Source organism: Schistocerca nitens, chromosome 9 (genome assembly GCF_023898315.1).
Source record: "Schistocerca nitens isolate TAMUIC-IGC-003100 chromosome 9, iqSchNite1.1, whole genome shotgun sequence".
NCBI lineage: Eukaryota > Metazoa > Arthropoda > Insecta > Orthoptera > Acrididae > Schistocerca > Schistocerca nitens.
The window spans coordinates 501,114,779-501,186,867 of NC_064622.1; positions in this window are offsets into that span (position 1 = coordinate 501,114,779).

Genomic DNA, 72,089 nt, shown 5'->3' on the forward strand with positions numbered 1-72,089 from the left:
ATTCACCATGTGTGCAAGTTAGGTGGGTCGAGAACATATTCCTGTGATGTGATGTACATGCCGTCACCAGTGTCGTAAAGAATATATCAGACGTGTTTTCCTGTGGAGGAATCGGTTGACCTATGACCTTGCGATCAAATGTTTTCGGTTCCTATTGGAGAGGCACGTCCTTTCGTCTACTAATCGCACGGTTTTGCGGTGCGGTCGTAAAACACAGACACTAAACTTATTACAGTGAACAGAGACGTCAATGAACGAACGGACAGATCATAACTTTGCGAAAATAAATAAAGTAAAATTTTCACTCGAGGCAGGACTCGAACCAAAAACCTTTTACTCCGCATTTGCTCACCCTAACCACGAGACCACGGCGCCCGTCGGCTAACATTGTCCTTTATGTTGCCTATCTTCCATATGGACTACTCAGTTTGTATATTTTGCTTATTTTTTCATAGTTCCAGACAACTTCTTCCTGTTTTCTCGATTGATCTGTGTTCAGTTTTTCAAGGCCTATCCACTGTGACAATTTATAACTAAATCTGAGGGGGGTGCGATGGGGAGGTTCCCTTGTAAGATCTTGCCGTCGGTGTGCGGGTTGACTCGCAGACAGGAAGTTCCGCTGACTCACCGAGGCAGAGGGCGGCGTGGTTGCGCAGCAGGCGGCGCCTGGGGTAGCCGGGGCCGAGCGCGGGCGGCGCCGAGCGGACGCTGGCGATGAGGCGGCGCACCGAGGAGGCGCCCGAACTGCTGAGCGAGGCGCGGTGCAGGCGGCAGGCGCGCGGCGACGGGCACCCCGACAGCTGCGCAGCCGCAGGAAACACAGGAAACACTGGCCGTGAGGCGGCGGTTACACTGGCCAGTCGCTTGCAGCTGTGTTTACACAGCAGCGCAAGAACTGAGCCAGATTCTTCCGCAAGTTCTTTGGCAAGAAACTTGCGTCAACAACTTGCCGATACTGTTTACATATGCTTTCAGTGCCACAACGAGTGTCAGCCGAAGTGTAAAATGAAAAGTAGGCGGGTGAGACATGCTGCATCTCTTGTAATTGTGATGCAAAACATGAAAAAGAAAAAGAGAAGTATTTGGGTTGGAGAGTAGATAATGAGAAGATCGCAAAATGGTGCCTGTAATAACCTTTTGCAAGAACTTAGTATCGAGAGCATGGATACTTTTGAAAACTTTCGCAGAATGTCCTCAAATGATCTGGAGCAGGGGTCTCCAAACTTTTTAGTCCGCGGGCCGCATTGACTCCTCCACGAAGTCATAAGGGCCAAGATCTACCTAGTAGGATTAAAGCACCCTAGCACTCCACGATCATCGTAATCTAAGGCTAAAGGAAAGACGAAATCACAAAAATCTAAGGTTGTGGGAATAGCTAGCACTGAAACGAACTACGATTTTTATTTAATCACATAATTTTGATTGGTGGGCGCACCTGACCGAAATTCTGATGTGTTTTATTCTGGCGAATTTCATCGACAAGAAAGTATGTCACTGCACATTCTTCACGAAAGCGTCCTGCAAAGTTAGCGAAATCTCAACATCATTGTTAGCAACACTATTACTGTAAGACGTAACAGAGATAGAGTATGTCAACGCATTGTTATTTCAAGCGGCGCAACAATAAGTTTAGTTATGTAGTCTTGTAGCGAGTAGCAGAGCCAATGTCGCGGTGTATTGGTCGCGATAGGCCTCGAAACTCAACTGTTGGCAGTATAGGTAGCACCTCAAGTATTTGGCGGGCCGGATATCGGGGATGTCCGGCCAGCTAACGCGGGCCGGTTTGCCCGCCCTCGCGGGCCGTAGTTTGGAGACCCCTGATCTGGAGTATTTGTTGATGTTAATAGCGCCCGTCATATCAAAACGAGACACAAACTTCCGTACTGCTATTTCAGCAGAGGAACGTTTGCTAGTCACTCTATGATTTATAGCTACCGGTGAGCTACGAATAAAATAGGCATTTCATTTATTTATGCGAAACATACAACCAAAAAGTTTGAATTTTGAAATCTTTTCTTTTTAAGAGACACATACAAGTCCCTAATGTACTTGTTTCATATTCCCGTCAGCACGATTTCTCTAACCGTACCCAATGTATGTAGAGCCATTTTTAACGTCTTGAAAAGGGAAAATTATTTGAAGGTATGTGAAAACACAACAATGAAGATAAATTTTTATTGAAATAAACAGCATTTTACAGAATGATATGCTTATAAAAATGTTATTTTTTCTAATGCTCATAAAATGGAAAGTGACAAGCTAATTAAATAGAACATGTAATAATTACAATAAGGGAGTGGATGCAGGTGGCAAAGGGGTTGGGTCTTCAAGTTATGCTACTTTCTATCTACTACTTTCACAGATGTGTCGAATATCGACGAGATTTCATTTAATGCGCTCGTCTTCTTCTCTCTATCCTTAAAGTCTAGGTTATGCACGTTCCATATTTCGGGGTAGCTCTCCACGGCTTCAATACAATGTTCTGTATCCTTCTTCATCCATTCCCGTTTCTCCTCCATTTCTGAAACTTGATTGCATATAATACCTAGGATGGTTGCATAAAATTAAGTCACCACATTAAGTAAAATGTTAAATATGAGTGTTATGCAGACGCCATACTTACTATAAATTGCGCTTCCTACTTGCGGGAAACAGAAATAAATCCTGAAAGCTGCAAGTTACTTGCAGATACTTCTTGCGTGGTGTTCACACTGGAAGCGGAAAACGTGCAGCAAGTCACTTCCGCAATACGTTGCTACGGTCGCAAGTCCACTTGGCGATATGTTTACACTCGCAATTCGCGCAGCGAGTTCCCCCGCGCAAGTAAATTGCTGCAATAACTTGCTAGTGTAGACCGAGCATAAGGCGTCGCTGTAGGACAGCCAAGCTGCTGAGGAGGCGGCGTGCGCGCGGTGGCGGGCACGTCGCTCTCATGTCAGCTGTAGGGCACACGAGCTACTGCGTGGTATAAGCAGTTCTCTGTGACGGTCACCCCTGGCAGATTTCCAAGTAGTGCATATGTGGTACTCTCCACACGTGTGTATACAGGGAGCTCCACTGATAGTGACCGGGCCATATATCTCACGAAATAAGCATCAAACGAAAAAACTATAAAGAACGAAACTCGTCTTGCTTGAAGGGGAAAACCAGATGGCGCTATGGTTGTCCCACTAGATGGCGCTGCCATAGGTCAAACGGATATAAACTGCTTTTTTTTAAATAGGAACTCCCATTTTTATTGCATATTCGTGTAGTATGTAAAGAAATATGAATGTTTTAGTTGGTCCACTTTTTCCGCTTTATGATAGATGGCGCTGTAATAGCCACAAACGTATAAGTACGTGGTATCATGTAACATTCTGCCAGTGCTGACGGTATTTGCTTCGTGATACATTACCCGTGTAAAAATGGACCGTTTATCAATTGCGGAAAAGGTCGATATCGTGTTGATGTATGGCTATTGTGATCAAAATACCCAACGGGCGTGTGCTATGTATGCTGATCGGTATCCTGGACGACATCATCCAAGTGTCCGGACTGTTCGCCGGATAGTTACGTTATTTAAAGAAAAAGGAAATGTTCAGCCACATGTGAAACGTCAACCACGACCTGCAACAAATGATGATGCCCAAGTAGGTGTTTTACCTGCTGTAGCGGCTAATCCGCAAATCAGTAGCAGACAAACTGCGCGAGAATCGGGAATCTTAAAAACGTCGGTGTTGAGAATGCTACATCAACATCGATTGCACCCATACCATATTTCTATGCACGAGGAATTCCATGTGCGACGACTTTGAGCATCGTGTATAGTTCTGCCACTGGGCACAAGAGAAATTACGGGGCGATGAGAGATTTTTTGCGCGCGTTCTATTTAGCGACGAAGCGTCATTGACCAACAGCGGTAACGTAAACCGGCATAATACGCACTATTGGGCAACGGAAAATCCACGATGGCTGCTACAAGAGGAACGCCAGCGACCTCGGCGGGCTAATGTATGGTGCCGCATTATGGAAGGAAGGATAATTGGCCCCCATTATATCGATGACAATCTAAATGGTGCAAATGTATGCTGATTTCCTACGTAATGTTCTACCGATGTTACAAGATGTTTCACTCCATGACAGAATGGCGATTTACTTGCAACATGATGGATGTCCGGCACATTGCTCGTATGCGGTTGAAGCGGTATTGAGTAACATATTTCATGACAGGTGGATTGGTCGTCGAAGCACCATACCATGGCCCGCACGTTCACCGGATCTGACGTCCCCGGATTTATTTCTGTGGGGAAAGTTGAATGATATTTGCTATCGTGATCCACCGACAACGCCTGACAACATGGGTCAGCGCTTCGTCAATGCATGTGCGAACATTACGGAAGGCGAACTACTCGCTGTTGAGAGGAATGTCGTTACACGTATTGCGAAATGCACTGAGGTTGATGAAAATTATTTTGAGCATTTATTGCATTAATGTGGTATTTACAGGCAATCACGCTGTAACAGCATGCGTTCTCAGAAATGAAAAGTTCACAAAGGTACATGTATGACATTGGTACAACCGAAATAAATGTTCAAACGTACCTACGTTCTGTATTTAAATTTAAAAACCTACCTGTTACCAACTGTTCGTCTAAAATTGTGAGATACACTCCTGGAAATTGAAATAAGAACACCGTGAATTCATTGTCCCAGGAAGGGGAAACTTTATTGACACATTCCTGGGGTCAGATACATCACATGATCACACTGACAGAACCACAGGCACATAGACACAGGCAACAGAGCATGCACAATGTCGGCGCTAGTACAGTGTATATCCACCTTTCGCAGCAATGCAGGCTGCTATTCTCCCATGGAGACGATCGTAGAGATGCTGGATGTAGTCCTGTGGAACGGCTTGCCATGCCATTTCCACCTGGCGCCTCAGTTGGACCAGCGTTCGTGCTGGACGTGCAGACCGCGTGAGACGACGCTTCATCCAGTCCCAAACATGCTCAATGGGGACAGATCCGGAGATCTTGCTGGTCAGGGTAGTTGACTTACACCTTCTAGAGCACGTTGGGTGGCACAGGATACATGCGGACGTGCATTGTCCTGTTGGAACAGCAAGTTCCCTTGCCGGTCTAGGAATGGTAGAACGATGGGTTCGATGACGGTTTGGATGTACCGTGCACTATTCAGTGTCCCCTCGACGATCACCAGTGGTGTACGGCCAGTGTAGGAGATCGCTCCCCACACCATGATGCCGGGTGTTGGCCCTGTGTGCCTCGGTCGTATGCAGTCCTGATTGTGGCGCTCACCTGCACGGCGCCAAACACGCATACGACCATCATTGGCACCAAGGCAGAAGCGACTCTCATCGCTGAAGACGACACGTCTCCATTCGTCCCTCCATTCACGCCTGTCGCGACACCACTGGAGGCGGGCTGCACGATGTTGGGGCGTGAGCGGAAGACGGCCTAACGGTGTGCGGGACCGTAGCCCAGCTTCATGGAGACGGTTGCGAATGGTCCTCGCCGATACCCCAGGAGCAACAGTGTCCCTAATTTGCTGGGAAGTGGTGGTGCGGTCCCCTACGGCACTGCGTAGGATCCTACGGTCTTGGCGTGCATCCGTGCGTCGCTGCGGTCCGGTCCCAGGTCGACGGGCACGTGCACCTTCCGCCGACCACTGGCGACAACATCGATGTACTGTGGAGACCTCACGCCCCACGTGTCGAGCAATTCGGCGGTACGTCCACCCGGCCTCCCGCATGCCCACTATACGCCCTCGCTCAAAGTCCGTCAACTGCACATACGGTTCACGTCCACGCTGTCGCGGCATGCTACCAGTGTTAAAGACTGCGATGGAGCTCCGTATGCCACGGCAAACTGGCTGACACTGACGGCGGCGGTGCACAAATGCTGCGCAGCTAGCGCCATTCGACGGCCAACACCGCGGTTCCTGGTGTGTCCGCTGTGCCGTGCGTGTGATCATTGCTTGTACAGCCCTCACGCAGTGTCCGGAGCAAGTATGGTGGGTCTGACACACCGGTGTCAATGTGTTCTTTTTTCCATTTCCAGGAGTGTATATGTTTGTGAGAATTACAGCGCCATCTACCATAAAGCGAAAAAGGTGGTCCAACTAAAACATTCATATTTGTTTACGTACTACACGACTATGTAATAAAAATGGTTCCTATTTAAAAAAACGCAGTTGATATCCTTTTGATCTATGGCAGCGTCATCTAGCGGGCCAACCACAGCGCCATCTGGTTTCCCCCTTCAAGCTAGACAAGTTTCGTTCTTTGTAGTTTTTTCGTTTGACTCTTATTTCGTGAGATATTTGGCCCGGCCACGATCAGTGGACCACCCTGTATACTCAGGTAACAAAAGTCATGGGATAACGATAAGCACACACATAGGTGGCATAGTATAGTGTAGATGTCATTTAAAACGGGAGTGAATTGCCGTAGGTGTTTAGTCAGGTGATTCATGTGAAGAAGTTCTCCATGTGAGTATAGCTACACGATGGAAATTTACAGACTTTGAACGCGGAATGGTAGTTGGAGCTAGACGCTCAGGACATTCCACTTCGGAAATCGCTAGGGGATTCAGCATTTCGAGTTTCACAGAGTCAAGAGCGAGCCGAAAATACCAAATTTCAGGCATTATCTCTCACTGTGGACAATTCTGTGGCTGAAGGTCTTCACACAATAACCTAGAGCACTGGTGTTTACGTAGAGTCGTTAGTATTAACAGGCAGGCAGCAGTGCGTGAAACAATCGTAGAAATTAATGTGGGACATCAGCGAACGTATCCGTTAGGAAAACGCGGCATAATTCGGCATTGATGGGCTGTGGCAGCAGACGACGTCACGAGTTCCTCTGCTAACAGCACTACGTCGTCTGCAGCGCCTCTCCAGGGCTCGTCACCATATCGTTTTGGGCCTTAGGTGACTGGAAAACCGTCCCTGGTCGGTTGTTCTTGTTGTCTTCAGTCCAAAGACTGGTTTGATGCAGTTCTCCATGCTACTCTATCCTGAGCAAGCCTCTCCATCTACAAGCAACTACTGCAACCTACATCCTTCTGTATCTGTTTAGTGTATTGATCTCTTAGTCTCCCTCTACAATTTTTACCGTTCGTGCTTCCCTCCAGTACTAAATTGGTGGTCCCTTGATGCCCGCCTGCCGGAGTGGCCGAGCGGTTCTAGGCGCTACAGTCTGGAACAGCGCGAACGCTACGGTCGCAGGTTCGAATCCTGCCTCGGGCATGGATGTGTGTGATGTCCTTAGTTTGGTTTAAGTAGTTCTAAGTTCTAGGGGACTGATGACCACAGCAGTTAAGTCCCATACTGCTCAGAGCCATTTGAACCATTTGAACCCTTTGAACCTAACAACCAATCCCTTTTTCTAGTCAAGTTGTGCCACAAATTCATATTCTCCCCAGTTCTATTCAGTACCTCCTCAGTAGTTACGTGATATACCCATCTAATCTTCAGCATTCTTCTGAGACACCATATTAAAAAAAATGGCTCTGAGCACTACGGGATTTAACTTCTGAGGTCATCAGTCCCCTAGAACTTAGAACTACTTAAACCTAACTAACCAAAGGACATCACACACATCCATGCCCAAGGCAGGATTCGAACCTGCGACTGTAGCGGTCGCGCGGTTCCAGACTGTAGCACCTAGAACCGCTCGGCCACCCCGGCCGGCCATATTTCAAAAGCTTCTATTCTCTTCCTGTCTAAACTGTTTATCGTCCATGTCTCACATCGAAACATGGCACACTCCACACAAATACATCCAGAAAAGCCCTCCACAGACGAGACCTCATTTCAGTAGGTAAGAGCTGATGATAGGACTCGAGTGTGGCGCAGACCGCGTTCTCTGGAAATGGTTATGTTTGGCCTTTTTGGATACCATCTGCAGTCATTTATGGACTTCATGTTCACAACGAACGCTGGACTTTTTATGGACAGGGGGGAAATCGTAAAGTGAAGAAGAACAGTGCAGCGAAATAAGCAACTTCTCCCTGTAGCTACCCATTAAACCGTGTGAAGATACTGATTGCAGACCCGTGGACCGCAATAAGAGCTATAACAATGAACATAACGTTCTCTCTGCTCTACGTGCTTCATTTTTCGTTTCAAATCTCGCCTGCAGAAAAACAGTTTTAACTAAACACTACCCTTCACCCGACTTTCCTCGCCCTCCTGGACAAACTGATCGTTATGCAGATCAAGCAGATCAGCATGGGAGGAATATTTCGACATGTGCGGCTATACTTCAGGAAGTACCATCATCCTGTTATTCTACTGGGAACCTACGCACTGGTCACCATCTTTGACCTGCTCGTGGCAGACACAACTTACATCTGCCACGGGCGGAAAGCCATCCAAATCCCACCCTTACCTTCCTCCACCTTCACAACTGACATGGAAGAATTAGAAACAGTGGCTGGACTGCAGGTAAATGTAAATATTTCGTGTAAAGAGTCTGTCAGGAACCAACCGAGAAGCATACACTACTGGCCATTAAAATTGCTACACCACGAAGATGACGTGCTACAGACGCGAAATTTAGCCGACAGGAAGAAAATGCTGTGATATGCAAATGATTAGCTTTTCAGAGCATTCACACAAGGTTGGCGCCGGTGGTGACACCTACAACGTGCTGACATGAGGAAAGTTTCCAACCGATTTCTCATACACGAACAGCAGTTGACCGGCGTTGTCCGGTGAAACGTTGTTGTGATGCCTCGTCTAAGGAGGAGCAATGCGTACCATCACGTTTGCAACTTTGATAAAGGTGGAATTGTAGCCTATCACGATTGCGGTTTATCGTATCGCGACATTGCTGCTCACGTTGGTCGAGATCCAATGACTGTAAGCAGAATATCGAATCGGTGGGTTTAGGAGGGTAATGCGGAAGGCCGTACTGGATCCCAACGGCCTCGTATCACTAGGAGTCGAGATGACAGGCATCTTATCCGCATGGCTGTAACGGATCGTGCAGCCACGTCGCGATTCCTTAGTCAACAGATGGGGACGTTTGCAAGACAACAATCATCTGCACGAACAGTTCGACGACGTTTGCAGCAGCATGGACTATCAGCTCGGAGACCATGGTCTCGGTTACCCTTCACGCTGCATCACAGACAGGAGCGCCTGCGATGGTGTACTCAACGACGAAACTGGGTGCACGAATGGCAACGCGTAATTTTTTCAGATGAATCCAGGTTCTGTTTACAGCATCATGATGGTCGCATCCGTGTTTGGCGACATCTCGGTGAACGCACATTGGAAGCGTGTATTCGTCATCGCCATACTGGCATATCACCCCGTGATGGTATGGGGTGCAATTGGTTACACGTCTCGGCCACCTCTTGTTTGCATTGACGGCACTTTAAACAGTGGACGTTACATTTCAGATGTGTTACGACCCGTGGCTCTACTCTTCATTCGATTCCTGCGAAACCCTACATTTTAGCAGGATAATGCACGACCGCATGTTGCAGGTCCTGTACGGGCCTTTTTGCATACAGAAAATGTTCGACTGCTGCCCTGGCCAGCACATTCTCCAGATCTCTCACCAACTGAAAACGTCTGGTCAATGGTGGTCGAGCAACTGGGTCGTCACAATACGCCATTCACTACTCTTGATGAACTGTGGTATCGTGTTGAAGCTGCACACGCCATCCAAGCTCGGTTTGACTCAATGCCCAGGCGTATCAAGGCCGTTATTGCGGCCAGAGGTGGTTGTTCTGAGCACTGATTTCTCAGGATCTATGCACCCAAATTGCTTGAAAATGTAATCACATGTCAGTTCTGGTATAATATATTTGTCCAATGAATACCCGTTTATCATCTGCATTTCTTCTTGGTGTAGCAATTTTGATGGCGAGTAGTGTGGTTTGGCGATCGAATTTTCCCAAGAGGGGAGGAACGTGGGAAAGTGCGCCGCACTTCCCACGCCTATTACTGGAGTACCTTCTAGCTGATGACATCGACGGCACACTGGTCCCTACCAGTACGACCACGACGTTACAGCAAACTGCCAAAGAGGATGCCGATTCGGCTTTGTGGCAACTGCTGTTAAATGACGCCGCAGCCAACAGCCGCAAAACAGACATTCATGGATATGACATCGCACAGTGGAAGCATTCCGGGTCGCCAAGTCTAAAAAAAAATCTCGACGAGTGCGGTGAAATGTGAAGACGATGCTCACTGCCTTTTCGATTTCAATGGCATAGTGTAGCATGGGTTCTTGCCTCAAGGTCACACCATCAATAAGAACTACTATTTACAAGTTTAAGGCCGTTTGCATGAAGCAATGCGGAAAAAAACTTCGGATGTGCTGCGAAACAAATAATGGGTCTTGCGCCACTGTAATCGACTTAATCGCACTTCGTTGCTTGTTCGTCAATTTTCGGTGCATAACACACTGAAATGATGACCCAGAGGCAGTATTTGCCAACATGGCCTCGTGTGAACTCTTTCCATTCAAATAAATAAATAAAATAAAATACAGAAAACAATGAAGCTATCAAAAAAATGGCTCAAATGGCTCTGAGCACTATGGGACTCAACTGCTGTGGTCATAAGTCCCCTAGAACTTAGAACTACTTAAACCTAACTAACCTAAAGACAACACACAACACCCAGCCATCACGAGGCAGAGAAAATCCCTGACCCCGCCGGGAATCGAACCCGGGAACCCGGGCGTGGGAAGTGAGAACGCTACCGCACGACCACGAGATGCGGGCAATGAAGCGATCATTTTAGCAGCATATATGGGATTAAGCTGCACAGTTGAGTCAGCTAAAAGCCATCACAAAGACCGAGTTCCAGAAGTTTTTTTCGGAATTTGAAAAAGCTCTGACTCACGTACAACACACACGATAGGGATTACTTTGAAAAGACTAATACTGATATAAGGGAATAAGTAAACTTCTTTCGAAAAACAAAAATTTCCTTTCTGGATTAAAGTAAGTGACTTAAAATCTTTGTAAAGATTATTCTTATTCCTGGTACAGATTCCACGAACTGAGCTGTTGATTTGAAAAAGATATATATTTTTTATCACAAATTTCATGAAGGTATAAAAGTATTGGGAAACAGTAGTTAGTTTTCCCAGTCCCTTAAACTGGCCCCTGCAAGAGTTCACATCACAGATAATTCGTACTATCCATCTCAGGACACGGAAAACATAACCTTGACTTGACGAATTACTGATAAAAAAAATGATCCCGCGTGACATTATGGAAGGAAAGTAAGCAAAGCATGCTGGCTTTTTTTTAAATTTTTGTCATCTCTGTCTGTCAAGCCGGCCGGTGTGGCCCAGCGGTTCTAGGCCCTTCAGTCTGGAACCACGTGACCGCTACGGTCGCAGGTTCGAATCCTGCCTCGGGCATGGATGTGTGTGATGTCCTTAGGTTAGTTATGTTAAGTAATTCTAAGTTCTAGGGGAGTGATGACCCCAGATGTTAAGTCCCATAGTGCTCGGAGCCATTCTGTCTGACAATATCCGCAATGCAAACAGAGATTTGCTCAGGCACTTCAGCAGTTCTGTGGCACGCTCTCGCCAGCTGAATTTAAACTGACGGGAAAAAAATCGCGACACCAATCATTCGCGCGGCTCAAACGAAAGTTGATAGGTGTGGTTCTACATCTGAAAGATGATCTCTATTAAAATTTCGCGCCAGTCGTGCTTTAAATACGCGCTGTAACGGTCATAGCATTAGTTACCTTTGAGACGGGACATAGTGAGTTGATGTTAGTCAAGAATGCCTTTAGGGCGACAAAGACGCCGTTATCAACACCACACTGAGTTTGAATGTGGTCGTGTAACAGATCTACGAGAACCTGGAGTTTCCTTCTGCGATACTGCAGAAAGATTTGCCAGGAATGTAGCCACTCCACACGGGTGTTGGCAGCGGTGGTCGCAAGAAGTCAAGGCGTCGGAATGCCACTTGGCCCTGCCCAGAGGGAAGGCTATCGAGTTCGGCGTATGATTCAGGCGCGCAGTAGTGGATATGCAGCTGCAATTTGAGCAGCAGTTAGCACTTCAGGGAGAAAATGAATTGTTACATATCGGTTACTTCAAGGAGAGCACAGACCGAAACGCTCACTGACCCCAAACCACTGCCAATTGCGACTAATGTCAAGCGAAAGTTCATTGGAAGGCAGAGTGGAGATCTGCTGTGTTTTCTGACGACAGCTGGTCCTGCCTCGGTGCCATTCGTGGTCACATGTTTGTTAGAAGAAGGCCGGTGTTGGACCTGCAACTATCTGCGTGCTACACACACTGGACCTGCACCTGAGTGCGATTTCGTGATTATCTCACGCATCCTGACTGCAAAATTGTACGTCTGGTGATTCGACTTGTTATGCTCCCATTCATGAAGAGCATTCCAGGTGGTGTTTTCCAACAGGATAACGCTAGCCTACATACTGCTGTTGTAACCCAGTATGCTCTACAGAGAGTCGACATGTTGCCTTGGCGTGATGCATCACCAGATCTGTCTCCAATCGAGCACATACGAGACATCATTGGACGAGAGCTCTAGCGTCAACCACAAATAGCTTTAACCATCCCTGTTTTGACCAGTCACGTGCGACAGGTATGGAACTCTATCCCACAAACTGACACCCGGCACCTGTAAAACACACTGCATGCACGTTGCCTGCTTGCATTCGACATTCTGACGCTCACACCGGTTATTAATGTATCAGCATTTGACAATGGAAATGGCTTATCTCTCGCTTACGTTAGCCTGTGACCTTGCAATGTTAATCAGTTAGGTATGTCACCTAGACAAATGTATTCCCGGAATTTCATCACTCTACAGTAATTATTTTTTGCTGTTCCGATTTTTTACCGTCAGTACGAGGCTGAGTCAAATGAAAACCTTAAATATTTTTTAAAATATTATTTATTGTGCAGAAGTGGTACAAAGCTGTTTCACTTTTCACAATAATCTCCCCCACGCTCAATGCAAGTCCTCCAGCTCTTAAAAAGTGCATAAAATAACTTTAGAAAAAAATTCTTTTGGTAGTCCGCGCAACCAGTCATGCACCACGTGGCGTACCTCAGAACGAAACTTCTTTCCTCCCATTGCGTCTTTGAGTGGTCCAAACATATGGAAATCACTTGTGGCAAGGTCTGCTGAGTATGGTGGATGAGGAAGACACTCAAAATGCTGGTCTGTGATTGTTGCAACTGTTGTACGGGCAGTGTGGGGCCTTGCATTGTCATACTGCAAAAGGACACATGCTGACAGCAATCCACGTCGTTTGATTTGATTACAGGCCACAGATGATTTTTTAGGAGATCTGTGTATGATGCACTGGTGACAGTGGTCCCTCTAGGCATGTAATGCTCCAAAATGACGCCTTTTTCGTCCCAAAAGAGAGCTAGCATAACCTTCCCTGCTGATGGTTCTGTTCGAAACTTCTTTGGTTTTGGTGATGAGGAATGGCGCCATTCCTTGCTCGCTCTCTTCGTTTGCGTTTGGTGGAAGTGAACCCAGGTTTCGTCCCCCGTAACGATTCTTGCAAGGAAGCCATCACCTTCTCGTTCAAAGCGCCGAAGAAGTTCTTGACAAGCACCAACACGTCGTTCTCTCATTTTAAGAGTCAGCACCCATCTTGCAGGCCCTTTGTGAAACTGGAGCACATTATGCACAATGTGGTGTGCTGACGTATGACTGATCTGTAAACATGCTGCAATGTCATTCAGTGTCACTCGGCGGTTTTCCTTCACTATGGCTTCAACTGCTTCAATGTTCTGTGGAGTCACAACTCGTTGTGCCTGACCTAGACGAGGAGCATCTTCCACTGAAAGTCACACCATTTGCGAACTTCCTACTCCATTCGTAGACTTGCTGCTGTGACAAACACGCATCGCCGTACTGAACCTTCATTCGTCGATGAATTTCAATAGGTTTCACACCTTCACTACGCAAAAACCGAATAATAGAACGCTGTTCTTCCCTGGTGCAAGTCGCAAGTGGGGCAGCCATCTTTATACTGATACTGCGACGGTATGTGTGCATCAGCACTATGCTGCCACCTACAGGCCATTCTGCACGCTGTTTGTAGCACGCTTACCAACTTACAGGATAACGGCTCGAAATTTAAAATTTGTTATTACAAATTTAAGGTTTTCATTTGACTCAACCTCGTATATTATCAAGTTGTAATCCCAAGAATTTAACATTGTCAACTTCTTCTTTCTGTTTGTCGAGGTATATGTCTGAGAGAGAACATGTCTGAAAAGGATGGCGATGATGACGATGATAGCTGCGGCTCTATTGCACTAATCTGCTGGTCATAGCGCCGATACATCAAATAGAACAAGAGTACTTGAAAGCAATTGGATCAACAGTTATTGCTCTAACCAACGCATGGATGAAATTAATAGGATTCAAATGACAACACTGACCTAAAGAAGGTCTTAAAAATAATGAAAGACAGATAAGAACAATGCGGAAATCCATTATTAAATAGTAGGGTGAAAACATTTTAAATAAGGACCAAAATACTATGGCTGGGTGACCATTTAATAATAACGGGTGGCCCAGCAGTCGGCAACACACTAAAATTTCTCTCCCATTATTTAATTAGAGAGGATAGATTGCAACACAAAATATTAAAACTCATGCCATACTCATTTCCGTGCCATTTAAATGGTGGTCCTCTCCAGTGGAAGACATCGACGAGTTCTTAGGTCAGAAAATGAAATATACTTAATTAAAATTTCATATACTGACACCCATGTTTGGCAGGTTTTGCACTCTGATGATTCCTCAGTCATAGAGAAATTCTTGTGTCGGGAATAGTGTTCCGCTCTTTACCGTGTTAAGGGCTGCGTCTTCTCTTCGTCGTGGCTGGTAGGAGGAAAGCCAAGGACACTGTACATCTCCCCGATTGCAGCCTACTGTCCCTCACTTGCAGCCTCGAGCCTCCCATCTTCATACGACCCTCTTTGTCACGTATGTGGTGCGTGTTCATAGGAAGACGGCAGCAGAAACAGAAGTGCAGCCCAAACTCCCAGCCCATTTCTCCGCAGAAAGTGACGTTCTTCTCCTGCCTTTGCAAGGAAAGGAGAGCGCTGGGTAACAGCGAGGGAGGCACTCTGGGAATATCAGCAAGTGAGGAATCTCTTGGCAATGGCGTCGTCTTATCTCGTCCAGTGCCCTCAGGATACCAATCTGTTCAAATGGCTCTGAGCACTATGGGACTCAACTGCTGTGGTCATCAGTCCCCTAGAACTTAGAACTACTTAAACCTAACTAACCTAAGGACATCACACACATCCATGCCCGAGGCAGGATTCGAACCTGCGACCGTAGCAGTCGCACGGTTCCGGACTGCGCGCCTAGAACCGCGAGACCACCGCGGCCGGCTTACCAATCTGTCCAGCACAGTAAATATAAAAGTGCTCAGGGAGCCATGTGACGACGAAATATGTGCGAACACAATAGAGAAGCCGATAAATTCACTGTGCTACGATCTATTAGTGTAAACATTAACAAAATCCCAGCGTTCATTTTAAACCTCACAATTTTAAAAAGAGTGTAATTTGGGATACAGGCTTTCCTGCTCCTTAGCAATTCCAAATTTCTTCTTTAGTAGCCAGGGGCGCCCCTACTCCACCTATAGCTTTGGACCTCAAGGTTCTCCGTAGCACAATTCCTAAATGGACTCGTTGTTCTTAGACAACTGTTGAACAAACTTTCCATTTTAGATAAGGCAACATAAATGGATGCTAGGTATTTTGGGACAAAGAAGGCGCGACACATTTAACGAACCACGAGGAGAGCCCGTCGAGCAGACAGTAAAGTCTCACCAGCCTCTACGCAAGAATTGAAAACTGAACTTGTGCTATAAGCCCTACTGATACCCCATTTTCCCCATCGTTTGGTGTACAAAGTTCTTGTCGAATCGTAAATTTGAAATCCATATTCAGTGTGGCGTTCCGACAGAGGGCTTATACAACTGGAAAAGACGAGCTCTGTCTATTCCCTAAAATCTGTTGCTTCTGCATAATATGTAAGTGTTGAATCGTCTTAATCACAGACCTTATGAACCCACATTGAATGCAGTTTGGTACTGACTGGTCTCGAGAAACAACGCTCGGTTCTGGTTGACTATGTGATCAACGGTTTTCCTTCGTAGTCAGTCAGATCGATGCTACGATAACAACTAGGGCAAGTAAGGTCCTATCCCAGTTTTAAAATTCGGATTAAAATGGTTTGCCACCACCAGTAGGGAAACGTGCCTGTCATGCAAATTTCATGAAAAGGCGAAGGACGATATCTTTATTCCAATTGAGCATGTTTTTGGGTTGTGTCTGGGCATAATGTCACAAGCCATGGCTAACGCAGAAACCAAGTCACACAGGGAAAAATGGTGAGTATTTTCCTCAAAGTTAGGAGATCATAAATCAGAAACAGCCTTTTCCTGATTAAAAAACAAAATGTATCACTTCTTTGAAATCCTGTATCTGTCTCCCAGTCGGACGCATGACTTTAAATTAGTCTCATAGGTGCCTACATCCTTGCTCTGTAACGGTGTAGAAACGTGCAGCCCTGCAATATCACCCTCAGGCTTAGCGATGATTCAAATACACTCCTGGAAATGGAAAAAAGAACACATTGACACCGGTGTGTGAGACCCACCATACTTGCTCCGGACACTGCGAGAGGGCTGTACAAGCAATGATCACACGCACGGCACAGCGGACACACCAGGAACCGCGGTGTTGGCCGTCGAATGGCGCTAGCTGCGCAGCATTTGTGCATCGCCGCCGTCAGTGTCAGCCAGTTTGCCGTGGCATACGGAGCTCCATCGCAGTCTTTAACACTGGTAGCATGCCGCGACAGCGTGGACGTGAACCGTATGTGCAGTTGACGGACTTTGAGCGAGGGCGTATAGTGGGCATGCGGGAGGCCGGGTGGACGTACCGCCGAATTGCTCAACACGTGGGGCGTGAGGTCTCCACAGTACATCGATGTTGTCGCCAGTGGTCGGCGGAAGGTGCACGTGCCCGTCGACCTGGGACCGGACCGCAGCGACGCACGGATGCACGCCAAGACCGTAGGATCCTACGCAGTGCCGTAGGGCACCGCACCGCCACTTCCCAGCAAATTAGGGACACTGTTGCTCCTGGGGTATCGGCGAGGACCATTCGCAACCGTCTCCATGAAGCTGGGCTACGGTCCCGCACACCGTTAGGCCGTCTTCCGCTCACGCCCCAACATCGTGCAGCCCGCCTCCAGTGGTGTCGCGACAGGCGTGAATGGAGGGACGAATGGAGACGTGTCGTCTTCAGCGATGAGAGTCGCTTCTGCCTTGGTGCCAATGATGGTCGTATGCGTGTTTGGCGCCGTGCAGGTGAGCGCCACAATCAGGACTGCATACGACCGAGGCACACAGGGCCAACACCCGGCATCATGGTGTGGGGAGCGATCTCCTACACTGGCCGTACACCACTGGTGATCGTCGAGGGGACACTGAATAGTGCACGGTACATCCAAACCGTCATCGAACCCATCGTTCTACCATTCCTAGACCGGCAAGGGAACTTGCTGTTCCAACAGGACAATGCACGTCCGCATGTATCCCGTGCCACCCAACGTGCTCTAGAAGGTGTAAGTCAACTACCCTGGCCAGCAAGATCTCCGGATCTGTCCCCCATTGAGCATTTTTGGGACTGGATGAAGCGTCGTCTCACGCGGTCTGCACGTCCAGCACGAACGCTGGTCCAACTGAGGCGCCAGGTGGAAATGGCATGGCAAGCCGTTCCACAGGACTACATCCAGCATCTCTACGATCGTCTCCATGGGAGAATAGCAGCCTGCATTGCTGCGAAAGGTGGATATACACTGTACTAGTGCCGACATTGTGCATGCTCTGTTGCCTGTGTCTATGTGCCCGTGGTTCTGTCAGTGTGATCATGTGATGTATCTGACCCCAGGAATGTGTCAATAAAGTTTCCCCTTCCTGGGACAATGAATTCACGGTGTTCTTATTTCAATTTCCAGGAGTGTAGCAAGGTGTCTGCACACGCGTATAAATGGCCACAGCTCAGACGTTCTGTGAATCATAACGTGGGTTGATGACGTCACACTGGAGTCAAATTCCACCACACTTCTGCGCAACGCCATCTTGGACGTGTCACGCGATGGGAAAGTTGTTACGCTGCCTATGATTTATTTTATTTATTTATTTATTTAACCTGATCAGATTAGGGCCATCAGGCCCTCTCTTACATCGGAGCAGTGTTCCGCTAATGCAGCATTTCACACATCAGAGTCACATCATGACAATAGTTTAAATAAGAAAATTGGATTGCTATAGTGACAATATGAATAAAGAGTAATGACTAAGACCTAATAAAGTAAATGCTGGCAGTATTTTTACAACAGGTGCTATACATACAAATTATGATAAAAGTAATAATAATAACAGTAAAAAATAATCAAATAATAATGATAAACATGAGAAAAATTGATAATAGTAATGAAGATTTGTGCAGATGTACATTAATATCTTGGCGTATAAAGTAGATGTTTACTAGTATAGCGAGTTTGGGGAAGGGAGATTTAAGATTAGCTGTGTAATAACTTTCTGTTGGCAGAAAGTGAAGAAGAATTGAGAACACTCTTACTGAAGGTGAAAGACGAAAGTGAAAAGGCCGGTCTTATGCTGAATGTGAAGAAAACGAAAATTATGGCAACTACACCTACCAATTCGTGGGATATAGCAGGATAAACCATGGAGGTAGTGACCACATTCAGCTATCTCGGTTCCCAGATCTCTGCTGACGGCGACTGCAGCCATGAAATCCGGAGACGCCTGTTGCTCGGTGGACAGGCGATGTCAAACCTTGACGAGGTTATAAGGTCCAGAGATATAACACTAGCAACAAAGATCCGTATTGTGAGGGCTATGGTCTTTCCAGTTGTGATGTATGGATGTGAGACCTGGACCATTAGAAAGGCTGAACGGCGAAGAATTGACTCCTTCGAATTGTGGTGTTAGAACAAACTTCTTAGAGTTCCATGGACTGCAAAGAGAACCAACAGATCAATATTGGAGCAAATTAAACCAGATTTCTCCCTGGAAGGTCTAATGTTAAAACAAAAGCTGACCTACTTTGGACACACAATGCGAAGGCATGCCTCGCTGGAAAAAAAACATTCATGCTGGGGAAGATTGAAGGAACTAGAAGAAGAGGACGTCAGAGGATGAGATGGATCGATGGCATCACAGAAGCAATGTGTTCCAACCTGGAAGGTCTACGGAGAAAGTGCAAGACAGAAAAAAGTGGCGTGATTTGGTTCATGGGGTCACGAAGAGTCGGAACCGACTAAACGAATAGAGAGAGAGAGAGAGAGGACATGAAGGGATGCTGATGCTTTTTTGCACACTCCAGTTACGTGCTCTGTCCAATTTAGATTTTCATCTGTTATTACACCCAAACTCTTTGCTTAGGGAGAGAATATTAGTTCCATTTAGAATAAGAGATGGTACGGATTCACGATGTTTTGGGCTAATGAGCTTAGAGTGACCAACAAGTACCGCTTGGGTTTTAGGTGGGTTTAGTTTTAGTCCTATGTCCTGTGCCCATTTTGATAGTGCATCGAGGTCAGTATTGAAATTTTCAATAGCTTTCTTAAGATTGCTTGGTTTCGCACTTAGATACAACTGGTCATCAGCATACATATGATATTTGCAATAGGTCAGAACCGATGACACATCATTGACATACGGAGAGAAGAGTATAGGACCTAATACTGAGCCTTGGGGAACGCCTGACACTACCTGCCGCCATTGTGATTTTATATTCCCGGACAGGACCCGATGCTGACGAGATGACATGTATGAGCGAAACCATTGCACTGCACTTGGTGAGAAATTTAGACCGCTAAGTTTGGCTAGTAAGATGTCGAAGTCGACAGTATCAAATGCTTTGCTGAAATCTAAGAAGCAAAAGATAGTCGCTTCTTGTCTGTCCATGGCAAGTTTCAGGTCGTCTGTCACCTTTATCAGTGCGGATGTTGTGCTTCGATGTTTACGGAAATCTGATTGGTATTCGTCTAGTACAGGGATCCCCAGACTATTTTGGACAAGTGACCCCTTTCAAAATGAACTGTTACCTCAGACCCCCATGGCCAAATTACCTACTTTTAAGATCAACCTCCCTTATTCATAATGGTCCGCTAATTTACAAATACTTTTATACCTATGTATTTAAAATATGTTGTATGTTGTGTTTACCACTTTTTCAGTCACTTTACTTCACTTAATTTAGCTGTGTAATAACTTTGTAATCTCTTGAAATAAATGAGTACTTATATGAGTTATTATCGTTCAAGCTCCAACGAATTTCAAAACGCAAATGAACTTTCAACCTAAGTGCAAGCTCGTTAAATAGTAAAATATCAGGAACATGTTTGGACTTTATCATGAATTCGTTCGTGTTAAATCGCGTAAGCGTCAAATAGAGAGCAAGTAAAAACGCACCTCAAAGACGTACGCTCGAACTCATTATCTTGCACAAACTTGTCCACACAGACTTGCCGAGTTTTTCATCTTGTACGAACTTGAGACTTTACATTACTACGACAATGCTACTTCCTACAAAAAGATTAATTATTCTTAGTACACGTAACACAACATAAACAATACAGTACCCACCTATCTTGAAAGTTTTAAATAAGAACTTGTGTTAATTTAATAGGGGTCGATTTTTAGACCTCGTCGACCCCCAAAATCATTTTTCGTTTATGTCGACACCTAGAAAACCGATATCGACCCCAAGGGGTCGATATCGACCACTTTGGGAATCCCTGGTCTGATAGGTTGTTAGTAGTTAGGTAGTTGGTGAGCTGGTCATGGACTATATATTGTAAGGCCTTTGATAGTGCAGGAAGAAGGCAGATAGGGCGGTAGTCAGAGGGTGCTGTGGCGATGTCCTTTTTAGGCAGTGGCTTAATTTGCCCCAGTTTCCAGGCCTCAGGGAGAACACTTGTGATTAATGAATTGTTGAAAATTACTCACATTTCACCGCTTCTTTTGGCGCCTCTGTGATGGAGGACAAAACCGCGACACCCAGTGTTGAAATCCCACGGTTTTCTTATCGCTGGCAGAGGAAAACAATTCAGACATGCCGCCAATCAGAACCAACACGAAAAGCTCTCAGGTGGTGGCATAAAGTGCGTCAATGCGCTTTGGGCGTTGTTTCCCGCTCATTTCGCACTCGAAAACGACAGTTCGCAGTGCAGTGAGCAACAGGAAGAAGTTCTTGACTAAGTTAGACACTGCTGACATGTCCGGACGATTCAGTCCCTCTTGAAGGACATCGTGGCGCTGCTTCCCCATCGAACATGATCTGACCCCTTTGGAGTGTAGTGCGGCCGCAATTTTTGCTCTGGTATACCGGGTGGAACCACTGAATGCTGTAGAACTAGATTTTTACTCTGCAGCGGAGTGTGCGCTGATATGAAACTTCCTGGCAGGTTAAAACTGTGTGCCGAACCGAGACTCTAACTCGGCACCTTTGACTTCCGCGGGCAAGTGCTCTATCAACTGAGCTACTCAAGCACGACTCACGCCTCATCCTCACAGCTTTACTTCTGCCAGTATCTCGTCTCCTGCCTTCCAAACTTTACAGAAGCTCTCCTGCGGACCTTGCAGAACTAGCACTCCTGAAAGAAAGGATATTGCGGAGACATGGCTTAGCCACAGCCTAGGGGATGTTTCCAGAATCAGATTTTCACTCTGCAGCGGAGTGTGCGCTGATATGAAACTTCCTGGCAGATTAAAACTGTGTGCCGGACCGAGAATCGAACTCGGGACCTTTGTCTTAAGGCAAAAGTCCTGAGTTCGTGTCTCGGTCCGGCACACAGTTTTAATCTGCCAGGAAGTTTCATACTGAATGCTGTAATTTATAACTGCAATTATCTGTCACCTTATTTATGTCATTTCATTGTAAGCTACCCATTTTTGTTACTGTTTTTGTGGAATTAAAAAAAACTAGAGACCGGACGAAACTCCTTCGATACCACTTAGGTGGGGCTGCACGCCCTCAGGCGATGGAGGGGGTGGACTTTATTCAGAATTATATATTAATACCTTCAGCTGCTGACGGGCGTTGATATATATCAACATGGACAGGTGAAAATGTGTGTCCCGACCGGGACTCGAACACGGGATTTCCTGCTTATACGGCACACGCTCTATCAATCTGAGCCACCGAGGGCACCGAGGATAGTGCGATTGCAGGAACTATTTCCCGCACGCCTCCCGCGAGACCCACATTCTCAACTTAAATGTCCACACACTGCAGTCGTAGTTCAAAAAGGCTCTGAGCACTATGAGACTTAACTTCTGAGGCCATCAGTCCGCTAGAAGTTAGAACTACTTAAATCTAACTAACCTAAGGACATCACACACATCAATGCCCAGGGCAGAATCCGAACCTACGACCGTAGCGGCCTCGCGGTTCCAGACTGAAGCGCCTAGAACCGCTCGGCCGCACCGGCCGGCTGCAGTCGTAGTGTCCCTACGCAGCACACTCATTACTCGTGGAAGTAACGTATGAGTTCGGGTAATATGTGTGCATCCACACAGAAGAAGGAGGTCATGGCCGCTATTGCCAGCACTATACAGGGTGGTCCATTGATAGTGACCGGGCCAAATATCTCATGAAATAAGCATCAAACGAAATAACTACACAGAACGAAACTAGTCTAGCTTGAAGGGGGAAACCAGATGGCGCTATGGTTGGCCCGTTAGATGGCGCTACCATAGGTCAAACGGATATCAACTGCGATTAAAAAAAAAAATAGGAACCCCCATTTATTAATACATATTCGTGTAGTACGTAAAGAAATATGAATGTTTTAGTTGGACCACTTTTTTCGCTTTGTGATAGATGGCGCTGTAATAGCCACAAACGTATAAGTACGTGGTATCACGTAACATTACGCCAGTGCGGACGGTATTTGGTTCGTGATACATTACCCGTGTTTAAAATGGACCGTTTACCAATTGCGGAAAAGGTCGATATCGTGTTGATGTATGGCTATTGTGATCAAAATGCCCAACGGGCGTGTGCTATGTATGCTGCTCGGTATCCTGGACGACATCATCCAAGTGTCCGGACCGTTCGCCGGATAGTTACGTTATTTAAGGAAACAGGAAGTGTTCAGCCACATGTGAAACGTCAACCACGACCTGCAACAAATGATGATGCCCAAGTAAGTCTTTTAGCCGCACATCAGTAGCAGACAAATTGCGCGAGAATCGGGATTCTCAAAAACGTCGGTGCTGACAATGCTACATCAACATCCATTGCAGCCGTACCATATTTCTATGCGCCAGAAATTGCATGGCGACGACTTTGAACGTCGGGTACAGTTCTGCCACTGGGCACAAGAGAAATTACCGGACGATGACAGATTTTTTGCAAGCGTTCTATTTAGAGACGAAGCGTCATTCACCAACAGCAGTAACGTAAACCGGCATAATATGCACTATTGGGCAACGGAAAATCCACGATGGCTGCGACAAGTGGAACATCAGCGACCTTGGCGGGTTAATGTATGGTGCCGCATTATGGAAGGAAGGATAATTGGCCCCCATTATATCGATGGCAATCTAAATGGTGCAATGTATACTGATTTCCTACGTAATGTTCTATCGATGTTACTACAAGATGTTTCACTTCATGACAGAATGGCGATGTACTTCCAACATGATGGATGTCCGGCACATAGCTCGCGTGCGGTTGAAGCGGTATTGAATAGCGTATTTCATGACAGGTGGATTGGTTGTCGAAGCACCATACCATGGCCCCCACGTTCACCGGATCTGACGACCCCGAATTTCTTTCTGTGGGGAAAGCTGAAGGATATTTGCTATCGTGATCCACCGACAACGCCTGACAACATGCGTCAGCGCATTGTCAATGCATGTGCGAACATAACGGAAGGCGAACTACTCGTTTTTGAGAGGAATGTCGTTACACGTATTGCCAAATGCATTGAGGTTGACGGCCATCATTTTGAGCATTTATTGCATTAATGTGGTATTTACAGGTAATCACGCTGTAATAGCATGCGTTCTCAGAAATGATAATTTCACAAAGGTACATGTATCACACTGGAACAACCGAAATAAAATGTTCAAACGTACCTACGTTCACTATTTTAATTTAAAAAACCTACCTGTTACCAACTGTTCGTTTAAAATTGTGAGCCATATGTTTGTGACTATTACAGCGCCATTTATCACAAAGCGAAAAAAGTATTCCAACTAAAACATTCATATTTATTTACATACTACACGACTATGTAATAAAAATGGTGGTTCCTATTTAAAAAAACGCAGTTGATATCCTTTTGATCTATGGCAGCGCCATCTAGCGGGCCAAACACAGCGCCATCTGGTTTCCCCCTTCAAGCTAGTCAAGTTTCGTTCTTTGTAGTTTTTTCGTTTGACGCTTATTTCGTGAGATATTTGGCCCGGTCACGATCAATGGACCACCCTGTATACTTGTATGGATATGGTGTCTGTTCCTTCGGACATGTAGAACGTTAATAACGTTTGTTTTATTAAGAAAAAGAGTTTTCATACTGAAAATTCGGTGGCCTTACTTTTACAAAAGTGAGCAGTGCGAACAATATGCACATCTAGAGGGTTGGATCCCCTCCTTCGAAAGCGTCAGATTGCAAAGCCTGGGCTACTCTCAGGGTGGAATCTCCGAAGATTGTGTCTGTCTGTCTGTCTGCCCGCCGCTTGCTGCTGTAGCTGTTCGTCCGTCTGTCCGCCTGCCTGCTCGCTGTCCGTCTGTCCGTCGCCGTTCGTTTGCAATGAGTACTCCCACCTCCACTGTCATCTGCTCTCCCTCCCCCTCTCCCTCAGTCACTTCCTGGAGTGCCGCCCCTGGCCTCCCTCCTTACACCTCCTCTCCTCTTCCCCCACTCACCCATCCCCCTATCTCCTCCCCTGCTGTATACCCACATCTCTACACCCTTCCTCCAGCCTCCACACCCTCAACAGCTCCCCCTACTACCCCCGCCCTCACGTACGCTTCTGTTGCCGCCTCTGTTGCCGCCCCCCCCCCCCCCCCAGGTGGACGGCTTCCCCTCTCTCACCCACCCCGTCACTTTGTCATCTGCATCTCCCGCACGCATCACGTCGCGCCGAGCCACCATCGCCACCACTGAACCGGCTGCTTCTCCCAGTGCCTCCACTACGCCACAGGGATCTGCCACCCGCCACCTCCCTCTCCTCCCTCTCCTCTCCTCCCAGCCTCCAGTCTCCAAAAAACCCCAAAAGCGCGTCCTTACCGACTCTGCTCCCGCCACTTCCCACAAAAAGTCAACACCAGCTCCCCCTCCCCCTGCCGTCCCCACGGACACCACCCCTCCTCCTGCCACCCATACCCCGGCCCCCACCCTCCACACCTTTGCCCTGTCAACTCCCGATCCTAAGTTCCTCGACGCTCGTACCCTCACCGTGGAGATACAAAAGTACTTACCTGGTGCTCCCATCTCCCAACTCATTCCCCACAGGGACTCAGTCCTTATCGAGTCCCCGTCCCCATCCTTTCACACAGACCTCCTGCGAAAACTCCCACGAGTTATGTTTGACCCCCACGCCTCTCTGACACCTTTCCTTTCCGCTTCCACTCCTCGTCAGCCCCAGCCTCCCCGTCGCCCCCCCCCCCCCCACCTACACCGCTGTGATCACAGAGGATGAAGTGTTGGCAGAACTGAACTCCCACCCGGACTTGGAAATCCGCTCTGCCCGCCGTATCCACAATGCCTCTGGTCCCACCTACCTCATGCGGGTATTCTCTGAGTCTGCCCCATCTGTTGACCATCTCCTCACCCAGGGTGCCCTGATATACCACCGTCGCCACCCTGTTGAATCCTCCAAATCCCCTCCCCAGTCCTACCGTTGCCAGCGGTGCCTGATGTACAATGACCACGTGACTCCCAACTGCAAACCCCCCCCACCTGTCCCAATTGCAAGGCCTCCCACTTTCTTAAGAACTGCCCCAACCTCGCTGCTCCTCCTTCCTGTAATACCTGCAATGGCCCCCATCCCACCTACTCCCACAAGTGTAAAGCTAAACCCCCTCCAGCCACCCCTGAGCTTACAGTCCCAGTTCGTCCCGTCGATCCCCCTGTCCATCCCAACAATTCCCTCCGTCCACCCCCCACGGCCGAGGACATCATCCGGTTACTTACCGTTGTACTCCAAAACATTCACCCTTTTAGCACCCCCACACCTTCCAACAAATCTCCCTTGCCGCTTGCTCCGTTTTCCATCTGAACACCTTCGCCACTTACTCCCACAACCAAGCCCACTTCAGCTTCACCCACCTCCACACCCTAGTTTAAGTCTCTTCCCTTCCCTCTCTTTCCCCCCTCCTTCCCGCCATGGCATGGCATGAGTATCGCATCCTCTTCCAGAACAGTCGCTCCTTCTGCTCCAACAAATACCTCCTCATGCATACCCTCTCCCACCACCAGGTCGACACCTTCCTCTTGAACGAAACCTTTCTCCAGCCCCACCATTCTATCTGCACCTCTCCCTATATCCTCCACCACACTGCCGCTCCTGGCCCTCGTGCGCAGAGTGGGGTCGCGATTGGCCACCTTAAGCATATCCCCATCCGGCCACAACCTCTCCTCAATGACCCCACTGAACACCTTATCCTTAGCGTCTTCTTCCCCTCCCTCACCATTACCTGTGCCACCATCTATGTTCGCTCCACTGCTCCTCTTCCCTATGACTTCATCTCGCACATTGACCACACCTTCTCCACCTATGTGATTGCCGCCGACCTCAACATCCATAGCTGCACTCCTGCTGCTCTTCGGTGGTGGCATCAGTTCCTCTCCACAATCCAAGCTGACCTTGTTCCCCTTCTCCAGCACACCCGACCCGAAAGTTACACCACCCCCGATGTTGTCATTGCCTCCGTCAACCTCCTTGGGCATATCGCTGTCGCCGTCCTTGACCCCACAGGTAGCGATCACCTCCCTGTCCTTCTCACCATAACGTCTGCTCACCGCCCTCCTCTGGCTCCGCACCCTGCACCCCCTCCCAAGGTCGTCCATGACTATCACCGTGCCAACTGGGATGCCTACTGGGACTCCATCTCCACCCAGGTCGAAAGCCACCATCTTACCTATCGCCATCATGACGACATCATCCACGCCTCGTCCTTCCTTCAGAAGGTAATTACTGACGCCGTGGAGGCCCATGTTCCCACTAAAACCATCCACCCCCACCATCCCACTCTCACTCCACGGGCTGTCCTCCTCCTCCGTGAATCCCGCCGCCTCTATCGCTCCTTCCTGCGCACTCGTGACAGGGATACACTCCAACGCCACTGGCAAATACACCGACACGTACGGAACCTTATTACAGCAACGAAACGCCGAGACTGGCACCAGACCTGCACACGAATCAACGCCACTCACCCTATCAACTGCTCCAAGTACTGGTCCGCCTTCCATCACCTTACTGGTTCCCTTCCCGCTCCCCACTACCCCCTTCTCCATAACGATCGCCCCCTTTCTGACAACCTCAGTAAGGCCAACCACTTCCCACCTTTCCGAGGTCTTCTCTATCCCCAATGATCCCCACTTTGATTATTCTCTTTTCCCCACCATCATTGAACGTGCCAATACCTCGGTCGCTCCACTTGCTCCTAGTCTCCAGTACTTGGGGCAGTCGCCCCCCTCCGACATAAACACTCCCATCACAGCACAAGACATTAAACTTATCCTCCGGTCCAAATGCAACATGGCCCCTGGTCACGACTGTGTCACCTGCCGTCACCTTCAAGAAAGCCCCTATTCCTTCCTGACTGTCCTCGTCCATCTCTATAATGTCATCCTCTCAACTGGCTTCTACCCTGACCTGTGGAAGACCTCCCGTGTCCTCTTATTCCTCAAACCCAACAAACCCCCTTCTGCCGCCTCTTCCATCTGCCTCACCTCCGTCTTCAGTAAGGTCTTTGAATCCATCCTCTCCCACCGTATCCATCAGCACCTTGCTCAACACCACCTCCTCCCCCTTACCCAGTGTGGCTTCCGACCCTCCTTCTCTGCTGAAGACCAACTCCTCAACCTCGTTCACCTTCTGTCCCTCCAGCTCAACTCCCGTCGCTCCGCCATTTTTGTTTCCCTTGACCTCCAAAATGCCCATGACCGTGTATAGCATCCTCTTTAAACTCCAAACCTACGCCCTGCCTATCAATTTTGTCCATCTGGTCGCTTCCTTCCTCTCGTCCTTCCTATGTCACCCTCCACAACACCAACTCTCATATCTTTTACCCCACGGCTGGCGTCCCCCAGGGTTCTGTCCTCTCCCGTCTCCTTTATCTCTTGTATACAACTGATATGCGCAAGCCACCCCCACCAGTCCACCTTCTCCAGTATGCTGATGACACCGCCTTCCTGGCTCTCTATCCTACCCTTCAACGGTCTCAACGTACCCTCCAAACCCACCTTCACCAGTTCACCACTTGGTGTAACCAATGGTTCCTCCATCTCAACCCCTCCAAATCCCAGGCAATCATCATAGGCCACACCACTCGCTCCTTTCGCCTCCATGATTTTTACACCCTTTATGGTCGTCCCATCCAGCTCACCCCCCACCCTGAAATACCTTGGCCTCACCCTCGACCGACACCTCACCTGGACCCCTCATCTCCAGACCATCCAGCAGAAAGCCCATTCCCGCCTCCGCCTTCTGAAACTCCTGTCTGGCCGGACGTGGGGATTGCGTCCTTCTACCATCCCCCCCACCTACAAATCCCTCATCCGTCCTATCCTCTGTTATGCCAGCGTTGCCTGAATCTCCACCCCCACCCGCTTTTACAAGGCCCTCCAAATCCTTGAATGCCATGCGCTCCGCCTTGCCTTCCGTATCCGCCTTCCTTCCCCCACACGGCTCCTGTATGAACTGATCCCCTTCCCCCACCTCCTCCTGTTCTTCCAACATCTCCACATCCTTTACATTGTCCGCAGGCTTGATCCCCCCCACCCTCTGGTTTCCTCCTTCCTCTCCACCCCCCGCCCGTTGCCGCGCCTCTATCGCTGTATCCCTCCCTCTCTCCACCTCCATACCCTCCATCTCCTTCATCAGGGCAATTTCCAACGCCTCCCCCTCCCGGATGACGAACTTCGCCGTGACATCTACCCTTCCTTCCAACTATAACCTGGCCTTGTTCCCCCCCCCCTCCCCAGGGCCCCCTTTTTCCTCTTCCCTCCTTCTCCCAGAGCGGATTTTCCTCCTTTCCCCCCACCTTCCCTGAGACCCTGCACCCCGTACTTGCTTCTTTCCTTCCCACGTCCCTCCCTACCTGGCCCTCCTCAGCGCGCCCCCCGCTCACCTCCCCCATCTCTTCCGCTCCCTCCCTTCTTCCGGTCTCCCTCATCTCCTTGCGCCTGGCAGATCCTCTGTATTGATCATCATCAGTGTGCCACATCAGTGTTGTGTTTAGTGCCGTTTCTCCTGTGCATCAAGAGGTGTGATTTTAATTGTGTACTGCCTTGAGGTTCGCCGTCAGTGTTTGTTATGTGCTACGCCATCCGTCGATACCTTTTATGCTCCAGTCATACTGTGCCTTGTGTTCTTTTAATTGTCGCAGTGTGTGGCTTTTTGTGTGTGCTACTTTTAAACAGTTTATCTCAATTTTACAGTCACCCCGTTTTTTGTCAATTGCCTTCCATGATGTTCCCCCTTTTTTTATATCTATGTTCACCATACTCTCCTTTGTTATTTTTAAATGTCTTCTATTGTTTGTTCTATGTCTTTCGGCTGAAGAGCAGCGCATATGCTGCTGCCAGCCCGCCCCGATGGGGAATTGAAATACAATAAAGAAAAAAAAAAAAACAATATGCAGCGGTTCCTCACAGTCGACTTCTGTACGTTTGAAGAGGTTAAAAAATCAGCCAACCAGTAGCAAGTAAAGTTTTATTAACACTTGACCATGGTTTCGATATTTATAAAAATATCTTCTTCAGAAGTAGGGCAAATAAACCTTCATTGCAACCGGCTGGCCGATTTTTCAACATCGTCAGATTTAGACAGTTGCTGTTTCGCAGCCATGTTTAAGACTCTGTGCGTTTCCTTATGGAATGATGAAATCGAAAACCCTTCTTCGCAATAAACACATTCGTTTATGAAAGTCGAAGTACATAATTCAACACAATTTGAGAAATGTGATGTCCAAAGCTATTACACTAGAGGGGAAAAGTCATTGCTCATTGATAGGGCTGTCAGTGGCGCAACAAAGAGTTCAGTATACAGCTTCAAAAATTTATGTTCATTACTCAGTAATACAAAGTACCTGGTATGTAGCATAGTGAAACTGAAATCTACTCTAAAATCATTTCTTCCGGACAGCTTCTTCTGTTCCACAGATTATGTGCTGAGATGGTAAAGATTCGTAAACTTAAGTTTCTAGTTAGATACCTGTATACAAATAACAGTATTAGATGTGATTCTTCAGTTTCTCGCGGCGTATTTGTTGCTCGAACAGTCCACGGGTATACTGCCCGTTCATAGTGCCCGTGGACTGTTCGAGCAACAGTATTAGAGATTAATACGTTGACTCTTAGGAAATTTATCTCTTTAAATGGCCAACATGTGGGGCTTTCTCACCAATAAATCACGTATCCGTAGCATGTAAACTGACCCAGGTCGATCAAAATCGTTTATGTGATGTACAGAAAATGGAAAGTAACTGCTGTATTTTACGGCAGAAGAACTTTTTACACGAATATTGTAAGCTGTCAAGAGTTTGAAGAGAACAGCTCTCCGCATGGCTATTAAAATGGTATTAAAATGGTGATTCTTAGCATGGATGCGCCGTCTAAGCGTGTATCAATTATGTGTCATCATAGGCAATGTGTTACGTGAGGCACAGTGGTAGATTCGCAGAGTACTACACCCATCACAGGCGCCTGGTGTCAGAGCTTCACATGTGAGAAGACCTCGTGGTTGCTATGTGCCTTAAATTTTCTGTATTCAGTGGTCAGGACTCCCAAAGACTTGCAAATTCCAGACGGCTCTGTTCATAAACTGCTTCACATATCAACAAGGACTCTGTGGGAAGGAATTAAATATCCCTTGCGTACTGAAACGAGTAGCATAGGCTGCGATTTTCATTCAGGTGATGCACTCAGTCAGCATCAATTCCAGGCTTTTCTTGAAGCAACTGATGCCGAATTCTGTGACCTGCCTTGTCGCACAGCTATTGGGCGGCTCAGCTGCAGAACAGTTGTCTTTCGTTTTTACAATCTCCGAGACGAAACTGATGTTTTCATCACTGAAAAAGATAGAGCTGGTCCACAGCTATCAGATCGCATCTGGAAGTGCAAGTTATTTTTGTTCAGCACCACACCCCACAGGAACGAGCTGAACTTGATAGTTCAGGGAAAGGAGAGCTCGTCTGTGATCTCTACAGAATCATCAAAGGATTACGGAGGAAGCTGTCATTGAAGCATAACTGGAAGGAGAAACCTTTTCTTACATTCACTGATTCAAAGAGTTTTCTGCCACGATCGTCAAAGATGTCGACCTCAATTTTCCGGAAAAAGTTACTCGCGACTTGAGGAGGCTTTTCTAAATAGGTTTTCGATTTTGGAAGAGGTGAGAGTGACATTCTTCTGTTCCAGAATTCGTTTGATTGTAGCCTTGATGATTTGCCTCTTGAACTAGAGCTAGAGATAATTGATTTGGAAGTAAGTGCCTTGCTGAAGGAGAAGTGCAGAGAAGGACAACTTGTTTAGTTTTACCGCTGCTTCCCTAATTGCGAAACTGTAAAAGTTTGTCGCTGTATGGTATCAGTGTTTACAACAACTCGTGTCTGTGACCAGAAGTGTTCCAAAATGATATATGTGAAGTCAGGACGTCGTACGAGATTGACTGATGAACACTTTGGATGCAGCAATATTAAACAAGACGTTCAAGATATATTGAAAGACGAACGTCGGTTTTACAAATCTCAGTACCGTCTTTTGCTGCTGCTTGGTTTGTGAGATACGGATACGTGCTCACTATGTCTACATCTAAATCTACATCTACATCCATACTCCGCAAGCCATTTGACGGTGTGTGGCGGAGGGTACTTTGAGTACTTTCTAACAATACCACCACTTGCAAAGTAGGCTGCTCACGCAGCATATGTTCGCTATATCGGGCAACAACAAAGTTATTGACTGTGGATGGTACCGTCAGAATGGAAATAATGAAGTCACTGTAAAAAAGTCATTAATTTTGGCACTTATCTTTCGTCGAAGTCGTTATGGCTCATCTTGTTCATTCTAGGGTGATTCCACTTTGACTGCTAGAAGGTCCAGATCTGTATTTTAGCAACATTTGAAGACCTAACAAATGCGTTTTTCAGGAAATTCTTAATGATCAAACAATCCCAGATCAGAACAATGGTATGGTAGAAATAATTTTTGACTTGGTGTTCACGATCCAGTTTTTATTAAACTTCTTGTAAATTCACATATACTTCTTCTTAATTTTCACATCATCCAGAAAACAGCTTTGTATCAATCTTCATACATTTAATTTCCACCTTAACCAAACACAAGACTTGACTGTCCTTTTACAAAGCGAAATAACAACTTAACTACTGCAAAGTGGAACAAATACTGCTCTGTGCGTATTCGCGCCAAAACGGTTACAAGTAAGTCAAAGATTAAGACAGTCTCACAGAAATGAATACACACAAGAACCATATCACTGTAATATATCGATACATCGGAGTACCTATACATTAATGAAACCAAATGTGAATATTGTCACAAAAATGTGTTACTTCGCAGAAAAGTAGTACGATAGTACTGGTATCGAGAACTGGGGTTGGAGTGCCGTAATGGTCACGTAAATAAAGAACCATTACAACCTCTATCGGTTCTCCATTCTATTCCAGTCTTGTATTGTCTCGAGAACTATTTTCCTGCTAACACCGCCTTATTTGATAACTTTTTTAGTAAATAAATATTTTGGTGGGCCTTACTTTTTGGGCATTGCATTCGCATTCGCAGAAAAGTACTACGATATTAATGGTATCGAGAACTGGGGTTGGAGTGCCGTAATGGTCACGTAAATAAAGAACCATTACAACCTCTATCGGTTCTCCCTTCTATTCCAGTCTCGTATTGTCTCAAGAACTATTTTCCTGCTACTACCGCCTTATTTGATAACTTTTTTAGTAAATAAATGTTTTGGTGGTCGTTACTTTTTGGGCATTGCAGGCGCCTCCCCCGAGAATATAACGGAATGCTGAACTGAGTTTTTCGACTTCTTTTCCCGATCTTTCGTATTGGCTTGCAAGAATTGTACATAATGGTGATGCAGCAGGAGTTCGCCGTTTTGTAAGCTACCCGGCGTGCTGTGAGGCTGGCTGTGAGCGCGGTGCGCAGCTGCTGGTCACAGCGCAGGGCTCACCTCGAGCATGCAGTCATCCCAGGGCTGGAGGCGGCTGGCCGCCGGCCGCTCCGAGCCGATGGCGTGCAGGTTCGGCAGCGAACCCATGGCCCTCCGCTAGCCGACGCTCCTGCGCCGTCTGCAACACAACACACCGTTCTCAACGTGGGAGCACACGCACTTGTCGCAGAAGCAGGTATCGTCACGTTACATCTAGAGCAATACTGACAGACACGACTTTGCTGTGAACATGAATTTTACACTACTGGCCATTAAAATTGTTACACGAAGAAGAAATGCAGATGATAAACGGCTATTCATTCGACAAATATATTATACTAGAACTGACATGTTATCACATTTTCACGCAATTTGGGTGCATACATCCAGAGAAATCAGTACCCAGAACAAACACCTCTGGCCGTAATAACGGCCTTCATACGCCTGGGCATTGAGTCAAAGAGATGGCGTGTACAGGTACAGCTGCCCATGCAGCTTGAACACGATACCACAGTTCATCAAGAGTAGTGACTGGCGTATTGTGACGAGCTAGTTGCTCGGTCATCATTGACCAGGCGTTTTCAGTTGGTGAGAGATCTGGAGAATGTGGTGGCCGAGGCAGCAGTCGAACATTTTCTGTATCCAGAAAGGCCGTACAGGATCTGCAACATGCGGTCGTGCATTATCCTGCTGAAATGTAGGGTTTCGTAGGGATCGAATAAAGGTTAGAGACACGGGTCGTAACACATCTGAAATGTGACGTCCACTGTTCAAAGTGCCGTCAATACGAATAAGAGGTGTCCGAGACGTGTAACCAATGGCATCCCATACCATCACACCGGGTGATACGCCAGTATGACGATGACGAATACACGCTTCCAACGTGCGTTCACCGCGATGTCGCCAAACACGGATGCAACCATCGTCATGGTGTAAACAGAACCTGGATTAATGCGAAAAAATGACGTTTTGCCATTCGTGCACCCAGGTTCGTCGTTGAATACACCAACGCTGGCGCACCTGTCTGTGATGCAGCGTCAAGGGTTACCGCAGCCACGGTCTCCGAGCTGATAGTCCAAGCTGCTGCAAACGTCGTCGAACTGTTGGTGCAGATGGTTGTTGTCTTGCAAACGTCCCCATCTGTTGACTCAGGGATCGAGGCGTGGCTGCACGATCCGTTACAGCCATGGGGATAAGATGCCTGTCATCTCGACTCCTAGTGATACGAGGCCGTTGGGAATGAGTACGGCCTTCCGCATTACCCTCCTGAACCCACCGATTCCATATTCTGCTAACAGTCATTGGATCTCGACCAACGCGAGCAGCAATGTCGCGATACGATAAACTGCAATCGCGATAGTCTACAATCCGACTTTTATCAAAGTCGGAAACGTGATGGTACGCATTTCTCCTCCTTACACGAGGCATCACAACAACGTTTCTCCAGGCAACGCCGGTCAACTGCTGTTTGTGTATGAGAAATCGGTTGGAAACTTTCCTCATGTGAGCACGTTGTAGGTGTCGCCACCGGCGCCAACCTTGTGTGAATTCTCTGAAAAGCTAATCATTTGCATATCACAGCATCTTCTTCCTGTCGGTTAAATTTCGCGTCTGTAGCACGTCATCTTCGTGGTGCAGCAATTTTAATGGCCAGTAGTGTTATAGCCTTCAGGGAAGTTCGAGGCAGGGCTCCGTACCTTGTTTGCAGTGCATGGTGCACTGTTTACGCTTCAGTGAACAGCTCTTCACAGCTTTCTTAGTGGTCCTGGGGTACGCCTCCGCTAGCCGGGCAGTGCGAAATGGGGCAGGCGGCATGACTGATCACTAGCCGATACTGGGGTAAGTGCAGGTAATAGGCAAAATAATGTGAACAGTGGTGGTAATGGTATGGTTGTGTTCGACGGTCAACAACGCAGGTAAGGCGCGTGTCGCGGTCGACTATGCGTGTTCATTAAGGACTGGGCCGCAGTGCAGGTTGTTTACGAGTAGTTCACATTTCGTATTTGCATTCAGAAACCGAGATCGACGTTCAGTGAAAGACCTACCGGAGGGCAGATTGTGGGGGCCCTATTAGCTGGAGCGTGAGTAACCAAGACAGCCAACTTATTGAACGCTTCAAAAGACATAATCGCGTAAACGTAATAGTGGGCGCAAATCAAAACTAAATGACAGATATCGTCGTACGCCAACACGAATTGTGTCGACACAACACAAAACTGCGGAGGCTAAGTGACTGCAGAGCTCCGTATCCATTTTCGAGACACCGTATCTATCGACACTGTCCGCCGAGAACTCTATAAGGCGAACATTCATAGACGAGCTGCTACACCGAAACCATTACTGACGACAAAAAACACGAACAAGGGTAAAACATGGTGTCAGGAGCGTAAATCTTGGACGGCTGAACAGTGGAAACACGTCATATGGTCCGGCGAGTCAACGTTTTCGTTATTTCCAACATCATGCTGGTTTTACGTCTGGAGAATGCCAAAACAAGCCTACAATTCTGATTGCTCGATTCCAACGGTTAAGCATGGAGGTGAAAGTGTGATGGTGTGGGCAGCCATATCATGGTATTCTGCTGGTCCCATCATTACTCTCAAAGGCCGTGGTGTAACCAACGATTATGTGAACATTTTAAATGATCAGGTGCACCCAACGATTCAAATGTTGTTCCCCAACAATTATGCCATATTTGAGGACGATAATGCACCAATTAACACAGCCAGGAGAGTACAGTCGTGGTATCAGGAGCATGCAACTAAACTGCAGCGTCTTCCATGGCCAGCACAGTCCTCAGACTTGAACGTTGTCGAACGCTTGTGGGCGGTATCGGAATGCAGACTCCGGAGCAGATTTCCGCCTCCTTCGTCACTACAGGAGTCAGAATAGGTTATGATCGAAGAGTGGCATAACACCGTTATATGACAGTAAGCCAAGAAGAATCGCAGCTGTATTACGGGCAAATGGGGTCCAACGCCTTATTAATAAACCATTCCCAAGTACAGATGTTCACATTATTTTGCCTATCCGCTGTATGTGATGGAGCTGCCACCTGGTAAACGGATACCAGAGCGAACGGTCTTGTGTCTGGGGTAGAGTTTGGTAAGGCGTGACGTGTCGATAGTTGTGGGTTCCTTTGTTTTGGAAGCTAGTGGTCGCTCGTAGACGATAGTCCAGTCAGCCAGGCAACAGCTGCAGGCCGAGCAACAGCAGCAACAGTTAAGTAACACATTTTGTGACATTTTACTAGTACTTATACAGCAGCGAATTATATAGTTTCATGTGTGTGCTTTGTCAGTTTAGTTTTCGAATTTCTGCGTGTTAGTTTAATATTTACTAGACACAGTTCTCGAGTTTTCGTTCGTATCCGAAAGTAACCGATTTTGTGAAATTTTACAACCTCCTAACCAGGGGCGAATTGTTTGGTTTCACCTTTTAAATCTCTGTGTCTTAATCTAAGGTAAGTTACTAGACGCAGTTCTTGCGTTTTCATTAGTATCTACAGTAGAGTATGTAACGCCGGAAATTCATATCCTATTTCCATCTATTGTACTATAAATTTTTTCCTTATTTTGTTACCTGAAGAAATGACATTTCTGTGTATTTATATATTGTAATTGTTTAACAATTTGTATATATATATATATATATATTTATGCATTTATGTCAATGTGTAATTGTTTTGTTTTCTAAATATTATTTGTATTTTTACGCTGGGTCTTGCCTAGCGAAAACTATACTATTGAACGATTACATCGATAAGTCGTGTGGAGAACCGCAGTGTTCAGGATCTTGGCTAGTGTTAACTCTGCCGCGTGGAGCGCGGACAGAGCAGAGTCTGGCTGGAGTAGGGCGATGGAGCACGTGAGTTGTGTGACGCTCCCGCGAGTTGCCGCGCTTTCGGGGTTTGGCAGCATGTAATTGCGCCCGACTTGCTATGATAGTTTCTGGCACGGTGTCGCGGACGGGAAACATTAGCTGGCGCACATCAAGAGCCCGTTTCACCTGGTGACCGTGTCGAGAAGAAGGCGCGCCAACATCCACCTTCTGCAACAGCGACAGCCGACAATTTTATTTAGTTTCGTAGTGCTTCAGAAACAAAGTTCACTATCAATTTCAGTCACTAAATTAACTTTCAATTTTCCGGTTTTATTAATTCTTTTGCTAAATTAAGTCAGAGTGTAGCGAAATTTATTACTTCTGGTAAACATTCAGTTTTCACACTTTTAGTGCTAATTATATGTGCATTAACCTTTCTTTTTCAGTTATTATAGTAGTTGTCCATAGTACTGGCGACCGTAATTTTCTCCAAATCTTAAATATCTCATTAACGCCAGTTAATTGTTAACGTAACGACCGCACATTTACTTTCTTTATTAACTTTACCCTTTTTCAAAATTAATTTCATTTGCATTTTTCCTTTCATTTAGATGTAACCCTTCCTCCCTCTTTACCGGCAGATTAACTTCGGTGACGATTGCTTTTCCCAAATTTCCATTAGGTACACGCGGATTAATTTTTCATTGTCATTAAGGTCGATAAGTGAGGGGGAGGTTACAAGTACCATTGCGCATGTCGACAGCCGTTTGTTTATCTGTGTGGTGTAGCTTTCCACCGTCTTTAATATGGATAGAGATTCTGATTGTTGTGTGCATATGCGAGCTGAGTTGGTGACAATTCGCTCTTAGCTCCAAGCTGTGTTGGCTTTGGTGACACAGCGTGAGACTGCAGTGGATGGGTGTCGCAGTTATGGACTGGCCATGGGGATCCAACAGACGTCCACCATGGCCTACGAGTTCGCCATACGGTTTGCACCTGTGACCAGGCCAGTTTTGGCTCCCAATACTGGAGGACGCCTCAGTCCCGGCAGGCTGAAAAAGACTTCCTGGAGGACGGAGCGTAGGGCCTCCCTGGTTAGTCAGACAAACTGGTTCCTGGTGCTATTTCTAACTGACAATGCCCCTCAGTCAGATGCAGCTGTGTTCTGTTTCAGAAGAAACCTCTCAGCTCGCAAGATCTGGGAGACCTCCATAGTTAGGCGCGTTATGGGGCGGCTCGGGGACATGGGTGCCAAGGAGGAGAAGAAAGCCAATGCGCACGCCGTGTGGATACCTGGTAGAGTCATTTCAGACGTAGAATGGGTCCTCCTGGATGCCATAAAGAGCACAGGATGCAGCCAATTGCAGGTGGTGGCTCACGTCGGTACCAACGATGTGTGTTGTTTTGAATTGGAATAGATTCTCTCTAGTTTCGAGTGGCAACCTGAAATGATAAAGGCTGCCAGTTGTGCTTGCAGATGAAAGCAGATCTCACCATTTGCGCAGGATCGATTGTGGACCTCTGGTACAGAGCTGAGTGGAAGGTATGAACCAGAGGGTCAGACAGTTCTGCGACCGTGTAAGCTGCAGATTCCTCTACTTGCTCTGTAGGCTGCTGACGTTCTGGTTTCTGCCAAATGGGTCAGGAGTCCATTACATACAGGAGGCAGCTGCACGGTTAGCAGGGACTGTGTGACGTGGAACGGGCGGTTATTTAGGTTAGAAGGTCTCGAAGAAACACAAAAAGGGCTTCAATCTCAAGAACATAGATCTAGGGACCATCGGTGTAACAGTTTAAATTGTGGTAGCTGTGTTGGAAAGTACCAGAGCTTCAAGTGCTAATAGAAAGCACTGATGCTCAAATCGTTATAGGCACTGAAAACGGGCAGAGACCGGCGATAAGTTCAGCTGAAATATTTTCGAAGGACCTAAAGGTGTTCAGAAAGGATAGGTTGAATACGGATGGCGATCGCCTGTTTCTTGCTGTCAGACGTAGTTTATCTTGTAGCGCAATTGAAATAGGTATTTTCTGTGAGCTATTTTGGGTAGAGGTCATTCTTGGCAACCGGAATAAAATAATAATTGGAGTCTTTTACCGATCTCCCAACTCAGATGATACAATTTCTGAAAGGTTCGAAGAAAACTTGAGCCAAATTACAAACATGTACCTGACTCATACAATTATAGTTGGTGGTGACTTTAATTTACCCTCGATATCTTGGCGCAAATACACTTTGAATCCTGAGGTACGCATAAAACATCATCCGAAATTGTGCTAAACGTATTTTCTGAAAATTATTTCGAGCAATTAGTTCATGAGCCCACTCGAATAGTAAATGGTTGTAAAATACTCTTGACCGCTTATCGATAAATAATCCTGCGTTAATAACGAGTATCAAAACGAATACAGGATTGGGGAACACAGGGCTGTCATAGCGAAACTGAATACTGTAATTCCCAAATCCATCACAAATAAACGAAAAAAATATCTATTCTAAAACGCAGATAAAAATTCACTTGACGCCTTCCTGAGAGACAATCTCCACTCATTCCAAATTAATAATATAAGTGTAGACCAGATCTGGCTTAAATTCAAAGAAATAATATCGGCAGCAATTCAGAGATTTATACCAAATAAATTAACAAACGACGGAACTGATCCTCATTGGTACACAAAACGGGTTAGAATCTGTTGCAGAAATAATGAAACAAACATGCCAAATTTAAACAGACGCAAAATCCCCAAGATTGGCGATCTTTTACAGAAGCTCGAAATTTAGCGTGGACTTCAATGCGAGATGCCTATAATAGTTTCCACAACGAAACTTGATTTCGAAACCTGGCAGAAAATCCAAATAGATTCTGATCGTATGTAAAGGTTGCTAGCGGCAAGACACAACCAGTGCCTTCTCTGCACAATAGTATGGAAATACCTAAGTGGAAATACTAAGCAGAGTTACTAAACACAGTCGTCCGAAGTTCCTTCACCAAAGAAGACCAAGTCAATATTCCAGAATTCGGATCAAGACCAGCTGCCAACGTGAGTAACTTAGAAGTATATATCCTCAGAGTAGTCAAGCAACTTAAATCACTTAATAAAACCAAATCTTCCAGTTCAGATTGTATACCAATTACGTTTCTTTCAGAGTATGCTGATGCAAGAGCTCCATACCTAGCAATAATATACAACCACTCGCTCGACGAAGACTGGAAAGTTGCACAGGTCACACCAATATTCAAGAAATGCAATAGAGGTCATTCACTAAATTACAGGCCCATGTAATTAACGTCGAAATGCAGCAGGATTCTGGAACATATATAGTGTTCGAACGTTATGAATTACCTCGAAGAGGACGGTCTATTGACACATAGTGAACACGGATTTGGAAAAATTAGTTCTTGTGAAAGACAACTAGCACTTTATTTATACGAAGTGCTGAGAGCTATCGACAAGGGATTTCACATTGATTCCGTATATCACGTTTTCAAGAAGGCTTTTAACTCCGTACCTCAAAAGTGGCTTGTAATCAATTTGCGTACTTATGAAATATCGTCTCAGTCACGCGATTGGACTCGTGATCTTCTGTCAGAGAGGTCACAGTTCGTAGTCGGAAAGTCATCGAATAAAACAGAAGTGATATCTGACGTTCCCAAGGTAGTTTTATAGGCCCTCTGCTGTTCCTTATCTACGGAAAGGATTTAGGAGGCAATCTCAGCAGCTTTCTTCGATGGTTTGGATGCTGTCGTCTACAAGAGTACTGGCTCTTTTGGGACGAGGATTCGATAAATAATGCATGACTACGCGGCAAAATACAGGAATGTCGTCATTGTCTCATCGAAATCTGGGAAACTTACAACATCCTTACACGAAAAGTTTGTTACCGATGTGATGAAGCCCTCCGAGGGGGAAGAATAATTTCTTTTGTTAATAAACGCGTGGGTAGGACGAACACGTCCACAGTTACACGGCGAGAGTTTTCGAAATGAAGAAGCACATCCAGAGAAGACTGCATCAAAACACATTCTATTGCACGTCACCAGCAATCATCGCCAATATTTGCCGAGATGATGCGTTACCTGTGGTTTGCTACCAAACTGTACGACGAGAAAACGTTTTATGATTCCAAACCATGAATTGTTTTCCTATAGAAACATTAAAACAACCATCTAATTGTAAAGCTAAGGCGTTATAATGTGTGGAAGATGACGCGAGAATTACTGTGTCCTTGTTTTTACGATATCACCCCATTCCATGAACTTTCGGGGTTGCAGCCGGTTTACGTCGACTTCTTGCCATGATATTTCGTATTACAACCATTCAGCCATCTTCAGGTGAGTGTTTTGCACTAGAATTTGATAGTTCACATCGCTAACTTTATACCAAAAACTGGCGCGGGGACGCACGCGCTAATACAGCTGCTACATGAGCGAACTCTGTCGATTTTCGCGTCCTCTTCGAATATTGCTCCACCTGTGGTGCGCACGCGTATGCTTAATGGTGATACTATATCAGTTCTCTCTGTCGAAAGGCGCACTTGCCTAGTTAAAATTCAGATGTAAAAATTAATAAACTCGGTTGTCTCCAGACGCGTCAAACGCACAAAATGTTTTCTTTCTGAATAAATTAAAGAAATTTCCGGATCCCACCCCCTATTCAGATGAAAGCAGCCGTCAAGTCTAATAAGATCTTTCACCAAATGTATTTCCACCGTTTCCTTAATAACTGAATCCCAGAACTATCTCGTCGAAGCCAAGATTTCCCTGGCAGAGCGATCCATGGAATGTGCTGTGGAGATGCAACGCCCGGCTGAGTCTGACTTACTGGGCTGCGGAAGGAGCGTGTGCCGATCGTGTTCAGAGCATCTGCCACGCATTGTGTGCGTTGTTTGACCAAAGTAGGCCTTGCCACACTGGCCATGCATTCTGTATATTCCACCCATCGGCAGTCCCAGGTCATCCTTTGCCGAAACGAGAGGAGCACAAGCAAATTACTTTGACATAACGTTTGCATAAGATTCAACCTAATTTCAACCGAATACCTCCCACGTACGGGAGGTGCACCCTAGACTTGAACCACACCTTATGTTAATGGTGGTCACGGTACTTCTGTTTTAAAGCTGTGCTGATCTGATGTGGAACACGTCCATTATCTGTGAACGCTGATTGTAAGTGTTCTAGCTTCTGTCTCCATTAGACACATTATGTTTCCGGTGCACCAACGTTCAAAGAACGCCTATATTTTGTGATGGATGGTGGGAACTAAAAGCCTGCAAGTTCAGGTCTGTGTGTGTAAGCTTACGGTAAACGGAATGCCCCAATGATGCACCCACTTTCCGACTGACCAAGACATCCATAAATGGAAAACGGACACTTTTCTCCACGTCCATCACAAATTTGATATCCTTGTGGATAGAGTTCAGTGCTGCAAAAAGGGTGACAGTTATTTTACACCGTGGAGCCCCAGTATAAAAGCATCATTGGTTTAAGTTCTACCGCATCGAGTGCCTTTTCTCAAAGTCTTTCATACAGACATTTGTTCCCAGAGGGAAGAGAGAATTATCCACGGCAACGCCTTCAATTTGCTCAAAATATTGACTGCTGTTCAACGGTTGCCGGTGAATGGAATGCTAAATGTACTAGATGATATTGGCGCTAAGTGTTGAACCGTCATATGCTGAACACAAGGGTAAAGGAAGGTGAGGGGGATGTGTATTTACATCCCTTGTCACAAAGCCGGTGTAGAAAGGAAAATCCCAAGACACAACATTTCGTCCTATGATTTCTCAGTCGTTCGTTGAACATATTCATCTTGTTTGTTATAAATCGCAATCGCTACACATTACGGTAAACTGAAAGTGACAGCGAATGATGAGCAGATGCGTAATATTGAGGAACGATATGAGTCAAACATAACGTAGACAAGATTGAACTTATGATCGTTACGAAAGCGAAACTGGATATAACATAACATATTACAAAAGAAATGCAGGAATTATAGGAAGGTCACAATCCCGTATGAGAACATATACTTTGAAGAGACTGGAGGAATAACTTTCAAGATTACTTCTTCTGTAACATAAACAGATACAAGGGCGTGCTGAAAATTAATGCTTCCTAATTTTTATGTGAAATCTCTGAAATCTTTTAAATAAAACAAACTTTATTAACATTCTACAGCTTTATTCTTCACCTCTATGTATTTATTTCTCAAGTTTGTCATCCTGGCGACGAACCTACTTCTCCCAACGAGAGACCAGTTCGTCGGTACCATCCCCGTAGAACGTTTGTCTTCGTTGTTGGTGCCACAATCTCACCTCTGCTTGAAAGCTCCATCACTATAAAAATCCTCGAAGTCGGTGTTTAAAGTTCTGGAAACAGATAAAAATCGGATGGGGTCAAGCCGGGACGGTAAGGAGAGTGATCGATGATGGTGAACCCAAGGTGTCGGATTGTTGCATATGTCACAGAGCTAATATCTGGTCTGGCGTTGTCATGATGAAGGACAGGGGGCCCGACGTGTGGAGAAATACGGATACATCACGCTGTTTCTCACGCACAGACAGTCACGTTACACACCGCCATGTCACACGCTACAGTTCGGAGCTCTCTAGCGACAGGGGGTTGCATCTTGCGTCAGCGAAGTAGGAAATTCGTCTGTCACATGCAGGACACCGATACTGAGAACAGGACAAGATATTCGGGAACAGCACTTTTCAGCATGCCCTCGTGTTTTACCAACTATTTTTATATATTTTAAATTGTTATACTATTCTCGGAACATTCTCCATATTATTTTCCTTGTGAAGTTCTGTGAGCTCGTATTCTTCATATCAGTACTGTTATACCTACTTTTTCATTGTATTCTCCGTCTTTGTGTTACGTACAATAAGCACGGGCGCCACTAATGTGCTTTGAAACAAAGATCAAGAAAACAATGCAGGACCTCGCTCGTAAAGGAAAGTAGGCTAAATAGCGTAGCCGTAACGGAGAAGACAAAAGTCTCAGAGCCCCTGAAAACGAAATTAAATTTTACATATGCGTTGTGCTTTTCATAATGAGGTACAAATTAAAACGTGGCTGATAGCAACAATATTTATTTTCAGACAGGAGTGACATTATATTCACATGTTTGTGGACTTCCCGCAATAACAACGGAGAGATTAGCAGGCACGGAAAAACTGTTAACTGAGTTCTGAGCAGCGTTTTCTTAAAGTAAACCCGGTGAGAGATACAGTATGGCTGCAGTTCCTGGAATCTCTTGAGAGACGACGCAAAGCATCATTATAGAGGATAAAGACTAAAAACCACTGCTAACTCGGTTCCTGCTGCATATCGACGTTAATGATGTGGGTCTGTAACTTAGTGGATTACTGCTGCTACACCGAGCGAGGTGGCGCAGTGGTTAGCACACTGGACTCGCATTCGGGAGCACGACGGTTCAACCCCGCGTCCTTCCATCCTGATTTAGGTTTCCCGTGATTTCCCTAAATCGCTCCAGGCAAATGCCGGGATGGTTCCTTTGAAAGGGCACGGCCGACTTCCTTCCCCGTCCTTCCCCAATCCGATGAGACCGATGACCTCGCAGTTTGGTCTCTTCCCCCAAAAAACCCAACCCAACGCAACTCTTACTACCTTTCTTGAATATTGGTGTGACCTGTGCAACTTTCCAGTCTACGGGTACGGATCTTTCGTCGAGGGAACGGTTGTATATGATTAAGTATGGAGCTATTGCATCAGCATTCTCTGAAAGGAACCTAATTGGTATACTGTATGGAACGGAAGAATGTTTTTTATTAAGTGATTTAATTTGCATAACTACTCCGAGGATATTTACTTCTACGTTACTCATGTTGGCAGCTGTTCTTGATTGAGTTAAAGACGCAAGAGAAATCTGCTTTAGCTGAGCAAGTTTTAGAAAACGGACACAGGGTAAAACTTGACGAAACATCCGTCGCGGTAACGGCTTCTAGGATTGTGTAATTAAGGAAGACATCGAAATAAAAAGCGCCAATAAGAATCTTTATAGAGACGGTGGGCTGCAGCTCGGCACGGCGTGGGATTCAGTAATCGCTTTCTTCAAGCGGACACATCGAACACCGAGTCATCGTGCATGCCACGATCACTAGCGACCTCGCAGCCGGCAGCTAGCGTGTATAGGGCCGTACCAGCGGCCCACTGGCTGTCATGACAACGGCCAAGGAATGCTTGGCGGAAAGCTCGTGTAATTTTAATCGACGCTGCTGGAAACCCGAGAACTTTTTATTCTATGTTACCGCGGCCTCTGCATTATTGCATTACAATGTGAGCTGTGGTAAAATTTGCTGTTTCGAAGAGCGCGCCGCAGCGCGTAGTGTGAAGCAGTCGCCTTCCGTTTCTGGCGGTGGCGTCGCTGTGGCAATCGCAGCTTTGGTGTCTCCCTCTGGTGGGCAAGGACAAAGTTGCCTGTTCACGTGCATTTAAGGGGCGCTATGAGCTCCGCATGGTAGGCTCCGTCCTCTCCCCCCTTCTGTACCTTTTGTACACGGCGGACATGCCGCCGCCGTCAGCCCCCGTCCACCTTCTCCAGTTTGCCGATGGCACCGCCTTCCTTGCCCTTGCCCCCACCCTACAGCACTCCCAACACCTTCTCCAATCCCATCTTGACCGGTTCACCGCTTGGTGCAACCAGTGGTTGCTCAAGGTCAATCCCTCCAAAACCCAGGAGATCATTGTAGGCAAAACCACCCCTTCCTTCCGCCTCCTTGATTTCTACATCACCATCTATGGCCGTCCCATCGCCCTCACTCCCACCCTTAAGTACCTTGGCGTCACCCTCGACCGTCGCCTCTCCTGGACTCCCCACCTCCGGACAATCCAAGCCAAGGCACGCTCCCGACTCAGTCTCCTCAAGCTCCTCTCCGGCCGTACGTGGGGTCTGGACCCCTCCACCATCCTCCACACCTATAAATCCCTCATCCGCCCTATCCTTGTTATGCCCATCCGGCTTGGATCTCCGCCCCCCCCTCCCTTTTATAAATCCCTCCAAATCCTTGAACGCCATGCTCTCCGCCTCGCCTATCGCATCCGTCTCCCCTCCCCCACGCGGATCCTGTATGATCTCATCCCCTTCCCCCACCTCCTCCTTTTCCTTGAAAGGATACGGATCCTGTACACCTCCCGTAAACTCGACCCTCCTCACCCGCTCGTCTCCCCGATCCTCACCCACCCCCGCCCGCTGCCGCGCCTGTATTCCCATGTCCCACCCGGTCTCCATCTCTCAACCCTCATTACCCTCTCCAAAGGTGGCTTCCGCCAGCTCCCCCTCCCTGATGCTGTCCTCCTCCCCTGCATCTACCCCTCCTATCAACTTTGACCCTGCCTCACCCCCCACTTCCGGTGTCCTTTCCCTTAGGCACCCTCCCTCCCTTCTCTTCCCTTCCCTTCTCTTTCCTTTTCCCACGTCCCCTCCCTCCACCGCTCTTCCCCCGGGCTTCCCCTCCCCATTCCTCCCTCCCCCCTTTCTCCCCCGCCCGTGGCATCTCTGCTCTCCCCTCTCGCTCTCCCACTCCCCTTCCTCCTCCTCCTCTCTTGGCAGGTCCCCGGACTCGCACACGCATAGTGAACATTCGCGCGCCGGAGGTCATCGCCATTAGTGTCTCGTGTGTGTGTCTTCGTTTGTGTTTAGTGTTTGTTCGCCGGAACGCCGCCACTGTTCACGTGTACCATCGCCATCATCCCTGTTTTGTGCGCCGTGTCCACTAGTGTCAGTGATGTTTTCTCATCAGGCGTGAACGGCTCCGTGTTTTTTGTTTTTTGGTGTCTACATTGTTTTGCCCGCCATTTTTGATTGTATTCTCTGTGTCCCCTCTATTTCTTACTTATTGTAAATCTCAAGGCTGAAGAGCGGCGTACTCAGCTGCTGACAGCCCGCCTTGTGTAAGGTGATAAAAATTACAATAAAGAAAAAAAAAACTCCGCATGGTGAGTCTGTCAGGCTGGGCGAGTCTGGCCAGTTGGTCAGCCAAGTTAGTCTGGGTCTGTCTCTCGCCCGCATTGGTGAGGCGATTAGTGTCTGTCTGTCGTCCGGAGTGCTAGCATGTGTTAGGCCGCCAGTCTGCTCGAGTTAGCTCAGGCAATGGGCATTGGCGGTTGGATCGATCGGTTGGTCGGTCGCGCACTGAGACACAAGATGACTGGTCCGTCTTGAGCGTCGGCGCATGTGAGGTCGCCACGTGAGTCCAGTGAGCCGCGAGTATAGCGAGGGGTAGTGGCTTCGCGGCCGACACGACAACAACAGGAGTCAACCCACGACATCGGTCTGGCCGGGGCGAGCTGCGACGCCGTGAGACGGGAGATAGGCGCGCCTTCCTGCGTCCGTTGAAGCGGCTGGCAGCGGACGGTTCTGGAGAAGGTTTTGGGGGTGCTGCGCCAGGTCTTCGCCAGACATCGCAGTTTATTAGAAGTTAAGTGATTGCTCATATGTTGTTTCATTTACTTGGTAAATTCTACTTGTTTTCTTGGTCAGTCTCTCGTCCCCAGCTTGCTCGTCTGTCTCCCGTCCGCATTTGTTAGGCTGTTAGTATCTGTCTGTCTGTCTGTCGGTCTGCCATACCTTAATAGCTGCCTCTGCCATGGTTGTCGGATTCGGTTTTAACGAATTTATAGAATTAAAGTGTAAAGGCCGAATTCCTGAAATGTTTTTATCTTGCCTATTATCTTGAGAGGCGGTATATGTGTGATGTAGAGCATGTTGTACATTTTATGAAAGTCTGAATTTCATGGGGTTTTATTTAAATAGTTATTTTTATAAAGTTGCCACCCTTCCACCGTAAGAGTCCTTTTAAAAACAAATTGCACTTTCGTTGGCAATTAATTTCTTAGTGTGAGTGTTTGCACCATTTCCATCCCTCTGGTGTGTTGCAGATTTGCACCAGTGTAGTCTTTCAGAGGGTGTTGTGAGCGGTCGTGACTACGGCCGTGTTGAAAGGGAGCGGCAAGCTTCTCTGCCCGGAGGCTCCTACTGTCAATATTGTTCTTTCTGTGGTGTCACCGCCAGACACCACACTTGCTAGGTGGTAGCCTTTAAATCGGCCGCGGTCCGTTAGTATACGTCGGACCGGCGTGTCGCCACTATCAGTGATTGCAGACCTAGCGCCGCCACACGGCAGGTCTAGTCTAGAGAGACTCCCTAGCACTCGCCCCAGTTGTCGAGCCGACTTCGCTAGCGATGGTTCACTGTCTACATACGCTCTCATTTGCCGAGACGACAGTTTAGCATAGCCTTCAGCTACGTCATTTGCTACGACCTAGCAAGGTGCCATATTCAGTTACTATATGTCTTCTGAACAGATAAGATTTTATCATGTACCGTCAAGAGCGACGTTCATCATTAATTGATTAAAGTTAAGTATCCAACTATTTACGTTACTTTCTGAATTCTAATTCCTTGTTATGTTCCAGACCTCACGTCAGTATAGTTCTTCCCTCCTCACGCCAGCCTGCGTGAGCTAAAACGCGTGCATTTCGGCCTCCACTAGTAACACGGTGTTGGCTCTTCTGCCAACACACAACACTTTCTGCCTCTAAATAAAATTGTAACTTGATATTTCGAGGGTGGTTTTCTGCTTATAAATTTTAAATCTGTTTTTGAAAAGGCTTTTACGAATAAAATTCCCATTTGTTAAAGGTAATTTCATTTTCATCAGTTACTCCCTGGCAACTACTTCCACGCTCACCTAGTGTGATTAAATGTGTTGATGTTCTCGATGAATCGCTAGTAAATAAAGTACATTCTTTAAGAAAAGATTTTGAAAGTGTAAATTCACGGTTCACTATGGTTGAAAGGAGGGCTAACTCCGCCACAAATTCTATGTAGATTATCACAGGGATTCCATCACGCGCTGGAGCTTCCTTCGAGTTGGTCGATTTCAGCTGTTTCCCGACGCAACTGACTCTGGTATCTGCATCAGTCAACTTTACAGTGGTGCGACAACTAAATAGGGGCAGTGCAGTGGCGGTTATCCTGGTCCTCGGCAGAATTGTGATACCGGTAGTCGCGAAGTAAGCAGCACGTCGTGAGTCGGCCGCCCTCTGCCGACGTCGGTCGGACACGGAGAGTGGAGGCGTGGGCCGCCGCGTGTTTGCTGGAACGCCTGGAGTGCGGGCATCAAAGCGCCGGCACGGCCCGCTGCTCCCTTTGAGGCGGCCGGCGCTCCGCGCTGGAAACTTTTCGTCAATGGAGCGGCGGCGCGCTGGAAGTAACGCCCGCCTTCTTGGGACGCGGCCGCCTGCTGCGGGGGTCGCTCGCTCTGCGCCTCCCACCCCACCCCACCAGCCAACTGTGCAGGCGAGGTTCTCGGAAATGGCATTTCCCTGACGCCGGACGTACACGGGCGATTTATTATCGCGAGTTTGCAGCGCCATTTCCCGGCGCGTTTTAGCAGTAGACGCTGAACGATGGAGCCGCGCAGAGGAGGGCGGCGAAGCTGCGAAGTGGGAGCTAGGACCCCGCGCAGAACCACTGCTGCCCGGCAGCGAACACGCGTGGCACCAGACGACTGGGCGCACGCATTCGCAATCCTAGTAGCAGCTGGTTTTAGCCTGCCACGGCCGCAGCAGGCTTGGATGTGGGAATGTTTATCGAGGAGGCGAAGAAACGCACCGAAATACGGTACACATCTCGTCAGATAAGACAGAGGAGGGAGGCCTTTTGAACTAAGCCGTCGGCGGGTCGCGTTAATGCCGTTTTTCCTTTCGGGCATTTTTGTCACCGTTGGCAGATGTGAAAATTACCGGTCAGTTTAATAAGTCACAGCTGCAAAATACTAACACGAATTCTTTACAGACGAATGAAAAAACTGATAGAAGCCGACCTCGGGGAAGATCAGTTTGGATTCCGTAGAAATGTTGGAACACGTGAGGCAATACTGACCCTACGACTTATTTTAGAAGAAAGATTAAGGAAAGGCAAACCTCCGTTTCTAGCATTTGTAGACTTAGAGAAAGCTTTTGACAAAGTTGACTGGAATACTCTCTTTCAAATTCTAAAGGTGGCAGGGGTAAAATACAGGGAGCGAAAGGCTATTTACAATTTGTACAGAAACCAGATGGCAGTTATAAGAGTCGAGTTACATGAAAGGGAAGCAGTGGTTGGGAAGGGAGTGAGACAGGGTTGTAGCCTCTCCCCGATGTTATTCAATCTGTATATTAAGCAAGCAGTAAAGGAAACAAAAGAAAAATTCGGAGTAGGTATTAAAATCCATGGAGAAGAAATAAAAACTTTGAGATTCGCCGATGAGATTGTAATTCTGTCAGAGACAGCAAAGGATTTGGAAGAGCAGTTGAACGGAATGGACAGTGTCTTGAAAGGAGGATATAAGATGAACATCAACAAAAGCAAAACGAGGATAATGGAATGTAGTCGAATTAAGTCAGGTGATGCTGAGGGGATTAGATTCGGAAATGAGAAACTTAAAGTAGTAAAGGAGTTTTGCTATTTGGGGAGCAAAATAACTGATGATGGTCGAAGTAGAGAGGATATAAAATGTAGACTGGCAATGGCAAGGAAAGCGTTTCTGAAGAAGAGAAATTTGTTAACATCGAGTATAGATTTAAGTGTCAGGAAGTCATTTCTGAAAGTATTTGTATGGAGTGTAGCCATGTATGGAAGTGAAACATGGACGGTAAATAGTTTGGACAAGAAGAGAATAGAAGCTTTCGAAATGTGGTGCTACAGAAGAATGCTGAAGATTAGATGGGTACATTACATAACTAATAAGGAAGTATTGAATAGGATTGGGGAGAAGAGGAGTTTGTGTCACAACTTGAGTAGAAGAAGGGTTCGGTTGGTAGCACATGTTCTGAGGCATCAAGGGATCACCAATTTAGTACTGGAGGGCAGCGTGGAGGGTAAAAATCGTAGAGGGAGACCAAGAGATGAATACACTAAGCGGATTCAGAAGAATGTGGGTTGCGATAGGTACTGGGAGATGAAGAAGCTTGCACAGGATAGAGTAGCATAGAGAGCTGCATCAAACCAGTCTCTGGACTGAAGATCACAACAACAACAACAGAGTGGGGTCTTATTCCTCCCTCAGTTACCATCTGAACGAGTTGCTCACTTGCCTCAGTCAGTGGAAGCAGTAGCGTTTATTGAACTAGTACTGCTGTAACTTCTTTGGTGTGGCAGTTATGTTCTTTTTTTTTTCTTTAAAAATTTTTATTCAATCCAATAGTATCATACATCATAACCCACCAGCTTATACATTAGTGGGTCTTAAATCTACAGTACATTTTAATAATATTAGCAGCATTTTTACTTTTCGTTTCTAGTTTTTAGTAAACTTACATGCTTCAGGAAATGATGAGTTAGTTTCTTAGTGGGTAAGATCTACTGTCTACTCTTAACTAACTATTCTAAAAGCTACTTCCTGCAGCGTTACAGGCGTCCCAGTTGTAATATAAACCTACTATGTGGCCGTGCCCATCGAGCTAATCCCAGTGGGCATGCCCCTGGCACCGGGCTGGCCCTTTGGAAAATCGCTGCAGGTCCTGTTTGGGATGTTCTTTCTACCATCTGCTGAAAAAGTTAATAACTACACTATCTGTGCGCAGTTGTCAAATTCGGGTGTTAGCGCTCCCTCCCCCTATTCCAGAACGTGGCTTATTCCTACTGTCACGGCGATTGGCCAGGGGACATTCTCGCAGGACTTTTGCTGACACCTCGCTGGCAAGGCGGTTTATTATGTCGAATGTGGTCGGGTCTCTGATTAGCTGATAGGTGTCGTTGTTTGGTAGCTGGTTTCTTAAATCGCTGGCTACATCATCAGAGATAGGGCACTCGTAGATCACGCGATCTGGAGTACCCTGTTCGGCTCCGCAGCCACACGAGGGGGTAGCCCTTTTCCCGAACCGGCAAACATATGCCGGATACGGTCCATGACCTGTGAGGAAGTGCAGCAGTCCCTTGCTCGGTTGGAAATGCGAAAGTTGGAAGCGTTCTTTGCTGTTTGGGAGCAGTTGGTAAGTCCTTCTGCCGGTTTCCTCTGTGTCCCAGAGTTATTGCCATAGCTCTTCTCCTCTTCTTTTAATTGCAAACTTGTCCCCCACCCGCACTCCCAAGATACTCTCAGTTTTTTCTACATCTCCCCTTTTCATCCAATACCAGGCCGCCTGTTCCCTGATTTTAATGTCCAGGGAACACACCCCCAAGAGTGTTAGTAGTGCCCCTGCCGGAGATGCTCTGTATGCTCCAATGGAGCATAGAAGCATGTTGCATTGCACCCTCCTCACAGCCATAGCAGGCACGACCCTCGTGAGCCTGTGTGCCCACACTCCAGATCCGTAACCCACGGTGGAAGCAAGAATGGTGCTATGGTACAGCTTTATAAGCTCCAGTGGAAGATGAAATCTGCTGTGTCCTATCATGATAAGACTGTTCAGGGCTTTTAATGATCTTTGTGATGCAGTTTCAATGTGTTTGGCGAAGTTCCATCTTTCATCAATTATCACTCCCAGATACCGGGCCTCGCGACGCCGAATTACTGGTGAGTCCTCAATTCTTACTGTTGGATTTCTGGCCAATTGGCCTTTCAGTAATAGGTATGTCGACTTGTTAGGCGCAATGGTCATTCTCGTGTTGTGGCCCCATTGTGTGAGAATTGTTAGTGTCCTATTGATTTTGGGTTCGAGGTCTTCGCGACTCCGGCCGCCAATCAGCAGAAGGACGTCGTCTGCGTAAGCTATCGCCTCTAGCACATCCACACTGTTCTCCAAGCTCTCTAGGAGAGGCTCCATATTTATATCCCAGAAGAGCGGTCCCATGACAGAGCCCTGTGGAACCCCTTCGTAATTTTCTTGCCAATTCGCCCGCTAGGGGACGATAGCCAAACCTTTTAGTCTGTTATGGCGGAGCAGTGAGGAAGTCTGTGCAGCATGTGATCAGGCCGGGTCCGCTGGCGGCGTGCACGTGCGGACAGAGTTGAGTGGCAGTAGCTGCGAGAACTGCTAAGTGCGTGGCCCACCGCACCTGCGTACTGGAGTTGAGTAATCAGTGAACCTGTCACGAAAGCTCAACCGTTGTGACAGCTCTTCGTTCATTGCTGGTTGTTGCATCCTGGGCTGTCCCCGCAAGCAGCAACGTGATGGTGTGTTGGAGTCGGCAAAATTTTGCAGCCGTGTCCCTGTATGGAGTTTAACCTTTAAAATGATTATGATTTATTAGTGAAGTGCACCAGCGGTATCTTCTGACTTGTGGCCGTTAACGTTCCGGTTACCTGCCCTGGTCGTTAGCGTAGTTTTCCGGCAGTGTATTTTCCTTGCTGTGTTGATACTGTCCGGCATGGCGTGTAGACACTGGACTCGCATTCGGGAGGACGACGGTTCAATCCCGTCTCCAGCCATCCTGATTTAGGTTTTCCGTGATTTCCCTAAATCGTTTCAGGCAAATGCCGGGATGGTTCCTTTGAAAGGGCACGGCCGATTTCCTTCCCAATCCTTCCCTACCCCGAGCTTGCGCTCCGTCTCTAATGACCTCGTTGTCGACGGGACGTTAAATACTAACAACCACCATCACCATGGTGTGTAGTTCGACAGCTTGTATTGTTCTCCTTTTCTCTTTGAGTGTTTATCGTGCCTTGACTGTGTTTATACGCCAGTTATTAAGACATAATCCTGCTGCGATCCTCGTCTTTGCTCGTACCTTTGGTTGTCGTGCTGTTGGTCGGGTGGAAGGTAATTGATTAGGCGGTTGGTTGGTTCGTCAGCCATCCGTAGGTGACGCTGCAACCCGATTGTTTAGTGTTACGCTTGGCTGTCTCTCTGACCTAAACTGTGGTTAGAGTTTCCTACACAGGCCGACCCTTGGAACACTTCTTAGCACCACTGTTTGTTGTTTGTGATTTTCTTTTTATTTGGTCGCAGGTACTGTGCCAGGCCTTCACCCGTGTATTTATATCGTCTGCTTCATGTTTAGTATATGGCCTTCAGCCGAACTTCATGACAACTTTAAAATTAGGACTGCAGCCGTGTTTCAATTAAAATTCTTGTTGCTCTGTATTTAGGCCTTCAGCCGCGTTTCTTTCAGAATCTGTGGCTTTGATATGTGGATCACTGTCTGTAAGGTTTGTCTGCAATAATTTTGAATTCTTGAAACGGCCTTCAGCCGAGTTCTGTAAATGTTTATCTTAAGGTTGTCTTTAATTATTCTTGAGCAATTGCTTGGGCCTTCAGCAGACAAGATACTTCCAGTTTTCTTACGATGTTTTTCTGTTGTACTGTGTAAAGGCTTATCTTTAAAGTCTCTCTTTTATTGTGTAAAGAAAATTTTTTAAATTGGGTTTGCAGCCGAAGAATTAACTTGAGTTTTCCCTAACATGGGGTTTAGCCGGAATTTGTAAATGATTGGCTTTTAAAGAATTTCCTTAGCTGATCTGAAATATTATGTCGGCCTTTAGCCGCGAAGATATTGTAATTTTACTTAAGTAAGGCTTTCAGCTATTACTCTAAATCCCGGTGTTTTAAAAGCAATCATTTAAACTTATTCTGGAGAAGTTACTTGGGCCCTCAGCCGTAAATTGAACTTTGTTGTTTTAAAGAGAAAACTGTGCATTGGTTTGAGGAATACAGTTGTGTGTCTTCTTGTATAACTAACAGTAATTGACCTTGGCCCTTTCCACAACCTGATCCGCTCTGTCCTGTGAAACCAGATTTCAGTAACCACAGTGGTGTACGGTCGCGCAGACAGAAGAAGAGAATATGCGACGTTCCCAGTGTAATAGCCCCCGGCCATTTCTTAGCCACCAACTCTGTAGTAAGTGCTGCGTTGGACCACTGTTTCTGCTCCTCACTCTCCTTAGAAAAATTTACACGCTCAGGCAATTATAGCTGCTTGGTTGTCAATGTAATACTTTTCGTCTTTACTTTATGACACCCATAACAAACACTTCGATTGTAAAATAGCTTAACTTTACCTAAACTGACACGAATATCAACGCTAAATGTCCAACACGCACTCCAAAGCGTGTGGTGCCGGCAGATGGAGCAGGATGACGCTGTTGTACGGAACGTCACGTGGTACACCATGCGCCGATCCTAACCTCTCGCTTTCTTACGTGCACGTCACTGTAACCCAGTGGCATCCACATCACTTCTTCTAAAAAGCGTCATTGTACAACTGGAACAAAACATTAAATTAGGTAAATATGTTTGGTTTGTGTGCTAGTGATACGTAAATCTGCTCGTCTATTTTTGCATCCATTGCCAGATTCCCTTTTAGCTCATATATAATTATGAAAGTAGGGTTGTGGCTTCAGCGAACACAGTTTCCTTCTTCAACACTCATACATGTTTCGACGCAATTTCATAATTGTCACTGGGTTCATTATCTCATTACCACATACTGATCGTCGTGTGGCTCTGTCATCTGTAGTACAGGTGACATTGTGTAATGGTTTGACATCTGCATTTTTTTATTCTACCCACACTATACAACCTGTACTTGCTAACACGCACTGCGTCACTGTTCACGACATAACCAGCTGATCCACCATACTCAACAGTTTGCATAATATGTGGCCGCTCATTGACTGGCCTACTCTATCAGCCAGTACGTCCCCATTCCCAAGTCGACCAAGAAGGTCCTGTAATGAGCCCCTATGGTTTGGCGTCACAGTGCTCTATACAGGACTGCAACATCTGCTCGATGTTGACATAAGGAGCTACAGAGTATATTTAGGTGGCTATAACTGATACGCACGGTGTAGAGTCCGCGCTGGATAAGATGACCAATTTTCGTCTAAATCTCTGGGCGAGTTCATTCGTTTGCTCGGAAGCGGAGGCCGACACTGGCTGCCACCTTTCGAAAAGTCCGCGATGGCAGCATCGAAGCGAGCACCCTGGAGTCTTTCTCGAACGATATTACAGAAACTATTCGGTAAAAAATTCATTGTTGCTTTACTTGCACCTTTATGTGTCAGGTTCATTATGACGCGCTCATAATTTCGCTAATGGTCATAGTTATTGTGATATTTACGTGGAAGTAAGACACTGCGCGAAATTCGAAAAAGTTTGCAATGAAAAATATGCGGCGGTATGATTCTGCATTTGGTGCATATTACATAATATGCTGCTGCGTTCGAAGTTTAGCTAACATACTGAAGTCTGTCTGACCAATCTCGACCAGTCCATTTATCATCGCTACTGGCTGTAGTAGGTCACATCTATCACTTCTCAGTCGTCCCGGGCTCTATTTGCCATCCTGCAAGCTCCACCGTAATAGTTTCTGGTTGTAAAGATATACGAAAAATCGTTGCTTATAATCCAGATTTCTTTTTCCAGGCACTACTGGATGTTATTGTTGTTGTGGTCTTCAGTCCACAGACTGGTTTGATGCAGCTCTCCATGCTACTCTATCCTGTGCAAGCTTCTTAATCTCCCAGTACGTACTGCAGCCTACATCCTTCTGAATCTACTTAGTCTATTCATCTCTCGGTCTCCCTCTACGATTTTTACCCTCCACGCTGCCATCCAGTACTAAATTTGTGATCCCTTGATGCCTCAGAACATGTCCTACCAACAGATCCCTTCTTCTAGTCAACTTGTGCCACAAACTCCTCTTCTCCCCAATTCTATTCATTACCTCCTCATTAGTTATGTGATCTACCCATCTAATCTTCAGCATTATTCTGTAGCACCACATTTCGAAAGCTTCTATTCTCTTCTTGTCCAAATTATTTATCGTCCATGTTTCACTTCCATACATGGCTACACTCCATACAAATACTTTCAGAAACGACTTCCTGACACTTAAATCTATACTCGATGTTAACAAATTTTTCTTCTTCAGAAACGCTTTCCTTGCCATTGCCAGTCTACATTTTATATCCTCTCTACTTCGACCATCATCAGTTATTTTGCTCCCCAAATAGCAAAACTCCTTTACTACTTTAAGTGTCTCATTTCCTAATTTAATTCCCTCAGCATCACCCGACTTAATTCGACTACGTTCCATTATCCTCGTTTTGCTTTTGTTGATGTTCATCTGATATCCTCCTTTCAAGACACTGTCCATTCCGTTCAACTGCTCTTCCAAGTCCTTTGCTGTCTCTGACAGAATTACAATGTCATCGGCGAACCTCAAAGTTTTTATTTCTTCTCCATGGATTTTAATACCTACTCCGAATTTTTCTTTTGTTTCCTTTACTGCTTGCGCAACATACAGTTTGAACAACATCGGCGAGAGGCTACAACCCTCGACTCTTATAACTGCTATCTGGTTTCTGTACAAATTGTAAATAGCCTTTCGCTCCCTCTGTTTTACCCCTGCCACCTTCAGATTTTGGAAGAGAGTATTCCAGTCAACATTGTCACAAGCTTTCTCTAAGTCTACAAGTGCTAGAAACGTAGGTTTGCCTTTGCTTAATCTAGCTTCTAAGATAAGTCGTAAGGTCAGTATTGCCTCACGTGTTCCAGTGTTTCTACGGAATCCAAACTGACCTTCCCCGAGGTCGGCTTCTACTAGTTTTTCCATTTGTCTGTAAAGAATTCGCGTTAGTATTTTGTAGCCGTGACTTATTAAACTGATAGTTCGGTAATTTTCACATCTGTCAGCACTTGCTTTCTTTGAGATTGGAATTATTATATTCTTCTTGAAGTCTGAAGGTATTTCGCCTGTCTCATACATTTTGCTCACCAGATGGTAGAGTTCTGTCAGGACCGGCTCTCCCAAGGGTGCCAGTAGTTCTAATGGAATGTTGTCTACTCCCGGGGCCTTGTTTCGTCTCAGGTCTTTCAGTGCTGTATCAAACTCTTCACGCATACTTCACTACTGGATATTCCTTATAAATAAATTAGTATGCTGTAGAAACGAATTTCTTCCCCTCTCCCACTGAGAAAGGAATGGGATTATTGTCCGTTCGGCAGACATGTTACAGCTGAGGGTGAAGACTGGGGTACATGGTTTTTATTTACGGGGCCTAAAACCGTCAAAAATGTCGCCTTTCCCAGAGATTTTTACTCGTGTGTTAAGAATATTGGGGAAAAAAGTCTAGTGTAAGAATATTGGGGGAAAAATATAGTGAGACTAATTCTGATAATGGAATGGAGAGGTCTAACTAGTGGTTTGTATGGACGCCTAAATGAAGTCACGTGTCAGGCTGGCGTATTGAAATAGTTGAAAGGGTAGCGACCCCACGTGATCAAAAGTGATTCCATCTTTACCCGGAATGTTGTTTTCTGTCATCGGTACGGATACTCGTCATTCTGTGTTTACCATAGCAGTACAAATGATGAAATATGAGGAGGATAAGTGGTAAATACTAAGAAAGTCCGATGTGACTGATTCATCAATTGAGGGTGTTATGGGACTAAACAGCGAGGTCATTACCCCCGCAGCTCAAAAGGTACGTGCGTACGAGGAGTCCGTGAAAAGTGGGCAGATTCAGTCAGAAAAGTCAAACTATAAAGCGAGGAAGCTAAAAACGCACACAGTAGAAGGCATAAAAGGGCAGGTCAAGTCTAAAAACTGGAAAAACAGATGGATAAAAGAGCGGTCTTTGCACCGGTAAGTGATCTAAAGCGCAACATTCTAGGGATTTGAGATAGATATGGGTGACGTGTAAAGAGTCGCACGTATTCCTGACAATCAGGTCGAATTAGGGGTTACAAAACTGCATCCCTACAGTTTTAATTTTTTACATGGAATATGCATTGCAAGGGTTGACCTAAATTAATGTAGATATGAGTGGGTGGAAGTACTCCCACCCACAACAAAATGGACTGATATATACACAATATACCAAACAGGGTACTGACAGTACTGATGTTGTACGTCCAGATGACTGTCAAATCGTCGTAAGCAAATCAGCATCGAAAATTCTAGTGAGACTAAATTTAAGAATGCAAAGAACAACTACGCATCTGCTCTAGAGTGTCTGGTTGGTTGCGACATGTTATAAATTATGCCTTGCTGATAGATATCGGATACATTATTTGTCGAGCAGACGTAGACAATTACCTCCTGAAGTTTTCGTATGTGTATCAATAACATAATTCTGGAATTTGTCTACTGGGAGGTGGGTAATGCTAGGTAATATGGCACCGGTTATGTATGTTGTGTATGAGGCGGAACTATGGGCCCTTTGAAAAAGGGTGACCCGGCTGAGTCACGCAGTTTGACCCTTAGTCTGTTCAGAAGGGGTGGCCATTAATGGCACGCGTTGATCACGTAAGATGACGTGAGGATCAATGACGGGATGTATCTGGAACATCTTAGGTGATTAGAAAGTTAGTAGACAGGAATACAATTGAATACTTAGCTTTAATTCAGCATCAGCGGTGAACGTCGATCTTGACTTTGTACAATAATATTTACAAGTGCAGTTATAGACTCAACTGCGAATACTGATTGCTTCACACATATATATCAATTGACAATACATAAAATGTATGGGGTGCCTGGCTAGGTCGTAGCTACTGACTTAGCTGAAAGCTATGCTAACTAGCGTGCCTGCAATTGAGATCTCTGAAGCTATAAAAGGTGAACGATTCGTATTAAAGACGGCTGTAGAACTCGCCAGAGCGCTAGCTTCTCTCGTAAGACCAGCCGAGTGGCGGCGCTCGGTCTGCTAGCGTCGGCAGTGGCGACTCGCGGGTCCGATGTGTACTGACGGACCGCGGCCGATTTGAAGCCTACAACCTAGTGTGGTGCCTTGCGGTGAAACCACACTGTAATTTCTGGTTATGACTCTTAAAAATGAATCCATAAGAGTTATACTTGTAGATGAATGTGCATGTGGTGTGTAAGACTGTAGTTTTAATGGATTATTCAGTAATGGTAGGATGTAATATCCCGACACACCACTTAACAAAGAGACAGTCTGGACCTACAATGATTTATAAAACAATGTGCTGTAAACATGGTATTCCTTGCTGCACGTTCAGATGACTGTCGATTCGTCGCAAGCAAATGAGTATGGAAAATTCTTCACACATTAAATCTGAGAATGCAAAGAACAACTATGCCTCTGTTATAAAAGGTCTGGCTGGTTGCGATATAGAATAAATTACGCCTTCTGGTACGTACGGGGGGCGTCGTTTGTCGAGGTGACTTATTAAAATTACCGAACATGTATACCTAAGATCACTCCGCGGTTTGTCTACTGGAGGTGAGTACTGCTACTGCAAATGATCGTGGCGTCTTTTCTGATTCTGACTCCTAAAATTCGAATACATCTTATATTTTTAGCTAGCTGTGTACATGATATGGAAGACTATAGTTTTAATTTCTTATTCGGTAACGGTAGAATGCAATATCTTGATACTCTACTTAAAAAGTCAGTCAGGGCCCATAACGGTTTATAAAAGAATGTGTTAACAGCGACAAAAGAATCGCTGCTACGAATGTGGTCAGCAAGGTTATAAAACACATTGGCTGATCGCAGCTCTTTCTTCTCCTTCGTAGGAAACGGTGTATGTGTCGGTCTTATAATGATGCCAGAACGCATTTTTTTTACGGTCCACACCACGATGGTAGACATGACACAGGTTATTGCATATTTGTCTCACGACGTTATTTCCTAGTACAACGGACTTTATACACTACTGGCCATTAAAATTGCTACGCCAAGAAGAAATGCAGATGATAAACTGGTATTCATTGGACAAATATACACTCCTGGAAATGGAAAAAAGAACACATTGACACCGGTGTGTCAGACCCACCATACTTGCTCCGGACACTGCGAGAGGGCTGTACAAGCAATGATCACACGCACGGCACAGCGGACACACCAGGAACCGCGGTGTTGGCCGTCGAATGGCGCTAGCTGCGCAGCATTTGTGCACCGCCGCCGTCAGTGTCAGCCAGTTTGCCGTGGCATACGGAGCTCCATCGCAGTCTTTAACACTGCTAGCATGCCGCGACAGCGTGGACGTGAACCGTATGTGCAGTTGACGGACTTTGAGCGAGGGCGTATAGTGGGCATGCGGGAGGCCGGGTGGACGTACCGCCGAATTGCTCAACACGTGGGGCGTGAGGTCTCCACAGTACATCGATGTTGTCGCCAGTGGTCGGCGGAAGGTGCACGTGCCCGTCGACCTGGGACCGGACCGCAGCGACGCACGGATGCACGCCAAGACCGTAGGATCCTACGCAGTGCCGTAGGGGACCGCACCGCCACTTCCCAGCAAATTAGGGACACTGTTGCTCCTGGGGTATCGGCGAGGACCATTCGCAACCATCTCCATGAAGCTGGGCTACGGTCCCGCACACCGTTAGGCCGTCTTCCGCTCACGCCCCAACATCGTGCAGCCCGCCTCCAGTGGTGTCGCGACAGGCGTGAATGGAGGGACGAATGGAGACGTGTCGTCTTCAGCGATGAGAGTCGCTTCTGCCTTGGTGCCAATGATGGTCGTATGCGTGTTTGGTGCCGTGCAGGTGAGCGCCACAATCAGGACTGCATACGACTGAGGCACACAGGGCCAACACCCGGCATCATGGTGTGGGGAGCGATCTCCTACACTGGCCGTACACCACTGGTGATCGTCGAGGGGACACTGAATAGTGCACGGTACATCCAAACCGTCATCGAACCCATCGTTCTACCATTCCTAGACCGGCAAGGGAACTTGCTGTTCCAACAGGACAATGCACGTCCGCATGTATCCCGTGCCACCCAACGTGTTCTAGAAGGTGTAAGTCAACTACCCTGGCCAGCAAGATCTCCGGATCTGTCCCCCATTGAGCATGTTTGGGACTGGATGAAGCGTCGTCTCACGCGGTCTGCACGTCCAGCACGAACGCTGGTCCAACTGAGGCGCCAGGTGGAAATGGCATGGCAAGCCGTTCCACAGGACTACATCCAGCATCTCTACGATCGTCTCCATGGGAGAATAGCAGCCTGCATTGCTGCGAAAGGTGGATATACACTGTACTAGTGCCGACATTGTGCATGCTCTGTTGCCTGTGTCTATGTGCCTGTGGTTCTGTCAGTGTGATCATGTGATGTATCTGACCCAAGGAATGTGTCAATAAAGTTTCCCCTTCCTGGGACAATGAATTCACGGTGTTCTTATTTCAATTTCCAGGAGTGTATTATACTAGAACTGACATGTGATTACATTTACACGCAATTTGGGTGTATAGATCCTGAGAAATCAGTACCCAGAACAACCACCTCTTGCCGTAATAACGGCCTTGATACGCCTGGGCATTGAGTCAAACAGAGCTTGGATGGCGTGTACAGGTACAGCTGCCCATGCAGCTTCAACACGATACCACAGTTCATCAAGAGTAGTGACTGGCGTATTGTGACGAGCCAGTTGCTCGGCCACTATTGACCAGACGTTTTCTATTGGTGAGAGATCTGTAGAATGTGCTGGCCAGGGCAGCAGTCGAACATTTTCTGTATCCAGAAACGCCCGTACAGGACCTGCAACATGCGGTCGTGTATTATCCTGCTGAAATGTAGGGTTTCGCAGGGATCGAATGAAAGGTAGAGCCGCAGGTCGTAACAGATCTGAAAAGTAACGTCCACTGTTCAAAGTGGAACAAGAGGTGACCGAGACGTGTAACCAATGGCGCCGCATACCATCACGCCAGGTGATACGCCAGTATGGTGATGACGAATACACGCTTCCAATGTGCGTTCACCGCGATGTCTCCAAACACGGATGCGACCATCGTGATGCTGTAAACGGAACCTGGATTCATCCGAAAGAATGACGTTTTGCCACTCGTGCACCCAGTTTCGTCGTTGAGTACACCATCGCAGGCGCTCCTGTCTGTGATGCAGCATCAAGGGTAACCGCAGCCATGGTCTCCGAGCTGATAGTCCATGCTGCTGCAAACGTCGTCGAACTGTTCGTGGAGTTGTCTGTTGTCTTCCAAACGTCCCCATCTGTTGACTCAGGGATCGAGACGTGGTTGCACGATCCGTTACAGCCATGCGGATAAGATGCCTGTCATCTCGATTGCTAGTGATACGAGGCCGTTGGGATCCAGCATGGCGTTCCGTATTACCCTCCTGAACCCACCGATTCCATATTCCCGTAACAGTCATTGGATCTCAACCAACGCGAGCAGCAATGTTGCGATACGATAAACTGCAATCGCGATAGGCTACAATCCGACCTTTATCAAAGCCGGAAACGTGATGGTACGCATTTCTCCTCCTTACACAAGGCATCACAACAACGTTTAACCAGGCAACGCCGGTCAACTGCTGTTTGTGTATGAGAAATCGGTTGGAAACTTTCCTCATGTCAGCACGTTGTAGGTGTCGCCACCGGTGCCACCCTAGTGTGAATGCTCTGAAAAGCTAATCATTTGCATATCACAGCATCTTCTTCCTGTTGGTTAAATGTCGCATTTGTAGCACGTCATCTTCGTGGTGTAGCAATTTTAATGGCCAGTAGTGTAAAATGTCCCTGTGCTTGCAGATTCTGCTACCGTTCATCCCAAAAGCATTAGGCTCTGATATTACCTGATTTCTGCATAGTCATCGACTAACGACTCCAGCGATATGAGAGAGGTGGATTCGTGGTAGAATCTTAACGTCCAGCACCTGCTGATATTATTGTATCCAGCACAAGCATGGAGTGTTTTTGCTACTACCTAATGCTTCTTTTGTTAATAAGACTGTGTGCACCAGCTCACAGACGTGTAATAGAAAATAATATTAGTACGGTTTTATTTGTCTGGCTGTTGTTGTGTCTAGACCATACAGCCTAGACACAATGCTGTAGCCGATAGGGCACGCAATGCTAACGCAGACGGGCGTGAAGTCTGGAACATGAGACTTATAAATGAATAAGAAGAAAAGTACGTAGATGCTTGTTACTTAACTTTTAATTAGTCCTTGGAATACTTCTCTCTTGAATATTAGTAAGCTATAGGCACTGATACAAATGGCGCCTTGCTAGGTGGTCGCCAGTTAACTTAGCAGAGGGCTATTCTACTGTCTATCTCTCGGCAAATGAGAGCAAGGCTTAGCACGTCCAATCGCTAGCTATGTTGTCCGTACAACTGGGGCGAGGTCTCCTCAGTCTCTCGAGACCTGCCATGTGGTGGCGCTAGGTTTGCGATCACACAGTGGCGACACGCGGGTCCGACATGTACTACAGGACCGCGGCCGATTTAAGTTACCACCTAGTAAGTGTGGTGTCTAGCGGTGACACCACATTCCTCCCCCGCAAATCGGCGAACGGTCGTGAGATAAGGCTTCCGCCCGCCGTGGGGAGGACCGCATGTTGACGTATGCGATGAGGTGGGGAGCCTAACAACAGGCGAGGCTGTGCCACCCGCACCCGGCCAATCGGTCCGAGGGGAGCTAGGAAACGCCTGAAAACCTAGTCCAGGGTGCACGTCAACATGCGGTGTATGCGCCCGTAATGAGACAGGAGGGGCCGAAGGGTCAACCTCCATTGCGTCGGGGAATCCGACGCGCGATGACGACATCTGGTCCGGAGCTGGCAAGAGGTCCATGGCGGAGGACGGCTGGGCACGGGAAGCGAGCGGCGGCGCGTGACCCAGGGAGGCGCGTGGCGGTTGCAGCGACGCGTCCACTGCGAGCGGCGCCGGCGGCGGCTGCTGCGGCGGCGGCGGCGCGTCGCCATGAGGCAAAATGGAAGGCAGCGTCGGTAACACCTGGGGATGAGGCGAGCCAGTAGATGGGTCCCCAGGGCACTGACCTGACGGCACCGTCGCTGAAAGCAGACGGGGAGCGGCAGAACCCAGGCGACGACAGAGGCGCAGCTGATTGAGATGCCGACGCACCTCACCAGAGGCCCCCAAAATCAAATACATCGCGCGGCCGAGGCAGCGAAGAATGCGCCCTGCGAGCCAACGCCGTGAACCGCGATAGGTGCGATAATAGACAACGTCGCCAGGAGCAAAAGCAGGAGTCTGCCGCAGCACAGGAACCTGATGTGGCGGATTCAGCAAAGACATCAAGGTGCGATGAGAACGACCATGGAGCAATTCAGCCGGCGAGCGACCATCGCGGGGCTGAGAGCGATACGAAGACTAAAAGAGCAACAAAGCGTCCTCCCGAGAATGCGATTCTTTCAGTTTCAACATCTGTGACTTGAAAGTCCGGACCAATCGTTCAGCGGCACCGTTTGACTGAGGCGAAAACGGCGCGGATGTCAGATGTTGAATACCATTGGCCTTGCAGAATGACTGAAATTCAGCGGACATGAATTGTGGGCCATTGTCGGAAACAATAGTCTGCGGAAGACCTTCAATGCAAAAGATAGCAGACAAGGCTTGGATTGTGGCAGAAGACGTCGTGGAAGACATCCGGACAACAAAAGGAAAATTACTGAAAGCATCGACCACAACCAACCATCGAGCATTCCAGAATGGACCAGCAAAATCGATGTGCAAGCGTTGCCAAGGGGAAGTGGCTTTCGGCCATGCAAAGAATTTCCGCGGCGGTGCGGATTGTTGTTCGGCACACGCCACGCAAGAAGAGCACATATTCGTAATCGCCGCATCGATTCCGAACCAAGTACAGTGCTGACGAGCAAGTTGTTTCGTACGCACTATACCCCAATGTCCTTGGTGAAGAAGCTTTAAGACAGAGGACTGTAACGAACGTGGGACCACGACTCTGGACTGATCATTATCGGAACGCAACAACAAAACACCACGTCGGACAAAAAGTCTCTCCTTGTGAGCAAAAAAACGACGAACCAAAGGATCCTCGATCCGTGACTTTGACAAGGGCCATTGCGTAGCAACAAAACGCAAAACAGTAGCAAGGACAGGGTCAGCAGCTGTGGCTGCAGCTACACGACGAAAATCAATCGGAAACGATTCGACCACGTCATCGGTTTCCGAATCAATGAACATGCAAGCAAGTTCGGAAGAATCGAATGCTTTATCCTCAGCAACAGGCAAACGGGACAACGCATCAGCGTTTCCGTGCTTAGCAGGGGACCGATACAAGATATCGTAGCGGTACTGCGAGAGAAAACGTGACCAGCGAATGAATTTCTGCGCTGTACGTGGAGGTACAGGCGTGGTCGGATGAAAAAGCGATGTCAACGGTTTGTGGTCCGTGATGATTGTAAAGTGACGACCATACAAGAAATCGTGAAACTTTGTAACACCAAACACGAGAGCTAAAGCTTCTTTCTCTATCTGTGAATAATTTCTTTGCGCAGAGGAGAGCAATTTTGACGCAAAGGCAATAGGGCGATCATGCGAGCCATCTTTGTGCGCAAGCACAGCACCGATCCCGAAATCCGATGCATCTACCATCAACAAAAGGGGTTTTCGGGGATCGAATGGCGTAAGGCAAGTATTTGAAAGTAACGCCGATGTCAACTGGCGAAAGGCGCGTTCGCATTCCGTCGTCCAGACGAACGGAACACCTTTACGGCGTAAGCGATGAAGCGGAGCTGAAATGGAAGAAGCATTGCGCACAAACTTTGCATAATAATTAATTTTACCCAGCACACTCTGTAGTTGTTTAACATCCCATCCTCGTCGCCAATAATGTTGTGTCTAGACCATACAGCCTAGACACAATGCTGTAGCCGATAGGGCACGCAATGCTAACGCAGACGGGCGTGAAGTCTGGAACATGAGACTTATAAATGATTAAGAAGAAAAGTACGTAGATGCTTGTTACTTAACTTTTAATTAGTCCTTGGAATACATCTCTCTTGAATATTAGTAAGCTATAGGCACTGATACAAATGGCGCCTTGCTAGGTGGTCGCCAGTTAACTTAGCAGAGGGCTATTCTACTGTCTATCTCTCGGCAAATGAGAGCAAGGCTTAGCACGTCCAATCGCTAGCTATGTTGTCCGTACAACTGGGGCGAGGTCTCCTCAGTCTCTCGAGACCTGCCATGTGGTGGCGCTAGGTTTGCGATCACACAGTGGCGACACGCGGGTCCGACATGTACTACAGGACCGCGGCCGATTTAAGTTACCACCTAGTAAGTGTGGTGTCTAGCGGTGACACCACAGCTGTTACGAGTTCTCGGCAGATGGCACACTTATCAGTCACCGGCTTCCTCTGATACCGATAGCACGTGGGCGGTCCACGGATTTGTTTCTTTCCTACGGCCGCTGGAGCATTTGCCTTAAGACGCGGCGCTAGTTATCAGGCGAAGGCGTTCGCACGAGCTGGTAATCGTTTGAGTAACCCAGAGGTCGGGGATTCCTCCAGTCTTTCAGTTTGCATATGGAGCCAATGAGATGACTCTTCCCCACGAGTGGCGGGCACATATATGGGAATTTGCTGGGTGGCCGAAGTTTAGTCAGTACTCTCGGGGCTGTCTGCATGCTCACAGTAGCTTCTGGGTTGACAAAGACACATATCGTCTAGTCATAAATACGGTGATGATTTCTATTTATTTTTTATTTACACGTCAAGTTCCGTAGGACCAAATTGAGGAGCAAATCTCCAAGGTCATGGAACGTGTCAGTACATGAAATTACAACATAAAAGTAATAACATAAAAATAAATGTTTATGAACCCGGAAAAAAGTCAGTCCATAAGTTTAAGTAAACGCAGTCAACAATACGACAAGAATGCGCTTAATTTTTCAAGGAACTCCTGGACAGAATAAAAGGAGTGACCCATGAGGAAAATCTTCAGTTTTGATTTGAAAGCGCGTGGATTACTGCTAAGATTTTTGAATTCGAGCGGTAGTTTATTGAAAATAGATGCAGCAGTATATTGCTCACCTTTCTGCACAAGAGTTAAGGAAGTCCGATCCAAATGCAGGTTTGATTTCTGCCGAGTATTAACCGAATGAAGGTTGCTTATTCTTGGGAATAAGCTGATATTGTTAACAAGAAATTACAGTAAAGAATATATATACCGAGAGGTCAATGTCAAAATACCCAGACTAGTGAACAGGGGTCGACAAGAGATTCTCAAAATTACACCACTTATTGCCCGAAATGCCAATTTCTGAGCCAAAAATATTCTTTTAGAATGGGAAGAGTTACCACAAAATATAATACCATACGTCATAAGCGAATGAAAATAAGCAAAATAGACTAATTTTCGTGTCGAACGATCACTCACTTCTGATACCGTTGGAATAGTAAAAATGGCAGTATTAAGTCTTTGAATAAGATCCTGAACGTGGACTTTCCACGACAGCTTACTATCTAGCTGAACACCTAGAAATTTGAACTGTTCAGTTTCACTAATCATACGCCGGTTCTGTGAAATTAAAACGTCAGGTTTTGTTGAATTGTGTGTTACAAACTGTAAAAACTGAGTCTTACTGTGATTTAACGTTAGTTTATTTTCTACAAGCCATGAACTGAGGTCATGTACTGCACAAATTGAAACTGAGCCAATGTTGCACACAACATCCTTTACTACCAAGCTAGTGTCATCAGCAAACAGAAGTATTTTAGAGTTACCCGTAATACTAGAGGGCATATCATTTATATAAATAAGGAACATGAGCGGCCCCAACACTGATCCCTGGGGCACCCCCCCCCCCCCCCCCACTTGACAGTACCCCACTCAGATCCCACATCACAGTCGTTATCAACATTGTGAGTAATGAGCTTTTGCTGCCTGTTGCTAAAGTAAGAGGTGAACCAATTGTGAGCTACTCCTCATATTCCGTACTGGTCCAACTTCTGGAGCAATATTTTGTGATCAACACAATCAAATGCCTTAGTTAGATCAAAAAAATACGCCAAGCGCTCGAAACTTTTTGTTTAGCCCATCCAGTATCTCTCAGACGAAAGAGAATATAGCATTTTCAGTTGTTAAACGACTTCTAAAGCCGAACTGTACATTTGATAGCAAATCGTGTGACATGAAATGATCAATTATCCTTACATACACAGCCTTTTCAATAACTTTTGCAAACACTATTGGCATAGAAATCGGTCTAAAATTATCTACATTATCCAAAAAAATGTTTCAAATGGCTCTGAGCACTATGGGACTCAACTGCTGAGGTCATTAGTCCCCTAGAACTTAGAACTAGTTAAACCTAACTAACCTAAGGACATCACAAACATCCATGCCCGAGGCAGGATTCGAACCTGCGACCGTAGCGGTCTTGCGGTTCCAGACTGTAGCGCCTTTAACCGCACGGCCACTTCGCCCGGCTATCTACATTATCCCTTTCTCCCTTTTTATGAAGCGGCTTTACTACTGAGTACTTTAATCGCTCAGCAAACTGACCATTCCTTAAGGAAAAATTACAAATATGGCTAAATACAGGTCTAACATGTGCAGCACAGTACTTTAATGTTCTGCTAAACACTCCCTCATAACCATGAGAGTAGAGTCCTTAGTCTTCAGTGATTTAATTATTGACTCAATCTCCCTCTTGTCTGTATCACAGAGGATTATTTCAGACATCAATCTCGGAAAGGCATTTGCCAAGAAAGTTATATGGTTTTCTGCAGAAACAAAATTTTTATTTAGTTCGCCAGCAATGCTCAGAAAATGATGGTTAAATACTGTACCTATATCTGATTTATCAGTAACAGAAATATTTTTACTACGAACTGACTTTATATCGACGACCTTGTGCTGCTGACCAGACACTTCCTTCACAACTGACCATATGGTTTTAATTTTATCCTGTGAATTAGCTGTTCTATTTCCATACCACATACTCTCTGCCTTCCTAATAACATTTTCAAGCACCTTACAATACTGTTTGTAATGGGCTACTATAGCTTGAGTGTGACTACTAACATTTTGATGTAATTCCCGCTTTGTCCTACATGATATCCTTATCACACTAGTCAGCCACCTGGGGTGCCTATTACTGCTAGCACCCCGTTTAGAGCGTTCTAGTGCAAAGCAAGTCTCAAAGATCATGAGAAATGTGTTAAGGAAAATATTGAATTTATCATCTATGTTATCGGCACTATAAACATCCTGCCACTCTTGTTCCTTGACAAGGTTTAAAAAACTCTCTAATGCTGTTGGATTAACTTTCCTACATAGCTTGTAATTAAATAAGACATTGATATTGCGTACAAAAGCCTTTTAGTGTTAAAATTTGTGAATCACGGTCTGAAAGGCCATTCACGCTTTTACTAACAGAATGCCCATCTAGTAATGAAGAATGAATAAAAATATTGCCTATGGCTGTACTACTGTTCCTCTGCACCCTAGTTGGAAAAAACAGTCTGCATCAGATCATATGAATTTAGGAAATCTACCAACATCCTTTTTCTTGCACCATCATATACAAAATTAATATTGAAGTCACCACATATAACTAATTTCTGGTACTTCCTACAAAGTGAATCAAGAACCCTCTCTAGCTTGAGCAGAAATGCTATGAAGTCGGAATTAGGGGACCTATAAACAACAATAATTATAAGTTTAGTTTCACTAAATTCCAATGCCCCTGCACAACATTCAAATATCTGTTCGGTGCAGCGTCGTGATACATCTAACTGTACTGTTATCAGCTACGTGCTACCCTTTTTATCCACCTACCATTGGGCGTGTTTTACTCGTGTTTCTGAATCACGCTGGTAATTACTCTTTGCAGAATCGGTTTGTCGGTAAAGGGTGCTCGGTCCCTAAGTTCTCAATTTATAGTATCGTGATTCCTGCAAGTCTGTGACTTTGAATGTACGAAAAGTTTATTTCTTTCTGCTGCACTGTGACCATTTCTCTGTTTCCTTTCCGTGTGGCAATGTAGTATATGACTATTTCGACATCTATATACGAGTTTTATAGTAACGTAATACTGCTAGAGTTACATGTCTGTTAGCCGGCCGGAGTGGCCGAGCGGTTCTAGGCGCTTCAGTCTGGAACCGCGCGACCGCTAAGGTCGCAGGTTCGAATCCTGCCTCGGGCGTGGATGTGTGTGATGTCCTTAGGTTAGTTAGGTTTAAGTAGTTCTGAGCTCTAGGGGACTGATGACCTCAGAAGTTAAGTCCCATAGCGCTACAAATACAGTATCTTTAGCTGGAGGCATCAGAATTTTACTATGACATCACAAGATCTAGAAATGTAGTATGGTATTTCTTTTACAATAACTTTGGCTTATAGGATACTCCATGACGTCAGTATTTCTACCAAAGAGTTCGTTTCTAACACTATGACCTCACACGCTAGTAATGGACCGACGGCTTAGCAATGATACACAAATTTGACACCAAAGCTGAGAGCATCATGACGTCGACGTGACCCGACATCACGCCATGCGAACTGTGATGGGACGTAGTGACAGGTTGCGATGCGATGTTGAGACATAACTCACGTAAATGGCTACGACCCGCAAAACTGTGGAGCATACGTAAAGCTGAGAGCACTTATATGTATATATTATCTGTTTGGGCGAGGCCTCTGTTAGTGCTTCGAAACAAATTGACCTCGAGTGACATAATTTTGTATTAACAAACAGGCCTTTTTCTATGGTGTACAGCTGCAGAGTGTCCCAGACATAAAACCCGATAAAAATACGTAAAACTGTGGACAATACGAGAATTCAGTAAGACTCAGAGTAATTACGTATCTGCCTAGGTGAGATATTTGCTGCTGCTACAGAATACTGTTCTTAACAAACAGACCTAAAATGATGTAATTTGTTATAAAAACAAATAGACACAACCTTTCCCTATTCTCCGGAGTGCCTCCAGTTATAAAATAGAAAAATTGTGGAGAATGGGTGAAAACAGCGTGAAACTGGCGAAACTATGAAAAATATGGAAAAATAGGTAACAATGAGAGTACTTACATACAGGGTGTTTCAAAAATGACCGGTATATTTGAAACGGCAATAAAAACTAAACGAGCAGCGATAGAAATACACCGTTTGTTGCAATATGCTTGGGACAACAGTACATTTT